The 66,145-nt window shown below is 41.0% G+C and overlaps 1 protein-coding gene across 1 annotated transcript; it reads left to right on the top strand.

Annotated features, from left to right (window-relative positions):
• The first annotated feature begins 13,083 nt into the window (after positions 1-13,083).
• LOC106907761 (inhibin beta B chain-like) lies at positions 13,084-27,881 on the top strand. The gene is made up of 2 exons (XM_088003675.1): positions 13,084-14,034; positions 25,759-27,881. Exons 1-2 carry the CDS (start codon positions 13,650-13,652, stop codon positions 26,553-26,555), a joined length of 1,182 nt encoding a protein of 393 aa, XP_087859801.1. The 5' UTR covers positions 13,084-13,649; the 3' UTR covers positions 26,556-27,881.
• The last annotated feature ends 38,264 nt before the right edge of the window (positions 27,882-66,145 follow it).

Raw genomic sequence — 66,145 nt, 5'->3', positions numbered from 1 at the left:
ATCTTACAAAATGTAACTATATTTTAATCATTTACTATGCTTCTTAAAATTTACCAATATGTGGATATACGCACTTAGTTAAATTTTGTTGAAGATGTTTAGAAATTACACATTTTACTACCTGTTGCTTGTTATCTCATCTACCCAGGTCTGTTATTGGCATGTGCATAAAGGTGGAACCATAAACGGTAACATTCAACTTCAAAATCTTTAAGAAATTTATTCAAAGAATACAGTGCATGAAATTACAACAGCTCAACATAATCAGAAACCAAAGCCAAAAAATTCTTAGAAAAATATAAAAACATGAAGATGCACCTTTAGAAACCACTACGTGGCACTTAAGACAGTTCCACCCCAGTGATCTGACTAGCTGTTTTAACCAAATAAATTTTTTATACAGCCTTTTCTGCTTTTTGGTGCATTCTAATCTACAGTTTAGAGGTGGTCTGAAACAGCCCGACAGCCCAAGACGTCATTACATGTTAGCCAAGGGATGACTTCATTGCCGTCTAATCCTCCCTGCATTTTCCCAAGGCAGGAACAATAGATGTGCTAATTTTCATCAACAAACATTTTACTCAATAATAACCAAAGTATATTAGCTATCCATGTTTTTAATTTCAAATTGCCTAAAACTGGTACCTGAACCAAAAAAAAGCTCTCCTGACTGCTGAAATGCCCCAGGGCATCAGTGGATTTTGATTATAAAAGTTAGCCCATGTTTCAGACTATTTTCAAACTCTTATAAAACAGACATGAGCAGTTTCAATACCGAAACACTTGTTACACTATATTTTCTGATTAGTTTTCTACTTTGGTTATAATGAACTAAAATATTTTCAGATGAATACATGAAGCATACACTCTTAAGAATGTGATCTAAAAATATTACCGATTAAATTTTAATGAAATTGGGATCATTACAAGAAAAATATTCTGCTGATTACATTAGATATTAATTAAACTGAGTAAATCTAACCCAAAATGAGGCCTACCTAATAGAATCAGGATCAGTCTAATATTTCAACATGCTCTAAAGTTAAAGCTAGCATTAAAACTAGCATAATTAAAATATTTAAAACGTCCAGTTATGAACACTGACAATCAGTTTTGTAGAAAATACTAGGGAGTTAGAAATATCCAGACTACCAGCAAAAAATATATTGTCCAATCACCATTTTTTTTAATTCCACAATATTTGTAAGGTAATTGGAATACTGAACACACTTTTTTGGAAAAATAAAATATATATATATATATATATATATATTTGAAATATGATGTGTCCACTACAGTGAACATCGGAACCCCATACATTTGGAATTGAACCTTGATGGGAACTAGTTTGTCCCAAAGAAAATATCGAAACATAATGGATTTCACATTGAGAAACATTAGCACCGTTGCCTGGCAAGAAGATTCTGGGTTCAATTCCCAACCTGGGGTCTTTTTGCATGTTCTCCCTGTGTATGGTGGGTTTTCTCCAGGTTCTCTGGCTTCCTCCCACAGGCCCAAAACATGACTTTCAGGTCAATTGACCTCTCCAAATTCTCCCTAGGTGTGAGTGTGCATGGTTGTGTTGCCCTGCAAGAGACTGGTGACCTGTCCAGGGTGACCCCGCCTCTCGCCAATGCATAACAATAACAGATGTAGGCTATTAGTATAATAAGAATCCATTTGCTGAAGCTACCAACTAAAGCAGTGAATTGGGTTGGGAAAGCTTCCACAACCAGTTACACAGAGTATTGACATTTACATGGTGAAATGGTATTGTAATGTGCCACTACTGATGATGTCTACTGCTCATGCGAGAGAGCCAGAAGAAACCTCACAAAGATGTCAAACTGAAATAAGTGACCATATCACAACAAAGTATTATCCATATATAGAACTCCAAGATCGGTGTAACTGAACTTATGAGTTGCTACCACACAAGTGGCAAGAAATGGACTTTGAGGGTAGCAATTATAGATTTGGCTTTAGCTAATAGCTGGTTATTGTACTGCAAAGACCTCCATGTGGCAAACCAAGAAGAGCATTATGCAGTTTTACATGGAAGCAGCCAAAAGTGTCTTTGCTTAGCTTGATAACTGACTTTTCAGAGTGGGAATTGGACCCAGAGATTATACTCCAATGGAAAAGTGCTCAGTGAAGGTATTGCTCCATGTGTTGTGACTTTTTTACACTTATGTTGTTCGGTATATTTGCATGATAAGTGACTGATTTACAATTATATGTTAAGCATAATTTACATGATTATTATTATTAATTGTATTGAACATGATTGTATATAATTACAAAGGTTAAGTGAAATATATTTCTGTGCAAGACATGATTTATTTGAATAGAGGAAGAGGTTACGAACAGCTGTTGCCCGTTATCAGCTGACGCCGTTGTTTTCCTCTTCAATAAATACTGAACAGAAAGGTTCAGTAAAAGAAATTACGAGCCTCCGTGTTGTTTGAGAAGAAGCTTTACTCCGTAACACCATGTCTCAGTAAATGGAAGGGCTAATACCCATAAGCTAATGGCACCAAACTTGAATAATGCAATGCAGAGTAAAAGTATCAGAAAAAATATTTGCAAGGTGCTCTGCTTACAGGCAGATTGCAATTGTTTGAAAGCTGTTTACAAAAGTGTAAGCATGATCCCAAAAGGGGAAACATAATTTAAAGTAGATTTTGACTGTTAAATGTTTAAAGTGTCATAAAATATTCAGAAAATTAAATTTACAGTTTATAACAGCAGCAATGCTATTTACTTTGAGGTATTTTACTTTTTAGGGACCTGCTTCCCATACCCATTAGTAATACTTTAAATGGACAACATTGCTGAAACAGTAACAACTACTGTCTAACATTTTGTTTTTTAACTCAGAAATAATCCTACTGTGAACAGACATTAAAGAAAAGTTTTGGATTTCATTAATCAATTGTGACAATATTTTCTTCGACATTTAAAATTAATGTTCATTTTATTCAGAACAATTAAAATGTTTTGACTCATTTTTATTCTCTCTTCTGCCTGGATTCCTTAATGTCATCATTGTATCAGCTGAGCCACAAAGACAAAAACTTTCCAAGTACAAACATTAGACAAACAAGTTAAAGCTGAAAAACATAACATTAAAACTAAGCTATCCTATCATACAAGACAAATCCAGAGACTAGCATGATTTTACCTCACCCAGGATACAAAATAAAGGAAGACGCTTCTCCCTGGAGATCACCGCATGCATTTTGGCCCGCTAACTCTTCAAGCTAGTCTTTTGTTCCCCAGAGGCATGTCTACCTCTACTTTTACTGCATTTTAACTGGGGAGTGGCCCTAGCGGCAATTATGGCAACAAGACAAAAGACAAGATTGTTTTTAAACCGGCTGTTAAATCTTATCAAGGTGGTAAAAAGATTAAACTGACAGAGGTCCACAGAGAAACGGTTTTAAATTATAGAGAACTACAAGCCAAATTATTTTTAATTCAGCTTAGTGTATTATGTTTCAATAGAAATATCCTACACAAGGGATCACGCTGATTGAACCATGGATATAATTTGGAGCTGAATTTTCTTATTTGGAGCTGAATATTCTTATTTAAAACATTTTATATAATATTTTGAACATACAATAATTTCTTAATGTCCTCATATGTGGACATAATTTTTTTCTAAAGAACTACATAATGTAAAAATAATTTTATATTTGGGCTGATTGGGACCTAATTACAAAAATGAAAGGATTTAATGATAAAGAGCTGAGGTCTTAGGTTAAAGCTGTTTAGCAAACCTTTAAGCTGAAGATTTCCTGAAATTAACATTGATTCCTTTTGTAGTTAGAAGTGGTGGAGCTGTAAGATTGAAGAAAGGATACCAGTTGGCGTGAATGTTGCTGTGTGTGTGATTGAGTGTGTGTGTGAGAGGCTGTTCCTCATAGAAGACTGGACTGCATTTAAGACTCCCGAGTCCTAGAGTCACCTTTCCCATGTGCTGTTCCTATAGGCGGAACTTGGGAAGGCTGATACGTACCGCGCCCCTGGTTTCAAAAACACGCTATCCGTTAACACCGCAAGGTGGAGCTAGCATGCCCAGGAAGCAGAAGCGTTCTCCGTTGATTTTCTGCCGATCTGGTTTGTATTGAGTGCCAGCAGTCTTCTTGGTGAGGTGCTGAATAAGCCTAACTAAAGCAAATGGAACACCAGCAGATTTCCACGAAGTTGTCCCTGTGCCCTCCTGTCCCCTAAAAGGATGAACAAAAGCAGTCAATGCATTGCCAATCCTCCCAAGGAAGGAGAACCAAGACCACAGGCAGACACCTGCTTGGATTCAAACTATCACCCCTGGAATAAAAACTAAGAGCCATTCTAGTGCCATCATACACCGCAAGACCTCTAGAATGCTCAGTATATGCTGTTCAAAAAGGGTACATGACCACTTTAACAAAGTGAGGAAACTTACCCAATGCAGCCACCAGGTGAGTATTATGTGATAAAGCTTGCAGCAGGCAGCAGTTCAAGAATCCACACTTCATTCTGACTCATGGTGCCGATTTTCTACATGTTTCAAAGCTCATTCTAAGCCATCTAGTTTGACAGAAGAGCTCATGCTTAGCGTAACAGTATATGGTTTGTTAGGGATTGCAGTAAAAAAAAAAGCTGAACTAGAAGCTAAAATCTGAAGGCTCACCATGCAATGCATTCTGGGTAATGCTGATTTTCATTTTAAAGTCCATTTCTGATGTTCAGAATGGCTTAATACATTTCTGGCACCTAGCAGAAAGCTCAGAGATGAGATTTGAAGCTGAGCTGTGATTTCTTTTTTAAAAATGGAGTTTGAAGAGAAATAAAATGAAATTAAACATATTTAAAAGAGCAGACTTTTAAAACTGAATTCCAGCATTCTAAGCAGCATTAGGATAAAATTCCTTCATCCAACAAATTCTCAGACATGACATTTTAAAGCTGAGCTGTGACTAATGTAAAAAAAAAAAAGGAGCTAAAAACCTTTTTCATGACTGACTGGGACACGTGCACTCAGTGTCTGTCATAAGTCTTTGCATTATTTCAAGTATTTGGATGACATTTGGGGTATAGGGTTAGTATTCAGAGGAGTTTAATCATTCCTTACACACCCAAAGTAACCACAATGCTTCAATCAAATTAAAGTAAACCACCAGTATACAAAAGGTTATTGCTGTGTAGGAGAATTCCCATTGACCATAAATATGACATCCTTATGGCTGTATATGGGATTTCCTATGCACCCTGAATAAAAGAGAGGTGTGCAGATCGATGACCTCTGCAGAGAAAACAGTGTAAAGAAAAGAAAGCTGTCGAACGACTGACCATGTGTGCGTTCATAAAACCATGAGTTTAATGTTGTTATTCACGCAATTCTGTTTCTGTTAAACCATGAGTGTATTTTGTTGATTTATTAGGAGTTTATCTCACTGTTTTGTATTTAAATGAAGCTATACATAAGCAGCGGTCGTCTTAGAAAAAATGTTTATTACTGACATGTGTACGTCGATTGTTATTGTGGCTAATGTGCCTTTGTTGTAAGGCTGCTTGATGTGTGCTAGTTCATAATATCAGACTTCAAGTTTAAGAAATTAGGTAATGGGTTTGTATTGTGTTTTGTCTACAGAGACCACACACACACATACACATACAGACACCCACTTGCTTCCATGTATGTACATTCTGGTAACCTTTCTATATAAAAGTGAATTTTGAATAGGACTCCTCTTGATTTCTTCTACATCCACACAAATATTTATAAGTGTTCTGATAAGACACTGAAGCGATTGCTCCCAGCTCAGATTCACAAAGTCTTCTCAACAACCAGCCTTACTGCAGTGGACTTCTTTAACACCATTTAAAAGAATTTGGACACAAGAATCACATTTCTATGAAGGTGCTGTTTGTGGCTTTGTCCAGCAGGGGGCACTTTATGTCCTTCTTAAGGAGATTCTTAAAGTCATTTTCTGAATCCAAACAGGAAGATGAAGCTGTGGCAGTTTATTTTATCAGCACCTACTAATGTTAATCTGGCCCTAGATTTGAAGAAAAAATTTTATAGTTTCAATCTGTTAGTGGAAGGTTGAAAGACAGGAGGCCCATATCTGCTTTCTGCAGGAGCAAAAATCTGAAGGATCATCTCGTTCATGCAAAGATGTTGCTGAAAGGGGCTATAAAAATAAAAACAGATTTTATTTGAAGAACTTAAATAGCTCGATTTTTATGTGATATCAAGTTAGGCTGAAGCAGCAGCGTGGAAGAAGAAATAAATACTGCCAGGTGAGAGTTAGCAGTGACTTAAACCGAAAGCTTTGGAAAATTAGTTTTAAATATTTTAAAATAAATTTGTCATAAACTCAGAAATATATTGAAAAAATTCAAGCATGTGTTGATTTTGCTTGATTTTCTGTGTATGCAGAATTATGAAAAACTGGAAGGACTTCAGTAATGGGTGGGATTGAATAGGCTTAAAAATTTCCACAATCTTTTAAACATGATTATTAGTGACTGTCAGTATTATGTTGATGTGTTAAAAATAAAATAAGAAAAGATAAAAAATTGGTCGTGTGTACTGCATAATGGATCTGTTCAGGCACAGATATCTTTCCTTTTTACACATCACTTCCTAACCCTCTTACCAATTAAGATCTAAAGACCCTCCCTTAAAAAGAACATCTCATTTCCCATTACCAAAAACTCACTATCTCCTCTGCTGATTTCCTCAGGGTGCAGACATTCCGGTGATCCCATCCCAAGGACCAGATATACTGATTTGTCTATTTACCTGTCTTTTTTTTTTTTCATTAAAACTTATTTATCTGATTCTCACTCTCCTGACTTGTGCTCTGCATCTGGGTCAAGAATCTAAAATCCACCATGACAAAGACAGTTTATGTAAAGAAATAAAAATAATTTAGTCTGTTAGATTTTGTTCACACTGCTGTCAATAGCAGAGTTGACATTTTGCACTGTAATCAACATTTTATTGAATTAAACAAATATGTAGCTAAAGTTTGACAATTACTGATTTATCAGTTTGTCTTTACAAACAATGACTGAAAATTAAAATAAAGTTATGTTTTTCTTCATATATTGAAACAGCAAATGCTCATTTAATCATGGAATTGTTCATGAATACACCACTGTAAAGGTGTGTGTGTGTGTGTGTGTGTGTGTGTGTGTGGGCGTGCGCGTGCATGTGTTCATCAATGCCAATATAAAAAATTAATCAGAATCCATTACATCAATTGTAAAGATTGTGCCCAAAATCAATTAATCTCAAGAAGTTCAAAATGTCTTTTAGTTTTTTTTCCCCCTAATATAATGTGTCAAACTGAAGGCCCGCGGGCCACATGTGGCCCGCCATGTCATTTTATGTGGCACCCCAGCATTTTTTAGGCCAATGATTGACATATAATAGGTTTTAAGCATGAATTGACTACAAACTACATCTCCCATAATGCATTCCGATTGTTACCAACTAACATTACGGCTTCTCGCCACTAGAGAGTAGGAGAGTCACCTCAAGCTGCTTATTGGTTTATCCTGCGAATAAAACGTCGACAAGCTAACATCAAAACCAAGAAAAGAAAAATCGATTTACAAGTAAGACTGTGAATGAAGATGTGTGAGTTGGTGTCAGGGCGGCAGGTGGCGCTAGACTTTTTTGTTATCCGTTATCTTGATCGACAACATAAAAAAAATCGGTCATGTACTATTTTTATCCGTGAAATTACAATCATATTAACATCGGCCATTTAGCCGCATTTTATGCGGTTTAGTTAATATTCACCGTGAATCCAGATCCCATCACAGATTAAGCAGATACATGTATCTACATTTTTCTCGTAGTGACAAAAACCACTGACTGAGGCCCCAATAACTTTTAATAAATTAAATTAAGCGACTTCACTTAAATTAGCATCACTTCACCCGCTGGGGTCTGAACGCACTTCCTCCTGGTTCCCATCTGCAGAAAAATCTGCGCTAATTCAGATTGGATCTGTTGGATCTGTCTGATCCAAACAGATCAACTGGACTCTGAGTGTTTTACCCTGCGCGGTCCGGTGTGCGCTTCTACCAGGATTTTTTTTTTTTTTTTTTGCATGGTTTCGCTTCTCCGAAACGGACAGATGTTACGTCTCTGCAGCTCCTCCAGAGCGGCTCTCCTGGGTAACGTGAACCCAGAAGGCTCCATTTGTTAAATCCGCTGGATGAGTTACTCCCAGAGGTTTCTAATTCTTCGCAGTCCGCAGTGGTTGAGCAGCGGACTGCGCATGTTACAGTCTAATTAACTTTTGCATAGTTATTTATTTCCTCAAGATAAACTGCCGGCTCCTGAAATGGATTAACACAACGTTTCATTCTATTTAGTTTTCTCTGGTCTGTAATGGAGACTTGAATTTAACGCGCCATTTTAAACCAAAGGTTTGTAATGCGCTTCCTAACCAGACGCTCCAAAGTCCATAAATCTTCAACACGCTGTCAGCTCCCGGTCAGAAAGACGCATTTAGTTTAGAGTCCATGAGATGATATTCAGAAAGGATTTTTAATTAATTGATTTCAGTTGACTCAGAGATTAAATCTTTGCGTAAAGTCTATAATATCTGCCCATGTGAACCAGTCAAGGGTGTTAATTAGAACCTGTCAAATAACGGACGGGCTTTAAATTTTCCGGTCGTTTTAAAAAAATAACCGGTCAAATACGAAAAAATTCGGTTAACGGGGTGAAGAGGGGTCAGCTTTGCGTTCAAGGACAGGCAAACGTCACCTAATTGTTTTGTTGTTATGTGAAATACATGTTGGTTGTGTAATAAAAAACGTTTTGTGAATTAAATCAAATCAAATCAAATCAAATTTTATTTGTATAGCACATTTCAGCATCAAGGCATTTCAAAGTGCTTTACATAATTGAAATAAAAACAGCATGTGACGCAAACAGTGAGAAAGAGAAATAAAAAGAAAGTAATAAGATAAAAAGAAAAGATAAAAAAAATAAAAAAATTAAAAAAAAACATCAAATACACTGAAGACATCAAAACCCGCACTCTAATCCTAATTTAGCCATAAGCAGCTCTAAACAGGGTTTTAAGTTGAGATTTAAAGGCTCTCAGTGTTTCAGCTGTTTTACAGTTTTCTGGACGTTTGTTCCAAATCTGTGGTGCATAGAAACTGAATGCTGCTTCTCCTCGTTTGGTTCTGGTTCTGGGGATGCAGAGCAGAACCAGAACCAGAAGATCTGAGGGGTCTAGATGGTTGGTACAGCAATAACAGATCTTTAAGGTATTGTGGTGCTAAACCGTTCAGTGATTTATAAACTAACAGTATTTTAAAGTCTATCCTCTGAGCTATAGGGAGCCAGTGTAGGGACCTTAAAACTGGTGTTATGTCTCCATCTTCCTGGTTTTAGTGAGAACAGCAGCAGCTTCTGGATCAGCTGCAGCTGGAGGATTGATTTATTAGTCAGACCTGTGAAGACGCTGTTGCAGGAATAAATGCAGCTAAAGATAAACGCATGGATGAGTTTCTCTGATCTGAGACATCAGTCCTCTAATCCTGGAGATGTTCTTCAGGTGATAGAAGGCCGACTTTGTGACTGTCTTAATGTGGCTCTGGAGGTTCAGGTCAGAGTCCATCACTACTCCCAGGTTTCGGGCTGATCGCTGGTTTTCTGTTGTAATAACTGAAGCTGAGCATTGACTCTAGTTCGCTCCTCTTTAGGTCCAAAGATAACTTCATTTTTGTTTCTGTTCAGCTGAAGAAAGTTTTGGCCCATCCACACATTTATCTGTTCTAAGCATCTGTTCAGTGATTGGATGGGTTCAGAGTCACCTGGTGACATCATGATGTAGAGCTGTGTATCATAGTTATGGTAGCTGATCTTATTTCCTGTTATAACCTGAGCCAGTGGGAGCATATAAATATTGAAAAGAAGGGGTCCTAGGATTGAGCCTTGGGGAACCCCACATGTGACCTTTGACCTCTCTGATGAGAAGTTTCCGATTGAAACAAAGAAATCCCTGTTTTTTATGTAAGATTCAAACCAGTGGAGCACTGGACCGGAGAGTCCGACCCAACTCTCCAGTTGATTCAGTAAGATGTCGTGGTCAACAGTAGCAAATAAAGCAAGTGAATGAAGTTGAGAGTTAACAACAAAACTTGTTTTTATTATTTGTTTGGTTACCTTTAAAAACTGATTTAAATATTGTAATTTTTAAACTGAGCATTAATTGTAAATCCATGCAAACTCAAATGTAATATTTAAAATTTCAATACATTGTTATGTTCTGTGTTATTTTTGAGGTTTTCTGTGTTTAGTCCTGTTCCTGTCCTGTCTTCCCTGTTGATTGATTCCCAGGTGTGTCTAGTTACCTGTTTACCCTCCCTGTGTATTTAAACCCACCTGTTGTCTGTGTCGGCTGGGTTCCTGTGTTCTCATCTCACCACTGCAAACCACACGTCAATGTTACGTCTAATGTCAGTTGTTGTCTCATGTCTCTGCTCTCCAGTTGAACTGTTAATTCCTGGTTAGCGTTAGCTCTCATTTTTCAGCCCTCTCTGTATCAGTTGCTACCGGTAATTAGCTGTGTGCTAATCTCCCTGCCGTGCCGCCTGTATTTGGACTGTTTGAGATTTCGTCATTAAATTTATAATTTTCTTCACAACCTGGGTCTCAGCGTTCATCCTCCCCACCTTCAAACCACCACATCATGACATACATAAAATCAGTTATTTAACAATATGAGGTGTTTAATTTATCTTTAACATTGTATTTTCATACATTTATGCTAGAGGTGCCCAAGTCTAGTTTTCCAGAGCTACCATCTGCAATTTTAGATGCGTTCCTTCTCTAACACTCCTGGATCATTGATAAGCCTCTACAGAACTGAGTTGCTGCTGATGAGGGAAGTCAACCTTTTGTCTGGGGTGGTTTAGCAGGGATGCATCTAAAAGTTGCAGTCTGGAGGACCGAACCTGGCCACTCCTGATTTGTACCGTCAATGTGGCCCGTTGAGGGGGGCCAATATGCTGAAGTGGCCCTCGGTGAAATTGAGTTTGACACCCCTGTAATAGTGTGTGTGAGAAAATGTGTGACATTCATCAACTTAAAATACTTTGTACAACCATGCTCTATGAAGTTACTGAATATGGCTAAAGCTAATAAAAGCTTTATCCACATTAAATATGGTGGACATTATGGTGTATTGCAGGTTTGCGCCTCAGGGCCACCGTACATTACAGCCACAACATAAGAAGAAAAAAGATTAAAATGAAATGGCAGGAACAACATAAAGTCTTTACTGCTGAACTCTTTAATGTATAAAATTCAGAAAACATCAGCATCCCGTCTCCTTGCAGCTGTTGTTTCTGATTGTTACAGAGTTCCCTTTGCTGTCAATCCAAGGTGCTGAAAAGGAAAAGGAAACCTATGTATCAATGCCTGACCCACTAACCCACTCCTGAAAAATAGATAAAGAAATGTTCAATTAGTTTGTTGAGTGTTTGGCCAACTTGTTAGTGCCATGTGCGCTTTTTTTGGCCCAGTCTCTGGATGGAGTGCAGTGTCATGTTGCAGAAAAAGAAATTGTGATGTTGTGAAGCAGTGGAGCCCAAAGTGGGTCCTGGAGGCATCCTGCATGTTTTACTCTCTCCCTGGTGGTAGAAACAACCTTCTCAGCAGGTCAGTGCTCTCCTCTAATGAGCCATCATTGGATCCAGGTGCGTTAAACCAGGGAGAGAACTAAAACAATCAGGATGCCGGCCCTCCAGGACCCACTTTGGGCTCCCCTGTTGTAAAGAATAGGGTTAGTGTCAGGATGCCAGGTTGTTAGGTTTTTTTGTAGTTTGATTTGATTCTAGTTTTAATAGGGTTAGGGTTATTATAGTAGTTTATTCCTCTGTGTTAGATTTCTGCTCTCTCTCATAATGTCTTTTTGCCTTTTGTCCAGGCTCCCTGTTTCCCCCCATGACTTTTTGTAAATGTCCATTCTTATATTTTCATTAAAATATTCATTGATTTTATGCCTCTGCTGCTCTGCATCTGGATCAACTATCTACCAACTCACATCGTTATAAGTCCCAACATTTTTTTAGTTTAATTTTATGGATGAAATGTAATATTTTGGATTTACCCATTTAATTTAGAAGGTTTGGGAATCTCTTGGGAATACTGTCAGATTGAAAATATATTTATTTTTCAAGATTGACTAAAATAATTTTTTGAAAGTGAACTTTTAGCAGGTATTAAACATACTTTTAATTCTCCTCAAATTCTGATTTACTTTTTGTTGTTGTTGGATGTAATTTTCTAATATAAATGTCATATTTTCAAAAAGGGTAAAAATAAAAATCATAAGAGATTCCTTTTTAGCAGACTGATAAGCATTACTAAAATCTATCTTAGGTTAAGCTTTTGAAATAAAATATACTTGTCTGTTTATAGTCTTAAAAGACTATACAGACTGCAATCATCAATATTTAATCACGTTAAAGCTAGAATATGTTGTCTGCATAATTAAACCTTTAATATATAATTTCATGCACAGCACCAAAATAAATAAAGCTATGGAAGGAACAGCCTAATTGCAATAAGACTATTTTAGACATTGCATTTATATTACTGAATTTTATATTATGCACTTATGGATATAATTAGATCATGTATATATTTGTTCTACACAAAATTCTGGTTTAATCCTGAAGAGCCACAACAAGCAGCGGGACATTAAAAAATGAGTGGAAAACTAGCATAGCTGTAGATTAAAACTATTTCAAAGATCACAAGTTAAAATGACTCGATAAAAATCTCTGACAATGAGTAATAGCTTATTTCTGCCAATAGGCGGCGCAGTTTCTTTGATTAAAACCTCTTAACCTCTGACGAAGTTTAATATGCTATAAATAAAATAAGTTAGGAAATGGAAAAATTATACCGTTTGAAACCTTTAAACAATTCAAGGAGATACAGTAAGTAGTTAAATTTTTAAATGATGTCATAAGGAACTAGAGGCTCGAGCTTTACACAGTTTGGAAACAATGACAACTTGGTTGTTCCTGCATTTACCGCAACAGAAAAAAGGGGGAAAGACTAAAGGTAATACGGCAAAAAGTGAGGTAAATTACGCAACCTCTGCGTGGGGCCGGAGGATAATGAAAGTGGGACTGAAGATGTCGCGATTGTCCCTCCTGTGGGTGGAAATCCTCACGTGTGTGCGCGCACACAAAACACTCGGGACAGACGGAGCGGCTTCAGATGCTTCCGACTGAGCTGCTGGGTGTAAGAGCGGACTGGACGCGTGGCGAGTCCGTTTCTCTGCTGTGCGCCGATTTGACAGATCATCAAGTGAAGGCGGTGTGACCGAGACGCGACATAGAGATGAACTTTTATCTGGCGCAATATTTTACGCAGTGTTGGATCAGACGCTGGTTGATGACTGGAGATCGTTAGTCTCAGTTTCTGCTACTCTGCTGCATGTTTGGGAATGTCTGAGTGGATTTCTGCCAGTGTCTGCTGGAGCAGCGGTTCATGATCCCCCGGAACTTGCAAACGTGTGAGCTGAATGTAGCTTTAATTTATTTCTGTGTTTAAATTAATTAACCCAATATTCATATTTGAACTAAAGCTTGGAGGCAGAATGAGCTTATACAGTTTGGCGTTGTCATTGGTTGCGTGCGCTGTGTACGTGCGCAGCAGCACTCTGAGCGCCACGGAGACTCCGAGCTCATCCCGGGAGTCGTGCGCCTCCTGCGGCCTGAGGGCGCCGGATCAGTCGGAGCGGGTGAACATCGACTTCGTGGAAGCAGTGAAGCGGCACATCCTGAATCGTTTGCAGATGCGGGAAAGGCCGAACATCACGCACCCCATCCCAAAAGCAGCCATGGTGACAGCGCTGCGGAGGCTGCACGCCGGCAAAGTGCGTGAGGACGGCCGGGTGGAGATCCCCAACTTTGACGGTCAGGCCGCATTTAGCAACGACGTTCAGGCAGAAACCTCGGAGATCATCAGCTTTGCCGAATCAGGTAATAATTCACTGCGCATGTCTGACTCGACCCCTACATGAACCCCCTCACCTTTATTTCATGAAAGTCGTGCAACAGGTGAAGTAATGACCCAACATCAATCCTAAAGGATTACATTTTATTTCCAAGGGTTAATCCTGTCTGGGTTATGGACACAATGGATAAGGCAGTCACAACAACGGTTTAAAACGGCCATAAACTAATGAGATCGTGTGGAGTCATCATTTTCATCCTCTTATTACATCACAGCTCCCTCCTGTAAATCCAGGGACTGCTTCTAAATCCCCCTGTTTTAGTCTGATGAAAATCAAAATGAAATCAAACTAAAGCCAGGTCCTTAAATTACCTTGATGTGCTAAGCAGAGGATGCAAAATCTCTGAATCAAGTTTCATCTCTGAAGTTCTGCTCCCACTCAGCAGTGCAGTGCTGCAAAAATCCCTCTTCACATAAACACCAAGTCCTTCAATTGGCCATTTATCCATTTCTTTAAGGTGAATCTAATTATCTGAAGTGCAAAGACTCTTGCTCAGTCCCAGGAACACCTAAAATCTTCTGTTCCCAACAGATCCACCAATTGTCAGCCAGCTCTAGCAGAACAGTGTGTTTGACACAAACTAATAGTTTAAAGGAAAGAAAACTTGTAATTAAAGGCACCAGCATGGACCCAGAGCCAGTTAATTTCCCGCTGGCCCGGCTGCTACAATTAGTCTGAATGAACTGTGAGCTCCTGCATTGCCAGTAGGAATGATCTGAATGCTTTCCTGACAGGAGAAGAAAAGCCAGGCAATTATTGTAAGAGTGTGAAGTGTTCCTGCTGAACACATCGTGTCACAGATGGAAGGAAAAAGTAGGCAAACAAAAGAATTTGCTTGGAATAATGCATGAGATATATGAGATCCAGCAGCGTTGTATTGGGGGGAGTGTGGGTGGAGGGCTGTACTGATGGGGTAATATAGTGTGTGTGTGTGTGTGTGTGTGTGTGTGTGTGTGTGTGTGTGTGTGTGTGTGTGTGTGTGTGCAAATATAGCAGAATTGAAAAGAATGCTTTTGTGATTCTAAAGGTTTGTTGGCCTCCTTTGATTCTTCTTGTTTTTTCTTTCCCTGAGCCCTATTCTTCCTCACACCTTTGAGCCTTTGTGTGGCATTGTACCATAAAACTGGCTTGGGTCCCTTCTGCCCTAGACCCCCATCTGCCTCATGGCCAGTTGGCTCAAACCCCCCCTCTCCTCAGATGCAATGCTGCCAGCCGGGGCATGGCCCAGTACTCCATGATGCTCTGAGGCCAGGGTGCAGGCTTGGTTTTGGGCAAGGTTGGCTGATGGGGCAGCTGTTTTGCCAACAGATGGGGATAGGTTTTTCATTCGGTTTGTGTTCATATGGAGCTCAGAGGTCAGCTGAAGTCCTCCGCCTCCCTACAGCATAGGCTGAACTCTGGTGTCTTTGTGACGTCTTTGCAGTGGTTAGGGCTTTGCCAAAAGGCACTGGAGCAGGTGAGGTGAGTCGATGCCAATCTCCCTTTTTACCTTGCAATGCACCATGTGTCTTTGCTGAGGGATTCGATGTCCCGTATTCACAGGAGCGGAGCGAGAAGCACAAGAGAGGGAAAGAGGTGAACGAGAGAGGTCAGCAGAGAAGTTCAGCTCCTAACTTCTCGATTGCCCCTTTTAGCTCTTTGAACCCCATGAAACATTCAGACTTAAAACTTCATTATAGGAGGTCATTACTGGTTCATCCAAAGGATAAGGCCTTATTCCAAAACATTTTTTTCATAAGATGTCACTCATGGCACACTTGGAATAGGCGCAGTCTGTGTCTCAGCATCGCAGATTTAGTTCAGCTATTTTAAATTGTGTGTATATTCTTGTTTAATTTTTTTGTGGGGTATCAGCACCTTTCCTTCCTGGAGAATTTCTGGAGAAGTGAGTTTCAGGCCTTAGAGACTTTTGGGTCTGAACAGTCAAGGGCAGAAAGTATTCCTGGTCTGGTTATTTTGTTTTGCTTGTTCTTGGTACGTTTTCACCTGGTTGTTGCAGATTGACACTTATTCTGCCCTGGGTTTCTGTTTCTGATTGTTTTTTTCCCTACATTTGATGGATTGAATTGGAGGTAGCTACAATTCAATCTTTCTACTTGACTGGGCTGTCATGTTGGAGGTTTTTTGTCTTGTAAAGCGTCTTGAATTTGAATTTATTTAATAAGAGGTAATGCATTTTGATCACTCTGAGTAAATTAAACAGTCATGTCAATATGCCAGATTTAGCCGCCAGGGCTAATTTTCATGGTAAAAGTAAAAAAAGAAAACTAACTCGCATATGGAAAAAGAATTGATTATAATTAAAACAGATTGGAAATTATAAGTTCAGATGTTATTTTAAAACACTAATGCAACATTGCTTCAGAGTCACTGTTTACATGATTTTCTAAAAATGTCCAGTGATGTGTTTTTCAATTTTATTGGTACTTTAGGCAAAGAGTTTGATGCTCAGACTGAAAACACCGACTGACCAGAGGAGCTTCTCTTAAGTTAGATTTTGCTGTCCTCCCCACTAGCTGCTCTTGCAGGTTTATTTGATTTTATTCAAATAACATTTTTAAAAGGCAGTGGGGGTATGATATCTGAATAGATAAACATATTGTCCCAAGTCAAAAAAAAAGCTAAAGTATAATTTTTCATACAATTTTCAATGTCTGCTTATAAAGTTTATTGGTTGAAATGTGGTCCAGCTAGTCAAACAATAAGTTATATGAGAATTAATTTAGGCATTTCAGTATTTGAAGCTTCTACTGTCAGATTATTTCTGATATTTCTAAAGTGACATGTTGAATTAATTTTATTAATTTTATTTCTTAATTTGTTAACATGATCTTTAAATGAAAGTTGTGAATCTGTTTCTGGTGTTGCTGTTTGCCCAGAAACCCTGATGACCAAATCTGCCTCTCTGTGTTTTGAACTGGTTTTCTAAGAATAAACTGAATTCGGCTGAACTCAATGTGAAGCAGATATCTGACAGCCATGCCTGGGCATTCGGAGATTTGAAAAGATGAATCTTAGGCTATGTTCTCCCTCCACAGTAGCTCTCAGCTCTGCTTCACCCTCAGCAAGGTGGTGCAGGTGGAGACACGCTGGAGCGGCTCCTTAGCATCCCAAGCCCACCCAGGTGTCCCTGATCATCACTGACAACTTCCTCTCCAGCGCAGGTCAGGTGAGGCGTGTTGGGGCCAGCACCTTGTTGTTTGTGAGGCTGGATGAAACAAGAACCGCATTAAAACAGAAAGATAAACCCAAAAGTTACTGGGAAGGAATTTATTGACCTGTTTGTAATGAGCTGTTTTTAAAATAGTTCTTGAGGACTTCAAATCAAAGTTTAATTAAAATTCATTAGCTTTTTTTTTTTTTTTTTTTTAGCAGAAGCTGTTACAAAATGATTGCACTATTTGAATTTACTTAATTGCTTCAGGCTGTGTGGAGAGTAAATTCTGTTTAGGTACAAAAACAGCATCCGTCCTCACTCCCTTCATATTTATGACTTGGTTGCGCTGCGCCTGTTGTGCTGCAAAGCCCGTTTTTCTCAGCTCGGAGCTGTTGAGACACGTAAGGAGGCTCTGCGCTGAAAGAGGCAAGGTTACTTACTTGTACCCCTGAGGGGTGTTTACAATGTTTCCAGGCAAGAGCTGCTGTTCAGCTGACTCCTTTCAGTTAGGCATGTATTCACTTTGCTTTGTGCTACTCATCCCACAGGCCATAGTCCAGTCTGTTTGATATATATTGTTCCCTGCTTCCAGGATGGGTGTGTGTAAATATGCATGGATGGATGCAGATGTGTGTTTAAAGTAGTCCGGTCTCTCGCTGTGGTGCCTGAGAGAGGAGAGCTGGTCTGAACAGGTCTCTTTGTGAATGTAAAGCTGTGGTTTACAGGAGGAAGAGGCAGTTTAAAGAGGATGAGGGGCCCATCTTTGGTGGCCACCTGTTGACACTGACACACACTAATCAGTCAGCAAACAAAGTAATTTAACTGCTTTGAAAGGCGCTGCATGGGCACATTGTACCAAAACTCCTGAAATAGAAACCTTTCAAGTTACCTCAGGTCATTTGGGAGACATCATTAAGTTGGTGAACAAGAAAAAGAGCCAAAACAGTGTTGAGTGTCACCTTTGGACACCCTGGATCTCTTCATTATGCTGTTGCAGAAAGTAGCCAGTGTCATGTAAATGCCTCTTATTTTTTGCCTCATGGTGCTTTTTTGCTGGAAAAGCCACGCGTTTGAATGCCTTGCTGCTGCGTGTCTGTCTCCTGGAGCCTCACGTACAGTCCAGGCCTGTCACTCTCCAGCGCTCTCACTGGAAGGATGCAGTGATGGGTGGGTTTTTAGCGAACTCAATGAACCCCCCACAGACTCTGACCATGTCCACCAACACCCCCCACTTCGCTCCCCTCTGATCTCCTCCCTCTCCTTTTTGGTCCTGTCAGTTTCAGTGAAAGACTTGAAGCCAACTGGGCTTGATCCCAGAACCGGCCGGTCAGAACTGACCTATCAGAAGCTGCTTCAGAGGTCACCTGATGCAGTGATAGAAAGTGAACAGAGAGAGAAAACCTTAAGGGACAAAGCAGTGGCCTTTATAAAGTCTTCTGTGTCAGGATGTGTTGGTGTGTAAGTGTGTGTGTCTTTGTGAAAAGTCACAGAATAAAGCTGGGTTTAAATCATGTTTCACTGAAAACTAAACGGTTTGTTTGCCAGTTCAATGGGGAGTATGTGAGGATGTTCACTGCTGCTTTATTGTCATATTTGAAAAATGTTTGATGGAAAAGGCATCAGAACAACTTTTAGGAGCTTTGAATGTGCAGAAAGTCTCCACATAAAAAACCCAGATGTTTGAGAGCCATCATTAATTTCCATGTTCCGAAGACACATGGCACGTTCCCAACCCAGTGGCAGCAAGAAGATCCTGGGTTCAATTCCCAGTGGATCAGGTCTTCCTGTACATCTGTAGGTTTTCTCTGGCCGCTCCAGTTTCCTCCACAAACATGGATGTTTGGTCAACATGTTTATGCTTCTCTGTCATGAGATGGACTGGACTGAGAACCTTGCCAGTTGAGAGTGTGGCATTGTTTCAAACCTGTCCAAGGTGTACTCCACACCTTTCAGCTATTGAAAACTGGAGATGAGCACCAGGCAACCGAAGTTTCCCCTGAGGGTCGTGACCTCATGTAGCAAGTTACGGCTCCTGGCCACACTGCAAAGGAACAGCTTTAAGGAAGCATCAGTGACAAATACAACTTTGTCTTTAACTCTAAATGTAAATGCAGTTAAACATCTGATGGATGTTTGGGACAAGCTGCAATCCAGTACCTAAAGAATCACTTTGCAGACCAGAGGAGTCTGCAGTGAGTGCCAGGATCAACCTGAGAAGCGTAGAGTGAGGTGGGCAGAGCAGCTAAATAATGTACTCAAGGTAGAGTGGTACTACATTATAATTTTTGTCACGTAAAAGGAAAAATGAGTCATCCAAGAAATGACTTGAACATGATTAAATATAGAACTTTGTGAAAAAGCTGACTTCAGTTCTCAGTAACTGAGCAATACTTTTTTACTGTGATTTAATTTCTGAAATTATCCTGACTGTCTAAAAAATTATGCAGGTTCTGCTTAGAATAAACAATTTAATATGTAAAAATAAATCACTGTTGCAGAAACTGATTTTCAAAACTCTGTTTTCCAGAATGTAAAAATTTCAAACCAATACTTACAGAAAAGTGCTTCCAGTGACAATATCTACAGTTTACTGCATGTTGGCCTTCAAATGGCTCTGCACATAGAAAATAACAACGAAGCTTGTGATGGTTTGTTTCTAGTATAAACTGTTTGTTATAGTCAGAAATTGTACTTGATTTAAATAAGTGAGAATAATCTAAAATAAAATCAGACTTAAAAAACACTTCCCTGGACATTCAGGTGGTTTTTAATGAAATCAATTGTTCCAGTTCAGGCAAACACTCAGCCTCTGATGGTGGTGAGCTACTGCAGTGTTTCCCAACCCTGGTCCTCTAGGCTCACTGCATGTTTTAGGTATTTCCTTGCTTAAGTCCAACTGATTTAAATCAATGACTGATTAACAGGTGTTTGGTGAACTGCAATCAGTTGAATTAGGCACATTAAAGCAGGAAAACAAATAAAACATGTAGGACAGTGAGCCTTCAGGAGCAGGGTTGGGAGACACTGATTTACTGGACAGTAGCCACAGCTGCCCTGGGGCAGTCTGATACAGGCCAGGGTGCCATGCACCCACGCCCCCTGCTGGGCCCTCAGACCACAGCAGGCGAGGTGGGTGGAGTGTCTTTTCCAAGGACACATCAAAGGCAGATAGAGTGGGAATCAAACCAGCAACCTACTGATTGCAGGACAAACTCCCATGATCTTTCTAAAAAAAATTACTCTAGTTAAAGTTAGTTCAAAGTTTAATGGAGTAAAATTATTACATATATATATATATAAAAATAATAAATAATAAATTCCCTTCTCACCCTCCGCGGGTGGTCTCTCTCTCTCTCTCTCTCTCTCTCTTTCATCCTCTGAGCTCGGGTCCTCTACCAGAGGCCTGGGAGCTTGAGGTTCTCCTCCAGTATCTTGGCTGTGCCTAGAACTGCACATTTCTGGACTGAGATGTCTGATGTTGTTCCTGGGATCTGTTTGAGCCACTGCTCCAGTTTGGGGGTGACTGCCCCGATGACCACAGGCACCACTGTGGTCTTCACCTTCCAGGCCTTCTCCAGTTCCTCTCTGAGGCCCTGGTATTTCTCCAGTTTCTCCTTTTTCCTGATGTTGTGGTCACTTGGTATTGCTACATCCACCACAACGGCTTTCCTCTGTTCTTTATCCACCACCACAATGTCCGGTTGGTTCTCCATTACCATCTTGTCTGTCTGGATCTGGAAGTCCCACAGGATCTTAGCTCGGTCATTCTCCACCACCTTTGGGGGTGTTCCCCACTTTGATCTCGGGGCTTCCAGTCCATATTCTGCACAGATGTTCCTGTATACTATGCCCGCCACTTGGTTATGTCGTTCCATGTACGCTTTCCCTGCCAGCATCTTGCACCCTGCTGTTATGTGCTGGACTGTCTCAGAGGCCTCCTTGCACAACCTACACCTTGGGTCTTGTCTGGTGTGGTAGATCTGAGCCTCTATTGCTCTGGTGTTTAGGGCCTGTTCCTGGGCGGCCAGGATGAGGGCCTCTGTGCTGTCCTTGAGTCCAGCTGTCTCCAGCCATTGGTAGGATTTCCTGATATCTGCCACTTCAGTTATTTGTCGGTGGTACATCCCATGTAGGGGCTTGTCCTCCCATGATGGTTCCTCCAGCACCTCGTCCTCTGTTCCCCATTGTCTGAGACATTCGCTGAGCACATCGTCCGTTGAGGCTTTGTCCTTGATGTATTTATGGATCTTGGATGTTTCATCCTGGACAGTGGCTCTCACACTCACTAGTCCTCTGCCTCCTTCCTTACGGCTTGTGTACAGTCTCAGGGTGCTGGATTTGGGGTGGAACCCTCCATGCATGGTTAGTAGCTTCCGAGTCTTAACGTCCGTGGCCTTCATCTCTTCCATTGGCCAGCTAATTATTCCGGCAGGGTATCTGATTACTGGTAAGGCATAGCTGTTTATTGCACGGATCTTGTTCTTGCCATTGAGCTGGCTTCTCAGGACTTGCCTTATTCGTTGGAGGTATTTGGCTCTGGCTCCTTTCCTTGTGACCTCATCGAGGTTGCCATTTGCTTGTGGTATTCCCAGGTACTTGTAACTGTGCTCTATGTCTGCTATTGTTCCTTCTGGGAGTGAGACCCCTTCTGTGCGGACGACCTTCCCTCTCTTTGTAACCATCCGGCCACACTTCTCTAGTCCGAATGACATCCCAATGTCAGTGCTGTAGATCCTGGTGGTGTGGATCAGTGAGTCGACGTTTCGCTCGCTCTTGGCGTACAGCTTGATTTCATCCATGTAGAGGAGGTGACTGATTGTGGCCCCATTCTTGAGTCGGTATCCGTAGCCAGTCTTGATGATTTGGCTGAGGGGGTTCAGGCCTATGCAGAACAGCAGTGGGGACAGAGCATCTCCTTGGTATATGCCACAATTGATGGACACTTGTGCAAGTGTTTTGCAGTTAGCTTCAAGGGTGGTTTCCACAACCCCATCGAGTTTGCAATGAAGGCTCTTAGAGTCCTGTTGATGTTGTACATCTCTAAGCATTCAATGATCCAAGTGTGTGGCACTGAGTCATAGGCTTTCTTGTAATCAATCCAAGCGGTGCACAGGTTGGTGTGTCGGGTTTTGCAGTCTCGGGCGACTGTGTGGTCTACAAGGAGTTGGTGTTTGGCTCCTCTGCTGTTTATGCCTATGCCCTTCTGTGCCGTGCTCATGTATTTATCCATGTGTCCGCTTATCTTAGCCGCTATGATGCCTGATGTGAGCTTCCATGTTGTAGAGAGACAGGTTATTGGCCGATAGTTGGATGGGACTGAACCCTTTGAGGGATCCTTCTGGATCAGGATTGTGCGCCCTTCAGTTAGCCATTCAGGGTGAGTCCCATTCTGTAGCAGCTGGTTCAGGTGAGCTGCCAGTCGCTCATGGAGGGCAGTGAGTTTCTTCACCCAGTAGGCATGGATCATGTCAGGTCCTGGTGCTGTCCAGTTTTTCATACCTGAGACTCTTTCTTGGACATCTGCCACAGTGATGGTTACCGGGGCTTGTTCAGGGAGGTTGCTGTGGTCCTCTCATAGAGAGGTTAGCCACTGTACATTGCTATGTGGGACGCCTCCCTTTCCCATATGCCTTTCCAGTACTGTTCAGTCTCCAGCCTTGGTGGGTCTGCTCTGTTATTGGTACCCTGCCATTGAGAGTACACTTTAGCTGGTTGGGTGGAGAAGAGCTATTAACAGGAGCCACAGCCAAATACCTCCAACGAATAAGGCAAGTCCTGAGAAGCCAGCTCAATGGCAAGAACAAGATCCGTGCAATAAACAGCTATGCCTTACCAGTAATCAGATACCCTGCTGGAATAATTAGCTGGCCAATGGAAGAGATGAAGGCCACGGACGTTAAGACTCGGAAGCTACTAACCATGCATGGAGGGTTCCACCCCAAATCCAGCACCCTGAGACTGTACACAAGCCGTAAGGAAGGAGGCAGAGGACTAGTGAGTGTGAGAGCCACTGTCCAGGATGAAACATCCAAGATCCATAAATACATCAAGGACAAAGCCTCAACGGACGATGTGCTCAGCGAATGTCTCAGACAATGGGGAACAGAGGACGAGGTGCTGGAGGAACCATCATGGGAAGACAAGCCCCTACATGGGATGTACCACCGACAAATAACTGAAGTGGCTGATATCAGGAAATCCTACCAATGGCTGGAGAAAGCTGGACTCAAGGACAGCACAGAGGCCCTCATCCTGGCCGCCCAGGAACAGGCCCTAAACACCAGAGCAATAGAGGCTCAGATCTACCACACCAGACAAGACCCAAGGTGTAGGTTGTGCAAGGAGGCCTCTGAGACAGTCCAGCACATAACAGCAGGGTGCAAGATGCTGGCAGGGAAAGCGTACATGGAACGACATAACCAAGTGGCGGGCATAGTGTACAGGAACATCTGTGCCGAATATGGACTGGAAGCCCCGAGATCAAAGTGGGGAACACCCCCAAAGGTGGTGGAGAATGACCGAGCTAAGATCCTGTGGGACTTCCAGATCCAGACAGACAAGATGGTAATGGCGAACCAACCGGACATTGTGGTGGTGGATAAAGAACAGAGGAAAGCCGTTGTGGTGGATGTAGCAATACCAAGTGACCACAACATCAGGAAAAAGGAGAAACTGGAGAAATACCAGGGCCTCAGAGAGGAACTGGAGAAGGCCTGGAAGGTGAAGACCACAGTGGTGCCTGTGGTCATCGGGGCCCTCGGGGCAGTCACCCCCAAACTGGAGCAGTGGCTCAAACAGATCCCAGGAACAACATCAGACATCTCAGTCCAGAAATGTGCAGTTCTAGGCACAGCCAAGATACTGGAGAACCTCAAGCTCCCAGGCCTCTGGCGTGGCTTAAAAAGTTTTTAATGTGTTCAAGCTGCAGGACCAAAAATGACTAGGAAGTGGTGATGTATGACAAATGGGTTTTTCTCCTTAAACAAACTATTGAGACCCATAAAGTCAAACTAAAATTCAAATGTGGTTTAGATATGACTTTGGTTCAGAGTCGCTGATCTAATCTCTGCTACACCTTTGTAAAAATTGAAGACTAAATAAAAACAAATTTTAATTGGTAACTCCACTTAATGAAATTCCTAATTAATATTGAGAGCCACTGCAATAACTTAATACAAGTTATGTGTTATTTAAGTCATAACTTGTTAAGTTGCTTAATTTTTAAATCTTTTTTGGTTTTCCCATCCTGGTGGCTGAGAACCTGGTAGGTGAATATCTGTGTTTCATAACTTCAATTCTCCACAAATGTCAAAATTAAAGAGAATAGATTAGAATTGATTTACTTTATATAATAAACAGAATTATTTTGTCTTTTGTCAAATTCAAGAATAGTAAAACTTTATTACAGGATAAAAATATAAGATAATATGGAAAAAGTATTTTAAGGGCAGATATAATTTAAATGGCTTTTGCATCTGATCTTGATTTTAAGGACTACGTAAATTGAAGATAAAAACTGGAAATTCAGTTTTTGTTGCAGATGTTTTTACATCTGAAAATCAAATTTAGCTACTGTAAGCAACAAAAAAGTTCATATAAAATTTCTGTCACTAATCATTCAAGTTAATTTGTGTATCACATTTCAGCAAAAAGGCAGATCAAAGTACTTTACATAAAAAACACAAAAATACAAAGTCATAGAAACACAATGAACAACTGAAACATTAGATTATTGATTAATGTTTCTTTTATTATGAATACAATCAACTGACCAGCTGGTTTTTAGTTATAATAACTGAAGCTGTGCATTCACTCTAGATCTATAACTCTAGATCTATAACTCTAGATCTATAACTCTAGAGCTATAACTCTAGAGCTATAACTAGATTGTTCCTCTTTAATAACTTCAGTTTCTGTTCAGAGAGTTTTGTCTTATCCACACATTTCTTTGTTCTCAGCATCTGTTCAGTGATTGGATGGGGTCAAAGGTCACCTGGTGACATGTAATGTAGAGCTGTGTATTGTGTGTTGCCATGGTAGCTGATCTTATTTCCTGCTGTAGCCTGTCCCGGTTGGAGCATATAGATATTGAATGAGAAAGTCCTATGATGGAGCCTTGGGAAACCCCACATGTGACCTCTGAACTCTTGATAAAATGTTCCCTATATGAAATCCCAGTTCTTCAGTTCAGATTTGAACTAGGTCACATTTCTTAATTTTAAATAATACAGCCTTATGTGTTAAAGGGATTTAAACATTTTTTCACTGATAAAAGTTTGCCATATGCTTCAAAAATATTCTTATAACAATCCCAAAACAGGTACTTCTCACATCATTACCCAGAATGCATTGCTGTAGAATTACAGGCAGTCTGTCTACAGTAAGCAGTAAATCATCTACTAAATGTTATTATTAATCTGTCAGGTTTTTTAGGTTGTGGATGAATATCCCGTTGGGATGTTGATTTTTATCTACATCCATGTGTAGATAAGGGACTGAGCCGCCTGCTTTGTTTTTTTCTGTTTCCAACAGATGAAGAAACCAACGCTAAAACCCGTCTGCACTTCCTAATCTCCAATGAGGGCCACCAGAACCTGCATGTGTCCCAGGCCAACCTGTGGCTGTATCTCCGTCTGCTCCCTGCTGGACCTGAGAAGGGCCTCCGGAGGAAGGTCACCATCAAAATTCACTACCAGGAGGCCGGGGCTGCAGAGGGGAACGAGGCAACGGGTCGCTGGGTTCGGGTGGAGAAGCGTGTGGACCTGAAGCGCAGCGGCTGGCATACGTTTCCCCTCTCGGAGGCGGTGCGGGCTGTGTTTGGGAAGGGCAGCCGGAGACAGGACCTGGAGGTGCACTGCGAGGGCTGTGAGACGGCCGGAGTGGCTCCGGTGCTGGTGGACCCGGGCGACCCGTCCCACCGGCCCTTCCTGGTGGTGCATGCGCGTCAGATGGACGGGAAGCACCGCATTCGGAAACGGGGCCTGGAATGTGACGGCACCAGCGGGGGGTTATGCTGCCGGCAGCAGTTTTATATAGACTTCCGCCTCATCGGCTGGAATGACTGGATCATTGCTCCGGCTGGTTACTATGGTAACTACTGTGAGGGAAGCTGCCCCGCCTACATGGCGGGCGTCCCTGGCTCAGCTTCATCGTTCCACACGGCAGTCGTTAACCAGTACCGCATAAGAGGCATGAGTCCGGGCTCGGTGAACTCCTGCTGCATCCCCACCAAGCTCAGCACCATGTCCATGCTCTACTTTGATGACGAGTACAACATCGTGAAGCGGGACGTTCCCAACATGATCGTGGAGGAGTGCGGCTGCGCTTGAGTCTGCCCAGCAGATTCTGTGCATGCAAGACTTTTCTGTGCAGAACATCATCTCCATTTATCCATATCTACTGAGAGCGCACTTCACACAGACCTGGTCTAATCCAGAAAACACAACGTAGATGTTGTGTCCACATGAATGTGTCGGGATGAAAGAGCGTGTCTTTTTCTGTCTTAATGAAACACTTGCGTTCAGTGATGGGGTGACAAGCAAATTATTTTCACCAAATCACATCTTGCTCTAGTTCGCCATTTCTAGTCAAAAACTAATGGCCTATTATCTCCTCTGAATGAAGTTTTTTTAAAGCGCTTAAAGACAAAGACAGTGAAAATACTGGTGTCAGACTTTCTCCAACCCTCTTAAGTACTTAAAGCACAAAAGAAACTTGTTTTCTTAAAGTTCATCACCTTATACAATTCAGAACACCAGCACTTCTCCACTATGCAGACAGATGCAGTCTGACTGTCCTTTCTAGTGGAATTTGATGAGCAGCGCTTAACGCTCTGCAGCGGCGAGAAGGCCAGTCACAGGTTTCCATGCTGAGCTGCTGCTCAGCTTTGATGTAACATCACTTCTGGTGAAGGGACATCCAGACGAAGAAAAAGTCTCAGAGGTGCACTTTGCCTGATCTCCCTCCCTGGGGCTTGACAGAAGACAGCCTGCAGACTCAAAGACTAGTTTCTGCCAAACAGGTCACCACAGTGCAGTGCAGCACTTGCAGGAACTGAAATGCACACCCTGAATAGCACTTGTATAAAAATGCCTTCCTAGGGTACGGAGTGTCCTGTCAGATTGCTGAACAAGTGCCACATGAGCTATGCAATGTGTAGAACTCGATAAAATCCATAATCAATTTGCTCCATTAGACTGAACTCTGCATTTTCTTTCTCTCCTTAAGTCATTTCTTTACTCCTCAACTGTTTAAAAATACTTGAAATGTGATCTTTCGCTTGCTTCCAAAGCGAATGATTGTTGTGATGTTTGCACTGAGACGAACGAAACAGAAACTGCCATTGAAAAGTTATTTTTGTAAAGTTAAATTGAAATAAGTTTCAGATGTATTTTACAAAATAAATGAAACCAAAGACGCCAAGATTCCAGCTGTTTCACTGAAACTATGAGGCCGTTAGTAACTGTTCAATAAATAGACAAAGGGCCTATCACTGTATCAGGGTATGACAGACAGATGACAGATTTTCATTTTTCAGCTCTTTTTTCCATTCTTTTTTGTACAATAAACATCATGTAATTGTTCATCTTAATTATATATATTTTTTTCTATTTAATAAAAGTTATTTTTAGTTCATTTTGAATCATTCAAACAAATGTGTTCAGTACAGTTTATGTAATATAAATGTTTTCTTAAATATTTTAAAATATGAAAAAATGTGTGTCTTGTGTTTTTGTCCTTCTGACTTTTGCTTCCAGCAGGAAGGCGTTTTGGGACGATACCCACCTAAAAACAAGGGCGGGGTTCAAATCCCTGCCAGGAAAACAAGCAACACATTTTAGTCTTTGCCTGCACTGGTCCAGACATAAAACATTTCTACTCTGTCAGTTTGGTATGTTGATACAATTTTTTTCACCTAGTATTAACTTTTGTATCAAATTTAAATAAACACAAATTAAGTTTACAGGCTTTATCACCTACAGTGAGAAGGAAGCCATTTTAACTAAACACAGTAAACTAAAAGAAGCCATCAATACAGATTTAATACCAAAACTATTTATTACTTTGGGACAGACTGTACAACCCTCGTTTATTTTTCATTTGTCCACTGGCTTTTTTTTCTGGTCTATATTGTGAACATCACCAAGAATATTCATAATCCTGGCAGAACTATATTTAAAATAATGTTTATTCAACCAAAGAGCTTTTTTTCTGATGGATAATGAAATGAACATATCCTGAAATATAATACATTTGTCTCAAAATGTTTCCATCTACTTCAGTACAGACTGATATATTTTCCTGCAAGGCAAATAGCACATTAGGGAGGGACAGAGTTTAAAAAACTTTTACCTGCAGCAGGTCTGATAGTCAGTGGAGCAGCAGGAGAGATTTCTCTCTTTTTCCCTTGGTGAAAACATGTCAGGTTTTTTATTGACAGAGAAAGTGCCTGAAACGGTAACGCTTGTTTTTAATCTTCTCGCTGTCGCTTGTACTTTAAATAAGACATTTTTTACTGAGAGCAGGGGAGATGTGTAGCTGTCTTGTCATGCTTCCCAATGCATGCCAAGATCTCCCAGCTGGAATGTTAATGATGCTCAACTTGAGCTGCAGGCCATTAAGCATGCTGCTGCTGCTGCTGCTCTGCAGGCCAGACAGTCACTCCTGCAAAAATCCCATTGTAGACATGCTTCATGTGCATTGTGTTCATATCACCATGGGACATAATGCTATGATTTAGCACACTCTGCATAACTTCTTTATCAGTTAGAGCAAATGTCCCTCAGCCACCTCCCCCCGCCCCACACACACACATTTAATACTACCATAGGTTGAGGTCATGGCAGCTGCAGCTCAGTCCATCAGCTGCTTATCTCTGCAGTGTTTATTCTTCCAAATCAGTTTGCGTTTACTAATGAATTTATGAGTATTTGATGCCTGAGGCCAGGCATTCCTGCACTCCGCTCCAATCGGAGTCTGTTCTCGAGGAAAACACCATCAGCTGGATCCTTCGCCTGCCTCTGCTCTTTATCTGCGTAGTTGGATGAAAACAATCAGACCCAATAAAAGTTTATTTGCTTGCTTCCAGCAGAAACACGACAGGATTAAGGTTGAACCTTCTGTCTGTTTCCACACATCATTCTTATTTTAAGGATTTATGCTGTGAGATTCTTAAGACAGGGGGATTATTCCTGTCATGTTTACTTTTCTACAACTCAAAGTGACATTTTGACCTTTGCAACATGGACTGTGACCCCGTGAAGCTCTTTCTTACTGGTAGGAGTAAAACAGATTCCCATCTTAAAGTGACAAACAAAACCCTTGATAGAACTCCATCCATTTCTTCTTCTTTTAAATGAGTTTCTGTGGGTTAGGGTTAGATGATGATGATGATAATGAGAAACATGATCAGTTTAAGGTGATGCTTCCACAGGAAATATCCAATATGAAAGCCTCTACTAATTCAATCCAAAGTTTTGTCTTTTCTCTGTCCAAGAATCGATGGACATGAACAAACATGAACGTCTGCTGCAAATAATCAACAACGACCAAAGACGGTCAATCTTTGGTCGTTGGGACCAAAGATGCAGTGGGAGGATTTTTGTGGCTCCAGATCTACAGCAACGACTGAGGTAGGCAAGGACTTAGAGAAAGTATTGTGGTGGTAAAAGTATTTTCAGGTGAGACAAACACTCATGTAAAAGTCTAATGTATGAAAAATGTAACCAAACGTGTTGCTTCCTTGGTCTCCATGACGACTCTGACATTTCCTGAAGAACCAGGATGGCAACAGGTGGACTCAGATCACGTTACTCGTAGCTGGACTCTGATCAGACAGCAGGTTGCAGTGAATTTTATGAAGGGGTATCAGTGTAACAGGGGCACAATATGAATACACACCACACTTTTCAGATTTGTCTTTGCTCCAAAAGTAGAAAGCCATGTCTTAAATTCCACTTAACAGTTGTGCAAATATATTGACAAAGCATTGAAAAGTTGAAGAGGTAGAAATATTTTGAAAGTATTTGGACATCCATCAACTTCCTGCATTCATCCAGACATCCAAGTTTTTTACAGAAATCTGAAGACAGAAGATAATCATATATAATACATTCATTTGTAAGTAAATCATGAACAATAATGAAATCATCCTTTTCTGTAGAAATAGTGCACACAGAGCTGTTTGCATCTTCCATCTTTCTTTGTTTTTCACGAGTAATTTGGTTCAACTTTAGTCGTTTTGTCTAGATGTGACCAAAGTTTGATCCATGTTAGCCATCAGCTTCCTGGACATGTTGAGTTAAATTTAGCTCCCTGCTGGTATTTTGGACAGATGGTGGAATTTTTGTGTCCTTTAAAAGGAAAAGGAATCTGAGTTCCTAAAGTTCCACCCTGGGACATGAAAGCAGAATCAGTGTAAACAGTCTGGCTTTTGTTTCCAAGGTTTCCTTCCCCATTGAAATGACGTCAAATTAATGTGACAGTTGGGAGCTGATAGGCTGGCAGTAACACACTGATACTGACACTGATACTTTGCAAACTCTACATCTAAAACATGTGTGTGTGTGTGTTGGGGGAATTCCCACCAGAGTGATATGAGGTGTGTATACAGATCATCTCTGACCACAAGCTGTTCCATCATCAGCGGCTGTGTCTCTCTGAGGGCTCATTATTCTGGCAGGTGCCTCATTGTTCCGCCTTTTTCTCAGGGATACTAAAAACACAACACCAAAATATGCTGCAGGGTTGGAGGACGGGGTGTTAGCTGGAGTCACAGTGAAAAACTAAACAAGCACCTTCAATGTTGAAGAATTCATGTCTAGAGCATTGCTCAGAGATGCTCTAAAAATGATGAGTTTTGCTGTAACTTATGCAGAAACCTTTCTTGGCCTCAAATAGACTTTTTTCTTTCCAGTTGCAGTTTTTCCCAGTTCTAATGAATTTTACCTGGCTACGGTTGTTGATGAGTTTGTACCTTAGCCTCTGGTTGGTCTGTCTTTGTGTGACATCATGTCCTGTCAGGCTGGAATCATTCAACAAAAGGAGCTGTTGGTCTTTCAGTAACAGAAAAACTCCGTCTCAAGGCCTTTGCAGTTTTTTACTGCAACATTTGAGCACCTGCATGTTGAATATGAGTATTATTTACAGAATTGCAACATTAATCACTTGAGCAGTAGATCTTCCTACAGCACTGAAATGAAGATGACCAGACTGTAGTGAGGGTATTACATTGTCTTCAGTGTAATTATTGTTAATTTGGGACTGAAGCTGGTTTATGTTAGAAAGCCACTCGTCTTCCTCTTCCTCTGTTTGCCTTTTTTTTTTTTGCTAAAGTTTCTGACTTAGAGTTTTATGCTGCAGGTAGGATCTGGGGTTAGTCGTTTACTCATCCATTATTAGCATATAATGTTGCTTAAATATGAATAAATACATGGTTGCTACAATAATTAAAACTGCCCAAGGAAACTATATTTCAAGACTGAAATCTCAGTAGTGGATCGATTTGCTTTGACACAACATATTCTGATCATACTCTGATCAGCTTATAGTGTTTCTCTTTTTCTTTTTGTATTTAAAGCATGGAAAAAGAATTTCCATCTGCATGGAAAAACATTTAACACTTGTCCATGTTTAAAAGGTCAGAATTTGCATTTCTAATAATGAATCACTCAAACAAGCAGACAGCTTTTAATATTTGTTACACAAGTTGTACGAGTTGCCATGATAGACAGCAAAGCAAAATGGATTTAGAAACATTAAAGTTAATTGTTTGCTCAAGAATTATGAAACATTAAATTTCACATTTGACTGTTAATGAAACTAGAGAGATGAAACTGTGGAACCATGAAATCCTGAAGGACCTGAAGTTTAAACAGCCAACACTCTCCTTACATGTTCTTGGTGCCAGCAGAAAAGCAGCCAATCTAACACATTTCTTAGTCATAAGCATATTTATTTCTGACACGCTATCAGGCTTTGAGTGCGGGGCCTTCACTCGGCATAGACTCATGTCTGGAAATTACCGAGATCAAAATGAATCTTTGGCACAGGATCAGGGCTGAGTGTGCCACACACAGTCTCTGATCAGCTCTAAATTCTCCGATGCTGCAGGAGAGGAGATGTTATCAGCAGTTACCCACCCTCTGAAGTCTTTTCTTTTTTCTCATCTCAGATTACAGCGATGAATAGAGTCCCCGGCCGGTGCTGTACCTTTTTCCATGCAGAGTACACAAACAAAGGCATCTGTTGTACTCGGCTGTCATTGTGTGTAATTTAATGTCTCATCAGTACTTTTATTGTTCACTCCTTCAGGTGCATTCTTTTATAATCCTTGCAGCCTTGCCAAGAAGCCACACAAGTTACTGTCAAAGAAGAAAATGATTATTGTCTGATGACTTCAGGCAAGCACTTTAACTACACCAAAACAAAAACATGCAAAAATATTTCACTCATCTGGGAAATCTTTCAACTTTATATAAAAACATCTGGCTAACATGAGCAGGCATGACTTCTAACAATATACAATTTTTAAGGAACAAATTATAAATGACATTTCAGTCAGTGTTTCCACTCAGCACAACCATAAGAATGAATGTAGCCAAGCTTCCTAAAATAGGAAGCGTCTCTGCGGTGGGTGTTTTCTAGATGCCACCAAAGCAGTCAGATGTAATTCCCCGTCACATTCCTGTTGCCTTACCTCATTCTCGTCTGACTCAAACGCCGCAGTTATCTCATTTGCTTCTCTTGACCACATACATATCAGCTGATGTAAGGCGGCGCAGCTGAGCAGCAAGTTGGGCCCGATAAGAACGGATCTGGTGTGTGAGCTGAACAGTGAAGTGGATCCCAGACAGAAGCTAAATTTAAAGGGTGAAATTCTCACTTAGTGTTCTTAAATACTTCGGTCATGCTGGTTGGTTCAACACGGTTTCTCATCTATGTTTCCTGAGACAGACTGTTAAAGAGGCTCCTGGAGTCTTCGCTAGGATTATCAATTATCGACCAATATGAAATTTAACTTTTCTGTCTAAAATATTAGAAAAAATAATTTAACAGATAAATGTCTTTTTAGCCCTGAACAATTGATGCCCATCAGTCAGGTTTCCATCCACATCACAGCACTGAAACTGCTCTTGTGAAAGTATCCAGTGACCTCCAGCTAAACACTGAGCGCCATAAAATGTCAATGTTAGTTTGACTTGACCCGAGTGCTGCATTCGATACAGATGATCATGATATTTTACTGTCCAGATTAGAAATTTGGGTTGGTATTTCCGGCATGGTGCTCGGCTGGTTTAAATCTTACCTGTCCAATGAAACTTTTTGTGTCTGTAGGAAACTTTAAATCCAAGCTGAATAAAATTATCTGTGGAGTTCCCCAAGGTTCCATCCTTTTCAATATCTATATGCTTCCATTAATTCAAATTTTACAAAATAATAAGACTGAGTATCACAATTATGCCAATGACACACAGCTGTACATTAGTCTCTCAGCAGGAGATTACAGTCAGGTTCAAATACTCATTGAGCAGATTAATGTCTGGATTAATCTACCCTAACAAGCCTTTATTATGGTCTGTATTAGTGTTTGGACCAAAAGAGCATAGGTTGAAAATAATCACCCACCTTCAGTCTGTTGGTTTAAAATGCTCTGACAAAGCCAAGAATCTGAACTTTGATAATCACATCAAATCTACCATAAAAACATCACATTACCATCTAAAAATATTGCTAAAATCAGACGACTCATTTCCCCACAAGATTCTGAAAAATTAGTTCATGCTTTTGTTTTTAGTAGACGTGATTATTGCAACACCATTTTTACTGGATTATCATAAAAACCAAGGAGACAGCTGCAGCTTGTCCAGATGCTGCTGCGAGACGCCTGACTAAAACAGAGATCAGCACATCAGGCCTGTTCTGAGATCCTGCACTGCATCCTGTTGCTCAAAGAAGAGAATTTAAAATCTCATTAATGGTTTACAAAGCTCTGCACAATAAAAGCCCAGAGTACATTTCTGATCTTCTGCCACTCAGACCTGTAAGATCATCAGAATCAAAGATCTGACATGTTTAGAGTCAGATCTAAACATGCTGAAGCAGCTTTCAAGTTTTATCCTCCAACACTCTGGAATAAACTTCCTTAAAAACCTTATTATTAATTTTAATTGAATATTTCATTTAAGATATTCAATATTTAATCTATTTTTAATCTGCTTGATTTTTTTATCATCTTGTATGTTGATTTCAGTCTTTGTTGATTAAGCACTTTGAATTGTCTCTGACTGAACTATATAAATACAGTTGTCTTGCTTTGCCTTACCAGTCATTACATTTCTACTTGTGGCTCAGTGGTAAAGCAGAAGCACCACATATGGAGGCAACAGTTGTTCCGGTTCGATTCCCTTTTCCTGCATCTCCCCTTGTTTACTGTGAAATCCCTCTGATCACCAAGTGTCTTTGTTTGGGTGTCACTTCTGACACACTCTGCCCTGCATTTCCTGCCTCTTCTTTGGTCACTCTCCTTTAACTACCATTCATCGTCTACTCGTTCGCCGACTGTTTTATCCAAGTGCAGAAACAGCAAGATGATTGACAAGACAGGCAAATGCAGAAGCATTTCCAGGATGTGATACTCCACAAAGAGCGTCTCTCCCCTGAGCAGAAACTCTGCAGGATGGACGGGGAGCTCCAACCATCCAGTGGATCGGTACTTAGTGTCCTCACTCTGGTCACTCATTGGCTTTGTTTGGAGAATCATGTCACCGGATAAAAAAAGCATAAAGGACACACAAAACAACCCATCTGGTGCCTCAGTGTAGGATATAAACTGTAATTGAAAAACTCATCAGGGACTTTCCCAACCGCAGCTGCAGGGCAGAGTTTAGATTTATGGCCTGAGCCAAAGCTAAACCCGAGCCAAACTCAGTGCGAAAATCTAACCAGAATTATTTGCTTGATGGCCGAAGCGACACTGCTTACTCAAACGAAGGCAGTAAAATCTTAATTAAAATATGTCTGGTTTACTGCGGGCTCGGGCCTATAACTAAAGTTAATCAGTCGGGTTGGACGTTTCTGTCACCCTGACCTTGGAATCTGAGAATCCTTACTCACATCTACACTAACTAACTTTATTTGACCCTCTAGTGGTTTGTGTCTAGTTCAATCAGTTGTAAACAGATTTCAGCTGGAAAAGCTGCATTTGGTTTTCTGTCCATCCTGCTTCCCTTTTTGTTTAAATGCAGCAGTTTGTAATGTTGGATTTCATTATGATATTATGATAATGACTGTCTGAACCATGTTGTGACTGGGAGAAGGCAGCCAGTTGTTAACTCACGGCGAGACGGCCGTGTGTTCGTTCGCTGACTGAGTCACAGATGCTCCACCTCTACACTGCAGATGCCCTGGAAGAAATGAGGAAACCACAAGCCTGGCAATTATTTACTGTAGTCCATGGAGGAAATTCTCCCCATGAGGAACAATGACAGTCTGATTCAAGCCTAACAAAGGAAAAGCTGCTTTTGGACTTTCTGCACTGAGTTTGTCTTAAATGCTGTCAAGCTTCATTATTTGGTCAGGTACCTGGCCATGTAGAAACATTTTATTTTATGTGGCCATTGTCTATGATTGTACTAAATGCTTCATATATTAAGGAAATTTCTTACTAAATGCTCATAAATTGAAGCAAAGAAAATCATTTTCACTCAAGATCTCAGGTAAAAAGAAAATCCTAATACTGAGAGTTTAAAAAAAGAAAAGGGTTTTAGGGTTAAAAAAATAGCACACCTTATCACAGACTCTCCCAACCTAGAAATAGAACAACATAGAGACATTTTCAAAGTGTGGTGAAGGGAAGATTTGAGGCCCTTGGAATGATTTTATTCAACCCTGACAAAAATCCATGAATGGTAGAAATTTTGCAAAGAGGTTCAGGGAAATCTTTGGCATTCACTTCATTAATATTTTTGCTTTCATTGTGTCAAATGGACCACAAATTACTCAAAAGTTATTGTCATGATTGGTGCAAGATTAGGACAGTTTAAATGGAACCAAACACAGCAGCGAGCTTCACTGCAGAACCTGCAGGCGACTGACTGACAACCAGGAGCTGGAATAGCAGCGAGTCGATTACTGGAGGGAGAATCAGCGGCTGATTGGTGACGAGCTGCAGCTGACAGCTTCGAGCAGAAAGGAAGAGAGAACGAGGACATAAAACTGCAGCAGTTGCCAGAGGATTTAAATAGGACATCTGAAATTACTAAGACTGAAGAGACCAAGATTGAGCAAATCATGGGAGAACAAACTTAAAATATCTGAATTAACACATAAGATGAAGAAATAGGAAACAGAAGCAAAGAGTCCAAATGATACTGCAGGTCTGACAAACCAGTGCCAGCTAACACAGAGTGACCCGCAGGCTTTAGTCGTTACTGAGAATAGAACATTTCTTCAGATTTCAATAAAAACAATTAAAAAGGCAGGAAACTACTTTTCTTCTAAAGCCAAGGATAAACACAATTACTTACCTTTCTACAAAAAGTGTAGCGGTTGAGAACAGGAAGTCAGAATCACACCGGAATCAGGAATCAGGATCATTTTGTTCCTGTTCAAAACAAGAACATTTTTATTCCAGCAGCTCCTGGGTTCAGCTTCCTCACACACACCCTAACCAACAAAAACACACTACATAATCACCTTGGCAAGGAAAACTTGATAGACGTTACAAACGTGGGAATTAAATGCCCAGTGAGGTGCTGCTCTAAACATAAAACAATTAAACAATAATATATATAAAAACTTATGAGTTTACAACATACTTTTTAGAACATTTTCAATATTTTAATACGCAAACAGAAAAACGCTCACCTGTCCTCAGCGCGAACTGAGGAGGGCAGCGGGAACACACAGGATGTGACACAAAAACAGGAAGTAAGAAAGTAAAAGCTTCTCCACTAAAATGAAATTCAATTAAAAAACAAAGGAAAACAAATATTAGAATGGATTTTTACACACTAGGAACCAAAAATAAAAGCAATATAAAACAGAAAAAATATGATAAATTAATGATAAATTAAAAATAATAATCATAATACAGACCCAAATGGTAATTTTAAACTTGATGGTTTTGCTCCATGTGGCAAAACATTTGTTCACCACTAAGACATAGAAAAATAAATCTATTTGTGCTTAAGGAGGACATGCAGACAGGGAAACATTTCAAAATGTTTTAATTTCCATGCATGTGACTAAGCATGTGACTCCTGCAGAGGTAAATTAGCTCGTACCACAGCGACGTTGCCTTGACGACAACCTTGGTTAAAACAATCTGCAGCAGGAATCAAGCCCGTTACATAACGCCTCTGTTCCTGCTACAGTGTACCGGCCACTGCTTCTTAAAACAGACACTAGAAAGTTTTTTGGCTGTTCACGTGTGTGTGTGTGTGTGTGTGTGTGTGTGTGTGTGTGTGTGTTCATCTGGACGTAAAGAACTGCACTATTGTTTTCATTGAAAGGTGAGGGGGTCCAGGGTCCTGAAAAGCACCTCTCATCCAAACCCTTCCTTCTACACTTGACATGCACGGGACAATTCCTCCTGCTGGCCAGCTGAGCAGGACACTGGGGGGAAAGGACTGCGAGAGAAGGGCAAAGGAGAGAAATGAATATAAAAAAGAACAAAGACATCTGACCTAAGTTTGTAACCATACACCATAAAATAACAGATGAAAACAACTATTGTTTTTTCAGTACTGGTGTTAACAGGGTGTGTTTGGTAGACTGTGTGTTGGAGGTGAGTGGGTCCATTAGCAGGGTCAGGAATCTTTAAAAGCACATCCTCTAGAGCCTGGGGCATGCTAGGAGAGGAATACCAAGCTCTGCAGACAATTGGGTTGGGGGTGGAGTCACCGCTGCCCACCAGCCTTTTACCACTCTGACCAAAGGGTGACTACCAACATTACACTGCAATGTTTCACCCAGGGGCGCAACTACACATTATTCAGGTGGATGCGAAAACATAAATCACCCCCTCTGTCCCCCAAGGAAGGTTGAAGGAGCGTGGAAAGCATACGCTCGCTCTACCCCCCCCCCCCCCCCCCCCGAGACGTGGATACGTGAAGGGTTAAACTTGCCACATTTACCTCGTTACATACGCGAGGTGAAGGAGCATAAGCTGCACTGAAGTGGATGGGAAAACATCATCGGCGCGGCGCCCCTCCAGACGGGGTTTTGACGCCCCCTCTGGTGCAGCGCCCCCTATGTGCTGCATACCCCCTTTTTGTGCCACTGGTTTCACCAGCTCTAGTTCACTTTCCACCAGTTATGAAACTTGTTCAACCAGTTCACCCAACAATTAACACATTTATGTTTCTGTTTGTCTTTGGCTTGGAGGTGAAGATGGTCTCTGCAGAGTTGTCCTCATAGTTTGATGAAGGTAGACAGGAAGGCCTGTATTCTGGTTGTGATTTGTTTGTCATTCCATCATTATCTAATGACACATGAAGAGTCTGGATTGTGCAGTGTGGCAAAGGAACTGCTTGCAGAAAATCCCATGATGCAGCAGTTTCACCCCAAAGGATGGAGTCCAGTTTGTTAAAGTGGGAGATGAGCATAGACTGAGCTGGATGACATGTTGGGTTCGATACAAACTATGTTTAACCGTGCCAAGGAGTTTCAGCGACTCAGGCAACATTGTTTAGGGTTTAGTTAGTTAAGAAGATACAGATTAAGTAAAGATATTGTAAAGTCCTATGGATGAAAGAAGCAGTTGATCAGGTGAGCAGCTTTGACGGCTGTTGGATGCGTCCATGTGGGCAACTGTCACCGGGTATGAGGCGAGGCCGTCGGGTGCGTCGCCATATTTTCTGTTGACCATGGCGCCTCAGCGAGATATGCCAAGCACTCATGCATTGTTTGGACCTGGTCAGTCTGTGTCTCACTCTGAGCACAGCATGAAGATTTGAAGTAGATTAAACTGATCATAGATGAAATGTTAAATGGACTGAACTTTTATAGTGCTTTTCCAATCAGTTTTGACCACTCAAAGCGCTTTACACTACAGTCACATTGACACCGATACGCAGATCGGTAGGCAGTTCGGGGTTAAGTGCCCTGGCCAAGGGCATCCAGCCTACAACCTTCCGATCGCAAGACAGCTACTCTACCCACACAGTCACAGTCCCCCGTTGATGAAGAGGAGACCTGGAGTTGGTTTGGAGATAGAAGTTGATGCCAGCACAGCACTCGGCACCATCAATAGTTTGATCCACAATTAGATGTTGTGAGGGAAGGTCAGCTTGTCTGGGAAGGCAACCAGTTTTAGAGGCTTAGTTGAAGATGATGGACTTTCATCCTGGTATGTTAGACAGTCCAAGATTCACACTGGGTAGAGATGAGCAACATGAGGAGAAGCCTTGTCACCTCAGCTATGAAAGTCATGTTTCCATCCCTCAAGTAGGTTGTTATGAGGAGTTATTGCGTTGTTTAACCAAACCACAGAGTTTCACATTTCCAAACAAGGGAACCTGCTGGAAATAGAGAGTATAAATGACAGTCAGAGTTCACTGTTAAAGTTAATTAATTAATTCATAATAATCATAGTCATCATCAATTTGGAAGACAGACTGTTGCACAAGCAACATGGCCAACAGCAGCCTTTAAATGAACTCTGACTTCTGTAGTAACAAAGTAAAGCCAAAACATTGAGCTTCATTTACTTTTAAAATACTCTGAGCAACTCGATAACCTTTGTGGTGTCAGTGTCAAGGTGGTGGGTTTGGTGAGGGAAGGGAAGACACAGGCAGGCCAGGATCAGGATGATGAAGATGAAGATGATGATGATGATGGTGATGGTGGTGATGGTGGTGATGGTGGTGGTTTGATGCTTGTCCAACAGAACAACGGGCAGCAAGACATGACATGAGGAACACAGATGAGGATCCGACCAGAGACAAAGACAACAGGTGGGACTAAATACACTGGGTGGGTAATCAAAGAAACGAGACACAGCTGGGATCAATCAATGGGGAAGACAGAGACTCACAGGGGAGCAGACTAATCAACACAGAAAAACCTCAAAATAAATACACAGAAAACACAGATCACCATAGTCAGGGTGAGTTTCCATCCTGTTTTTACAAGATGGCTTTAAAATAATCGTACTGAACGCTGGCTTCCTCCCACAGACCAAAAACTGGACTTCAGGTTTGCTGCTCTCTCTGATTTTGTCCTTAAGGTCATTTGTCCTGTGTGTCTCTGTGTTGTCCTGTCATGGCCTGGCAGCCTGTCCAGGGTGGTGGACGCTTCCTTCTCCTCAATGACCGTTGGAGGTACACACGCTCTTCTCAAACTTCTCACTTAGTGAATTAAAAATAAACCAGACTTTTTGAAATAGGCTAGTTTGTCTGGAAAAAGGTTGAATTATCTTATATTAGCACAGCTTTCTATGTATGAAGGTTTTTCCCTCATCTGTTTAACTTTTGAGGTCTTCAATTCGTTGTTGTTTCTTAGTAAAAAAAGATCTGCGGTGGCATCACTCTCATATCATATTTACATACATGCATCCTTATCTGAGTGATGGGCTTGTTCAATTAATTTTCAGTGAATTCCTCCAAGGCAGTCTGTAGCTAATAACTGGAACTTGAAACATTAACTTCTGCATTAACAGGAAGCGAGCTTTGTCAGTCAAACCTTTTCATCTCAGAACGTTTAAAAATCTGTCCCTGAATGTTGCCAAAAAGCCAAGTGACAGGTCTGCTTGTATAACAGAGGATTGTTGCTGTTTGTAGACACGGAGAACAAGCTTTCAGGAAAACCTCAGGGAATGAGATCAGTTCCTTCATCTGACAGAACGCAGTCAGGAGTGGAACAATTAAAGTGGAAACAAAAATGTGCAAAATATGGAGAAAATAAATATTCTGACTAAAAACTGACGTGTTGCATTTAAGAGTTTGCAAAGGCATCACCTTAAGATATGTGTGAGGTTGAGTCAACATCCTTCCTGACAGTGAAAACAAGATGAGTTGTGTAGTTGAAGCCGGCAGCCTGGATTTTCGGTCTAAGCAGCTGTCAGTTTGTTCACTGACATTATGCATGCTCAATATCTGCCATGCTGCTTTCTACCCTGTCAATGGGGGTAATTTAGGGAACAATGAGGCCCTCTAGTTAGTAACAGAGCCCTCTTTGTGGCACGGGCCCCTGGGGGCCGCTAATCTCTGCCAAGGAAAACAATGGCTCACTGCTGCAGTAGAGGCCGCTCCTGTTAGTAATGCTTCAGGTTCAAATACAACCTTAAATACAAACACACAACCTTAACAAAGATGGTTGCTGCCCATCTTGATAATGACAAGTAGGACTAAACAACCTCATAACCGTTTGGCAAGTTTCCAGGATAACATTAGAGAAATTAGACCATGACAGTATACAATATTTACCTTAACAACCCTTTATTATGCTCTAAACAGAAGGTGTTTCTGCTGGCAGAGGATACCTGATACCTAGCAAATTCTACTGTTGATACATCACTCTGCAATAACTCAGTGTGACAAGGCTGCCAAAATGGTTCATAGTGCAAAAACAAAATGAATGAAAGAAAAATTCTATACATAAAACTGTCAATCCATTAAAAGCTTATATCAGATCAATCACAATAGTGCTGAACTTAATCCTGATTAGTTGCCATCTTTAATTTTAAAGTTTGGCCTGTAAAAACGGACGCTTTCAAAAAAGGCTTTGCTGCATTTCTTTAACCACTTTTTATAGAAGTTTTATTGACTCTGGCAGCTTTTATTTTGAGAAAAGTGAGTAATGAGAGAGGAAGACATGGCAAAGGCGATGAGCCTGGGAATCAAACCTGCGGCAGTCACTTCAAGGACTAAGGCCTCTTTAAGTGCGTTTGCTTAACCCTTCAGTCATCTTTGCACAGCAGGAAGAGCGTTTCTCAAAGCAATTTATACAAACAGCAAAACAGAACTTGAAAAAAAACAGTTTCTATCTCAAAATCCCGAGTTCCTCTCAGAATTAAATATCTGTCAATGATTTTATGATATCTCAAACTGCTGAGTCATGTTGTCAGTTTAACATTGACTCAAAAATGTTCTAATGTAAATTATGGATACTGTTTTGATCATAAATTATGCTTTTGGGAGATCAATGGTAAGAGACTGGACAAGATTAACATTTATCCTGTCATTTGTTGACAGACCAAAACATTGTGCTAAACAAAGGGAAAAGCAGCACTGCAGAGAATAATACAATAGAAATGGGAGCATAAGACAAGGTCCTTAAGGAAAACTGCAGTGTGTAGGAATTATAGCGCAGTCTTCATATAATTTCCATCTCCATGCTGAGAAAACATGCTGGGTGGGGATAAGGAGGGCAGGCTGAGAGGAACTCCATCAGCATCGTGTTGTGGGTCCCGAATGCTGCCTGGTGATGATGGAGGGATGGAAACTGGAATCTGTCCTCAGCTTCTTCTGCCTCGTCCTCCACCACAGCCTCGCTCCTCTTCTCTGCTGAACTCGTCCAGATCCTCGTCCGTCCTTTGTCAGAAATCTAACATGGTGACGTTCTCTGGCTTTATGTGCTAAAGACTAGTTAACTGATAAATACTAGCTAACTGATAAATACTAGTTAATGGGTAAATTCACTCTAACTGATAAATACTAGTTAACTGATAAATACTAGCTAACTGATAAATACTAGTTAATGGGTAAATTCACTCTAACTGATAAATACTAGTTAACTGATAAATACTAGTTAATGGGTAAATTTACTCTAACTGATAAATACTAGTTAACTGATGAATACTAGTTAACTGATGAATACTAGTTAATGGGTAAATTCACTCTAACTGATAAATACTAGTTAATTGATAAATACTAGTTAGTGGGTAAATTCACTCTAACTGATAAATACTAGCTAACTGATAAATACTAGTTAACTGATAAATACTAGTTAGTGGGTAAATTCACTCTAACTGATGAATACTAGTTAACTGATAAATACTAGTTAATGGGTAAATTCACTATAACTGATAAATACTAGTTAATGGGTAAATTCACTCTAACTGATAAATACTAGTTAACTGATAAATACTAGTTAGTGGGTAAATTCACTCTAACTGATAAATACTAGCTAACTGATAAATACTAGTTAACTGATAAATACTAGTTAGTGGGTAAATTCACTCTAACTGATGAATACTAGTTAACTGATAAATACTAGTTAATGGGTAAATTCACTCTAACTGATGAATACTAGTTAACTGATAAATACTAGTTAATGGGTAAATTTACTCTAACTGATACATACTAGCTAACTGATAAATACTAGTTAACTGATAAATACTAGTTAGTGGGTAAGTTCACTCTAACTGATGAATACTAGTTAACTGAAATACTAGTTAATGGGTAAATTCACTAACTGATAAATACTATTTAACTGATAAATACTAGTTAGTGGGTAAATTCACTCTAACTGATTAATGGGTAAATTCACTCTAACTGATAAATACTAGTTAGTGGGTAAATTCACTCTAACTGATTAATGGGTAAATTCACTCTAACTGATAAATACTAGCTAACTGATAAATACTAGCTAATGGGTAAATTCACTCTAACTAGTTAATTGATAAATACTAGTTAACTGATAAATACTAGTTAATGGGTAAATTCACGCTAACTGATAAATACTAGTTAATGGGTAAATTCACTAACTGATAAATACTAGTTAGTGGGTAAATTCACTCTAACTGATTAATGGGTAAATTCACTCTAACTGACAAATACTAGTTAGTGGGTAAATTCACTCTAACTGATTAATGGGTAAATTCACTCTAACTGATAAATACTAGTTAGTGGGTAAATTCACTCTAACTGATTAATGGGTAAATTCACTCTAACTGATAAATACTAGCTAACTGATAAATACTAGCTAATGGGTAAATTCACTCTAACTAGTTAATTGATAAATACTAGTTAACTGATAAATACTAGTTAATGGGTAAATTCACGCTAACTGATAAATACTAGTTAATGGGTAAATTCACTAACTGATAAATACTATTTAACTGATAAATACTAGTTAGTGGGTAAATTCACTCTAACTGATTAATGGGTAAATTCACTCTAACTGACAAATACTAGTTAGTGGGTAAATTCACTCTAACTGATTAATGGGTAAATTCACTCTAACTGATAAATACTAGCTAACTGATAAATACTAGCTAATGGGTAAATTCACTCTAACTAGTTAATTGATAAATACTAGTTAACTGATAAATACTAGTTAATGGGTAAATTCACGCTAACTGATAAATACTAGTTAATGGGTAAATTCACGCTAACTGAAGGCTTCATGACCTTTAATCTGTTTTAGAAAACTGGTTGATCTAATGCTTCACACATTCACCTACATTGGAGAAAACCAGGATTCAGCAGAGCAATTTATTAGTTCAGGATTTATGGAGAAAAAAAGTCTAATGGAAATGTTTACAAATATGACTGACATGAAAACTTGTTCAGGTATTTTGCATTTAAAAACTTATATGATGAAAATATGCTAAAATGTTGTGAAGGTTGAGACAATTCATCAGACACTTGTATAACAGATATAATAGATCGACAACCCAAAAACAAATGAAGAAGCAGAGAACTGGACATGATTTACAACTTGCTGAAAGAAACAGGCACAAGTCACAATGATTTAAAGATTGAACAAGTAAGAAAAACTAAGATGTTTCATTGTCTCAAACCTACATTTAACAAGATAAATGTAGGTATATGGTTTTCAATTAAAATGAGATTAATTGCGATTAATTACAGATGCTGCAATTAACACAATTAAATTATATATATATAGAGAGAGATCTCCAGAAACCTGGACAGTATGAATCCTTACCTGCTCATTGGTAGTTCACAGGTGTTTTACACCCTGATCCTCTTTAACATTTTAACCTGCCCACATGACTCGACTCTCACTCACGCTAGGCTGCCACGTATTGTCACCAAACATTCAATAAAGGGGATTAAGCCCCCTTTCATCTCCTTCTTCTGGGTTTTCTGTTGATTCTACGGTTCATCACATCCAGCTGGGGAGTCTTCACTTTGCCCAGATTCACACTAAAGGATCCAACTGCTGAGTTACTTTGAAGATCAGCAGCTATTATTCCTCAAGTGCCCACATTGTTCTCCGCCTGAATTAGTGCACCTGAATCCACTAATCGATGGTTGTTGGTACATGAACGACACGTGACATCCGAGCGCTTGCAGAGAAAAGCTGCTGCTCTGATGTGGAGCAAACTGGGATTATCTCAAGTTGTGAATTCATTGTGAGCTATTTTTAAAGTCATGCTTTTGTACTTTCATATAAGTTGTTCAATAATGAAAAATGTTTCAAAATTCCCATTAACTCACAAAATAAACAAAAGTGACCTTTGATGTTTCTGGTCAGCTGATTGTTTTTAAAATGCTGTGAAGACTTATTATAACTTTTATGATGTTTATAATTATGATATATTTCATAATGCCACAGTTGTTATTGAACAGTTACTGTGTCTGAATATTGTCAGGTTTATATTCTACACATTAATTTATTTGTATCTTTAAATCTCTATTGCTTCTCAAATGCTCCTCACCATTAACACTGACAGTTAAAACAGACTCAGCGTTTTTCACCAGAGCCACATGTGGTACATCGTCCACCTGATGTGGAGGCTGGGAGCCACTAAAGGGAAGAAACGCCTCAGAGCAGCAGGACGCAGCTGAAGCAAACACAGAATTTCACTTTGCCTGATAGTCGCCGCTGTGCACCGGGGCATTAGGGCTCTGTGGGGCATTAGGGCTCTGTGGGGCATTAGGGCTCTGTGGGGCATTAGGGCTCTGTGGGGCATTTGGGCTCTGTGGGGCATTAGGGCTCTGTGGGGCATTAGGGCTCTGTGGGGCATTAGGGCTCTGTGGGGCATTAGGGCTCTGTGTGGCATTTGGGCTCCCTAGGGCATTAGGGCTCTGTGGGGCATTTGGGCTCTGTGGGGCATTTGGGCTCTGTGGGGCATTAGGGCTCCCTGGGGCATTTGGGCTCCCTAGGGCATTTGGGCTCTGTGGGGCATTAGGGCTCTGTGGGGCATTAGGGCTCTGTGGGGCATTTAGGCTCTGTGGGGCATTTAGGCTCCCTGGGGCATTTGGGCTCTGTGGGGCATTTAGGCTCCCTGGGGCATTAGGGCTCTGTGGGGCATTAGGGCTCTGTGGGGCATTTGGGCTCTATGGGGCATTAGGGCTCTGTGGGGCATTTGGGCTCTGTGGGGCATTAGGGCTCTGTGGGGCATTAGGGCTCTGTGGGGCATTTGGGCTCTGTGGGGCATTTGGGCTCTGTGGGGCATTAGGGCTCTGTGGGGCATTAGGGCTCTGTGGGGCATTTGGGCTCTGTGGGGCATTAGGGCTCTGTGGGGCATTTGGGCTCTGTGGGGCATTAGGGCTCTGTGGGGCATTAGGGCTCTGTGGGGCATTTGGGCTCTGTGGGGCATTTGGGCTCTGTGGGGCATTAGGGCTCTGTGGGGCATTAGGGCTCTGTGGGGCATTAGGGCTCTGTGGGGCATTTAGGCTCTGTGGGGCATTTAGGCTCCCTGGGGCATTTGGGCTCTGTGGGGCATTTAGGCTCCCTGGGGCATTTGGGCTCTGTGGGGCATCAGACAGACTCAACACTGCCTTAAGGCTGACATGAGCTCTTTGGATAATAAAATATTTATTAATATCTTAAATGTTAATAACTTTAATCAACAGAACAGAAGATCTCAATAAAACTTGTTCAAATTAATTCCCCCCCGATGCTTTTGGGATTATCAATGAGCAAATTATGAAAATGGCCCACTGGTAAGGGCTTGGGCAAAGAAGCCTGATGTCTGCGCAACTACAAAAAATATTTGATGTATTTAATGTTCTAGTTGTACATGAAATAAAACTGAATCTTTCACAACTGCATTTCACAGATCTGATTTCCCTCATCTCAGAGTTTACATTAAATTAAGCATTTGCACAAATATCAGGCTTTCAAGTGTTATATTAAAATGCAACACTTTCTTTTATTGCTTGTGGAGTAATGTGAATATCTCAATAAGTTAATCAAATAATTCAATACACTAAGTGTAACAGGTCTCCTTTTTTCTCTCTTTTCTAGAAAACAAATTACACATATCAAAAAGCAAAGAGTCCAACCCAGGAGACATGAGGAGACAGGAAGGCACCAAGGAAAGACGGGAGTGAAGACGAGGATCTGGCAAGTTGTGGGAGAAAACAAGAGGCTTAAATACTGGAGGAGGTTGAGAGCTGGACAAAGACCTGAGTTGACAAAACTAACTGATTTCAGGTGAGAGTAGTTGGAGCAGGAGGACGGGGAACGGAGCTGGAAATACTTTTAGCCCTAAAGAAACTCTAAGACTAAAGAAAACATGATAAACGAGAAAGAGACAAAGACATGAGGGGAAACTAACAGAAACAGGGCTGACCTCAGAACTCAGGAAACTAGAATAACCAAACGGACTAAACAAAGAAATAAACCTAACTAGAAACACTACAATAGATGTAGACTAAGACCTAAAAGAATAACTAACCATAGAGTAACTAGAAAAGACTGCAAGGGGGCTGAAATAAAGAAACACAATAGTGAGAAAGATCTAACAAAAATGAGTAACAACAAATAATCAAGAAGGGTAAAACAAAAGGTGAACTAAAACATAACAGATGAATAAAAAGAGAAACAGTGGAAACACAAAACCAAAGCCAGGGTCCACAGTGAACAGGAATGTTAAAGTAACTCATGATTTACTTTAACTTTCCCATCTTCAGGTCTCCTTCAGTGGAACAAATCTGAGACATGAACTCAACCAGCTTCCCTCTGCAGGCCGTGGCTGGACACCAGCAAATATGTTCAGTGGGGTTCATGTGAAGCCTTATCAACATGCGGCTCCTGCTTGGAGATATCTGTAGAGCATCCTGGTTGTGGTTTGTGTGGTTTCAGGTCTGACTGGTCATTACTTTGTGTCTGTCGGTATTTTATCCCTTGTTGTCTGGAAGAGCAATCTCAGCTTCTTTCCTCTGGCTGCATGTGCAGCGACACACTTCCTCCTTTAAAAGGGATTTACTAAACATGCTTTCATGTTTCAAGGTCAGGCTGAAAGAACTTCCACATAACCACACATTTACTGCACCTCATTAACCTTTGAACCCTGACTTCAACTTTTAAGCAGTGATAGTTCACAAGCAAATGGTTGGCATTACTAAACAGCAGATCCAGAAGCACTATTCACTTTCCTTGATTCTGATTGGCTGTTCTCTCAAGAGCGATGATAAGGCAGACTGGATGTTTGCTTCCATGGGAGTGTTGAGATGCTTTTCACTGTGTGTGTTAATGCATGTGAAAATAAATGTGGTGCTTTAACATTTAAAATGGGCAGTTAGAAGCATTTCAGAAGGAATCTCAATTATTAAGAGATTTTAGCTGATGCTTTATCTCTAGCCCTGCAAATGTCATTATTATTTAAACTGGAAAAGATTCAAAGAAATCATTCCTTGCTCAGCATAACTGCTGTTTCCCAGCAAGTTTCTGTTCTGCAAAAAGTTTCTGTTCTGAGGTGTAGAACCGGGAGGTGTAGAACTGGGAGGTGTAGAACAGGGTGGTGTAGAACCGGGTGGTGTAGAACCGGGCGGTGTGCTCTAGCTTCCTGGTTTTAGTCAGAACTCCAGCAGCAGCTTCTGAATCATTGATTTTAAAGTTCATTATTTTTTCCTTTGATTCCCAAATATTCCAGTCTTATTTTCCCTGAAATACATTTTTCCAGTTTAGTGAATTGTGAAATAATGTAGCAACGCCTCCCTTCTCTTGTATTTTTGGCTCTTGTGTAGGAAATTGAAATGAGGAAGCATTGATCTGATTAGTACATTTTCACTGAACAGTTTCTGTGTTGATATTTTGCTCAGCAATGAAGGAATTTATCGAGAAGGATTTTACCTGAGAAGGATCTGGTGTTTAGCTAAGAGAGCTGGATAAAGTTTCAACTGGATGCTCCTTCAGATGGGATCAATCTGGGGTTTGATTTTAATTATTTACCATTACCAATAATGGTCGTTGTCTTTCTTATTCGCTGTGTATTTTACCCTCGGGGATAAGACGGAGTCTGGGCCGAAGGAAAGGTGCAGAACTAACATCCAGTCAGATAAGTGAAATCTCTGGAGGAGTTGGTGCTGATGTAGGGCCAGATGGTGGTGTGAGCTGTGTTCCCTTATTTAGTTGTTCATTCATTTATTCTGTGAAATTGAAAGAGGTGAACCAGGAGACGATGAGTAAAACACACACAAATGAAAATAAATACCTAATTCAACTCAGTTCTGTGTGTTTATATAGTAAAAACCATCCTGAGGCACTTTAGGAAAAAAATAATTTAGATTCAGTTACACGTGGATTTCAGCTGATCCCAGTTACCAATCAGTTCTTTATTCAATTAGCTGAAAAGTTTTTAAGCAAACCCAGCAGAGCATCACTCCTCCTGACCAGCAGGGGGCGACAGTGGACAGGATAAACGCCCCTTTAACAGGAGGAACCCTCCACCAGAACCAGAACTGGGCTCAGTACCAGAACCAGAATTGAGCCAGGAGAAGTTTCTATGTTCACAAAAATGTATTTATTTTCCCTTTGGGATTAATAACATATTTTTGATTTTGAAATAAACGGTGAGATGATGGCAGCATCATGCCAGCTGATGCCCCACCTCCAGGAAGGAATCAGCCAATCAGAATGCAGAGCAGGAGTAGCTTCTGGAGAGGGTTAACAAATGTTAACAGTTAAAATAAAGGCAAATAATACAGACTGGAGAGTAGTAGGAGAAGAAAGTCAGGAGTGGTCAGTTTGTCCTCCAGCATCAGAATATCACAGAATGACCAAATGTTAAAACAAAGACAGAGTTTTTAAAGGCGTGTCAGTCAGGTAAAAAAAACAACAAACCAGCATGAATAACCAAAAAGGCATTTTGTGTGATTATAATGAAAGAGAAATACAACCTGGTTACATTGGCAGCATATTGAACTCTCTACTGCCCCCTACTGCCCACTGACCTGGCCGAGCAGCTCTGTTTTAACAATCAGCTTTAGGAGAGAGGAACATTTCAGTCCTGGTCTAGAAAGTATTCAGACTAACACTGGGAGTTGCTTCCATAGGAGAGGAGCCTGAAAACTAAAACAACAACCTCTGTCTGGTCAGAATTTAGAAAGTTTAGAGTCATCCAGGTTTCAATGTCCTCTAGACACGCCTGCAGTCTGCCCATCAGACTGCTTCTTCAGAGTTTATGGGTCGATGCAGCTGAGTATCATCAGCATAACCGGATAGTTATGGTAAATGTTCTGTGCTGGTGTAGTGCTTTATCAAGTCCAGAGGACTCTAAAGCTTTTCACACTACATTAAGCCTCTGATGGAGGTGAGCTACTGGATGGTAGCTACAGCTGCCCACAGGCAGTCTAACAGAGGCCAGGCTGCCATGGAGCAGTGCCCCCTGCTGGGCCCTTTGGCCCCTGAACTGTCTCGCCCAAGAGTGTAAGAGATGGATGGAGTGGGAACTGAACCAGCCTCGACAGACAATGTGAACTTAAATCTGAGGAACAGGAGAAAAAATGAGAAGTTTGTCTGGTGTGACTGAATATGTGAGGTGTTCTCAGCTTGTCCTCTCTGCTCCTGTCTCAGCGCTAAAGCTACGCAAACAGCAATTACCAAATTACACTCTCCAAACCAAACACTGTGATTCAAACAGAGGAATCAGCTGGAACTGCTCACACTAAGCTGCTGGGACTCTAGTGACAATGTGACGGGCAACACTGAAAACCTTTGGGACAGACGAAGATGTTAATGGAGGCTTGTACTGAAAAACAAGTCATGTCATAGAAGGCTTAAGGCTTTAAAATGGTCATGGGAGAAGAAAACCTCACTTTCCAAAATGCAACTTGGATAAATCAGCTAAAAACAACAAACAGAACTCCACCATCTTTTTGTTATTCTGCAACAAAAAATGTTCTTCATCATCTAGTTATGACAGGACTGCAGTTAATCTGAAGCTCTTGTTAAGGTTTGACACGTTGCTAAATCCAGTTCTGGGCTGTGCTGGGACCAATGTACAAACATCTTAAAATGTGTTTCTGTTGCCTCAGCTTCTGCTTTTTCTTTAGGGCTTTAATCTGAATATGCATCAGAAGAAATGGAAGCAGCAGAACCATCTGGACTCAGAACATTTCAGCTGTTTAAAGGTTCAACTAAAAATTGCCTTTCTGTCATTTGGCATCTACCTTTATTAATTATTGTAGTTACAACTTTAAAAAAACAAAAGCTTTCCCTGAATTTGATGAATGCTATCTTCTTGAACGGTAAAAGTTGAGAATAGATGCACTAAAAAGAGATGCACCCTGATTAAGTTCAATATTATCCTGTTACTATCAGGCCAAAAACCTTAATTAAAGCTGGAGTTAGAAAAAAGCACCAAACAGTTACAACAGTGCAATGTGTCAAATCAGTACAGGGTCATCATTTGAGTTTAGGAGCTAGTCAGAGTCCCAGGAAGTAGCTTAACTAAAGGACTTTTCTCTGAAAGTGACACTGAAGTCCTTCAGCCCGGTGAAGTGCGAATGGGTTCTGGGCTGTTGATGAAGATCACAAGGAAGGAAAACAGTAAGACAGAGTGGGCCAACGAGACTTTCTCTACAGGTCAATGGAAAGACTTTGTCTCTGATATTTGATATGACACAATTTTATGTGACAGCAGCAATTTACTGCACATGTTGAAACATGATGTGAAACAAAACGCTGGGAAACTGTAATCCTTGTAATAATTCTCATATATATGCACATGTAGGTACACACACAGTCGGTTGTTCACAACAATCCGGTCAAACGGCATTTACTGACAATTTAACAAACTGCATTGGTACTTTCTGTTATTCATAAAGTCAACATCTAAATGAGTCATTTTCCATTTTTGCTTTCAGACAATGAAGAAAAACTCAATAATTACTTTAAATTATTCAGTGCAGCTTAATCTGATTTGAGTATTGATTAGGGGTCCAGCTGATGATGGAGAATCTTTAATGAGTTGTCATCATTTATCTCTGCAAGAGACACTTGTGGAGTTATTACATAAATCCAAAAATCATCATCGTTCAGACTTTGTCCCAGCTTGCTTAACTTTAATTACTTTAAGTGTTTCTGAGTCGTTCATTGTTGAGGAAGTTTTCTGCTGTAACTTTACCCATGAGCAGGACTGGGATCTTTTTCTGAAAAATGATAATAAAGATTTGTTTCTGAGTTCAACGTCAGGTGAAGTTTTCCTTTCACTGTGCAGGAGCTGCGTCTTCAGGTCAATTCTCCACATTTTGAACCATTGAGCAGAACAAAGGTCATGACTCAGGGACTCGGACCGACTTCTCCACCCCCACCTTCAATGCCGTTCAGCTGCGGTCTCCGTCCTGCTCACTGTTTGGCACCGAGTGACTGCAGAAAACCCCCAGCTCCAGGGTGGAAAAGCAACAAGCTGCTGCCAGCAGAGGTTACGCCCTTTGCAAGTCCCTGCTTGGTCCTGACTGGCTTCCACAAACCTCAATGTGTTTGTCTTTAAAGGCCGGTCATTTCTAGACGTTAGCCAGAACAGATCTCAACTTGTGGACAGACGTGTTGATTACACTTTTTATCTCAGGAGCATGATCAAAGTCATAACCCATTAGCAGTCATGGGTTAATGGGTTAACTAACAGTACCCTCTCTAGACTCTCCAGCCTCTCGGCCCTTTCTGAGTCGGAACCATCACATCACTGATGATGTTCATTCCTCTGGCTCAAAGCATGAGGGACATTTGAAATCTGTTATAGTCCAGAACAAAATCTTTCTCTCTCTGATCTTCTATTAGACCTGCGATCTGCAACGTTTTTGCACATATAGCTCTTTTTAGCTTGTTATTCTTTTAACATTTTATTTCCCTTAAACTCTTTTATGATATAGAATACACCTTCATGCTTCTTTTGGTTTGTCCTGTGGATTTAACATGGACACGTCTTGTTTACCTTGCATTTATTTAATAACACCTGAAAAATAAAATCAATAACAAAAACATTAAAGAGAGTTTAGTGGTTGGATGGATTTCAATTGAACGGCCTTCCTGTTTGCTGTCCTCTTTGCTCAAACATTGGATGTGAATCACAGAAGTAGAAGAAACCACACGGCGCTTTTGGAGGCGCCCTGCCCGTATCTCAGTGCCTAATCCGATGAGATCACACTCAGAACGCTCCTGTTGCAAGTTCTGCATGACTTGCGCTGCCCCCAGAGATGAAGAATGGACGGGCCGCTGTCTTCAGGGAGAGGCGGGGCGGCTGAGGGATATACTGAGGCCTCAGTGTGCGTTTGTGGAGGTGGGGGTAGATCTCATCATTCGTCTCTTTTCCCGCCTCAGACACTAACCTCTTTGTAAGGTTTGTATTAAAAACTCTGGCCCCGTGAAAACAGACCCCCCACTTCCTTCCACTAATCCAGGCTGCTGACCGTTAGTGGGCTATCTGACAGTACGGCACATTAAACTTACACTGTCTGTGTGTCTCAACATCCTCACCTCTAGGGCCATTTTACAAAAAATACTACACTGTGAGGACCCACCGCTCCTTATAGGGCCCAAAGCTGAGGCCCCAAAAGGAGAAGTGCTGCTTGAGGGTCGTTAATGAAATGAAAGGAAGTCGATGCAAGTCCTTCTCAAGATAGAAAGACACAATGCATTTGTGTGTGTGTGTGTGTGTGTGTGTGTGTGTGTGTGTGTGTTAACCCAAGGTGAAAGGAAAACAGATCTGCAGTTTGTTTATGTTGTCGTCATTGAAGCTTTTTGCTTTGTGAATCAGATGCTGAAGAGGAAAATAATTGCGGCTTCAGAGGAGAAATCGATGACATCACCGCCAATCACAATTTTCCCATTAATTAAATCCTTTCATTCTTTATTAGCCTGGTAAAAACAAGACCTTTTTTCTACCCTTTGCTTCATCCGGAGGGTCTGGGCTCTCAGCTGTTGAGAAACAATCACTTCCTGGAGGCGTGGCCTCTGCGGTTAGAAATTTTACCCAATCGCTGACGTTTACCTGTGATGAATGTAATGCACCAGTTCATCACTAAGACTCTTACTGGAAACCACGGCGTTGTAAACAACCATCTTCCACTGTGAAGAGAGAAGAGTCGATCTGAACGAGGCGGCTGTCGATTTTAATTTAATATTTGGAAGTGTTGCCAACATGACCTGAACGGCTTCATTCACTTCCTCCGCTGTCGTTCATCAAACTACAGCCAGACTGATTCTAAAACAGCAGAAAATCAATGTCAGCGTTGGCAGCTTCTCCTTCTGTTCACTGATTGGCCTGGGGGGAAAAATGGAGCAGAGACAATCTGAGTGAATGGGAGAAAGACCAGACTGTGCTGCAAGAGAGAACCTCTTTAGAGTGAAATTGCACAGGAAGGCGACAGGCAGGCTAATTGTTTACAAGAAGAGCTTAGCAACCCAACAGCAACAGTGTTTAACCAGCATTTCTTTGTTCTTAATGTCAAACTGTCATAAAGTGGTGATGAGGCTCATTATGTTCTTATCACCACCCATCCATAGAGCATAATTGTTTTGAAAACCGAGGAAGACATTATAGTCAAAGCACAGATGTTTTTTCCACTGAACATTAAATCACCTGAAGAAGCTTTGATACCATTCATGGAAAACTCTTTGCTGTCCAGAGGAGTGTCACGACCGGCAGCTTTAGTTCTGTTTTACAGCTTCTCATGTTTGTTGCCAGCTGCCCATTTGGTCGGCAACGTTCAATCAGAGCTCAAAGAACCGTCTTGTTGTCTGTTGAGGATATTTTCTGTTGCTTTTTGAGGCAACTTTATGTGGTGGTAAAATAGGGCCAACAAACCAGCAGAGCCTTCAGAGCTCCTTGTTAATCACAGCAAACAGTTGGAGATCCTTTCAAAAGGGATTATATCAGGGTCAGGAGCATTTGGACCTTAATTACCCTTGACATAATGTTTGACCATTCTGGTACCACTGGGGAGGGCAGCACTTATTAAGGAGACATGGGCCAGGGGTCAGCTGGGGTCAACACCGGCCCAGCCCCCGCGGAGGACGTCCTCCACGGTTTATTGAAGGAGTCCAGATCTCCTTCCTGTCCTCCAGCGGCTTGAGACGGAGTCCTGTCACCCTGTGAGCTTCGCAGGATGTCCAACAGAGGGGACAGGCGTCCAACACAAAGGACAGGCGTCCAACACAAAGAACAGGCATCCAACAGAGGGGACAGGCGTCCAACAAAGGACAGACGTCCAAAACAAAGGACAGGCGTCCAACACAAAGAACAGGCGTCCAACAGGGGGACAGGCGTCCAACGGGGGGACAGGCGTCCAAAACAAAGGACAGACGTCCAAAACAAAGGACAGGCGTCCAACAAGGGGGACAGGCGTCCAACAGGGGGACAGGCGTCCAACACAAAGAACAGGCATCCAACAGAGGGGACAGGCGTCCAACACAAAGGACAGGCGTCCAACAGGGGGACAGGCGTCCAACGGGGGGACAGGCGTCCAAAACAAAGGACAGACGTCCAAAACAAAGGACAGGCGTCCAACAAGGGGGACAGGCGTCCAACAGGGGGACAGGCGTCCAACACAAAGAACAGGCATCCAACAGAGGGGACAGGCGTCCAACAAAGGACAGACGTCCAAAACAAAGGACAGGCGTCCAACACAAAGAACAGGCGTCCAACGGGGGGACAGGCGTCCAACGGGGGGACAGGCGTCCAAAACAAAGGACAGACGTCCAAAACAAAGGACAGGCGTCCAACAAGGGGGACAGGCGTCCAACAGGGGGACAGGCGTCCAACACAAAGGACAGACGTCCAACCAGGGGACAGACATCCAAAACAAAGGACAGACGTCCAAAACAAAGGACAGGCGTCCAACACAAAGGACAGGCGTCCAACGGGGGGACAGGCGTCCAACACAAAGGACAGGCGTCCAACGGGGGGACAGGCGTCCAACGGGGGGACAGGCGTCCAAAACAAAGGACAGACGTCCAAAACAAAGGACAGGCGTCCAACAAGGGGGACAGGCGTCCAACAGGGGGACAGGCGTCCAACACAAAGAACATGCATCCAACAGAGGGGACAGGCGTCCAACAAAGGACAGACGTCCAAAACAAAGGACAGGCGTCCAACACAAAGAACAGGCGTCCAACGGGGGGACAGGCGTCCAACGGGGGGACAGGCGTCCAAAACAAAGGACAGACGTCCAAAACAAAGGACAGGCGTCCAACAAGGGGGACAGGCGTCCAACAGGGGGACAGGCGTCCAAAACAAAGGACAGACGTCCAAAACAAAGGACAGGCGTCCAATACAAAGGACAGGCGTCCAACACAAAGGTTCAGCAGGAAAAGTTAACCTAGGGGTTAAAGGTCAGCGGTTGTGATCTATCAGACACAGATTCAGTTTTATCTCAGAACATTAATAATTGGATGAATTTTGAGTTGCTGCTGTTAATCAGCTACTCAAAATACTTCACAGAAAAATATAATAAAGTTATGAAAGTCAATGTTACATTTTGTCAAATGTATCATTAAAATCAATATCAATGATATTAATCAATGTTCAGTTCTTATTGATCAAAGCAGCTCTATGCCTTAGCCTGAAAGCAACTCAGGGTTTCAGCTGGTTGTGTCATAAGGTGGTGTGGATGGTGAGGAGATGAACGCAGAGACCCAGGTATGAAGATAATGATGGTTTAATGATGAGATAAAGCTCAAAAACAGTCCCAGACAGGCAGCACGGCGAGAGGCAAGCACACAGCTAGATGCCGGTAGCAACTGACTACAGAGACTGAAACACTAGAGCTGACGCCGACACAGGACTTAGCAGTTCCACTGCGACGACGGACAGACTGATGCAGACCAAGACGTACGTAGACAACAATTGACAAACTTAGACAAGGACCCGACGAGGAACACAGACAACAGGTGGGTTTAAATACAGACGGGGTAATCAAGGGAATGAGACACACCTGGGAAACAATCAACGGGGAAGACGCAGAGACAGACTCAGGGAACAGGACTACACAGAAACTCAAAAATAAACACACAGAAACACGGAACATGACAGGTTGGCAGTTTTCTGGAAGTTTGTTCCAGATTTTGGTGCATAGAAGCTGAATGCTGCTGCTCCATGATTGCTTCCGGTTCAGGAGGCAGAGCAGAACCAGAACCAGAACTTTAGAGGTCTGAAGTTGATCCAGCAGCAGATCTTTGATCCATTCAGTGATTTATTTAAAGTCTCTCTGTGGAAGAACTCAAATATGGAGCAAACTTCCAGAAAACTGCAAAACAGCTGAAACACAGTTCCTTTAAATCAAGGATAAAACCCACCTGTTCAGCACCGCCTTTCATAAATGATAATTGGAACATTAATTATTCTGGTCTGGATTATTATTATATTTAGATTTATATAGTTATAACTTTAATTTGCCACAGTAATGTCATATTTTTGTGTTTTTATCATGTAAAAAACTTGGAAATGTAACAAAAAAACTGGACATTGATGTCAGATTTTTTCAGGTTGAAAACCTCAAACTGAATATTATTAAAGTATTATGGTGTTTTTATGAAGTTTCTGTTTTTATTCAAACTTTACAGTTTTCTGCCTCTGGAGGGAAAATGACCTGAAGGAGTTCAGCAGTTCAGTAACTGAGCCAAAGCCTTCAGCTTTTCTGGAAGCAGAAACTCTCCTGCCCAGCATGGAACCAACAGCCTGGAAGCTGCCTCCTGGGAGTCGGCATGGGGGCAACAGGGGCAGTTGGGGATGGGGTTGTGGGGGTAATTATAGGGAGGCTGTGGGCAGATTGGCAAAGGATTATTGAAAGGTTGGGGGTTATCCACTTTGTAATTGCATTTTAGAAGAATAACTGACAGAAGATCAGTGGAAAAACTCTGATCTTTATTTCAAGTTGTGCATGAAATGTACAACTTTCTTTAGTTTTTAACAGTCCAGTTTCATAACAGTCTGTACAAAATATTTAACTAATATTCTGCTGTTTTATTTCTCTGTAAAGACAACGCTGATGTCCACCAATCAAATTAGCAAATTAGTAAATGAGTGAAAAAACTGAAATATTATCAGGGCTCTGCTGTTCAGAAAACATAAAAGGAAAACTCAACATCAAATAATTTTATTGCAAAATCCCATTAAAAACTCCCGATCAACAGATTTACATCAAGCTCTGCTGATGGAGGCACCGAGCCTCCGTTACAAACTGCACATCAAAATCATTTCTGGGTTTCTTCTCTTATTTTTATTCTTCAGTCTTTCAGGAGAGAGAGGTGCAAAGTTAAAGTTTAGATCAGTGACATCTGAAGACAGACGGATCGGATCACAAAGTGAGCAGCAAAGGTTCGTTTGTTTCTGCCTCATTTCTCTACATGTTGCTGTCAGTTGCATGTTTGCTGCAGACACCCGAGTCTGCAGACCGACTGCAGACGGAGGAGCTGCTTGTTGGGGGGATTGGTGCTGCGTAACTAAACTGAAATGAACTGAATTGATGAGGCGTGTTGGAGCAGGAACACATCTAAACATTTCAGGACATTTGGAGGCCTCTGCTCTGCTCTACTCAAACAAATACCGTCTCAAAACTCCTTATGTAAAATCTTTTCAATTCAATCAGACATTTGAATTGATCCTGCAGGTTTTCGTCTGCAGTGGTTCTTCTATCGAAGCATCAGTTGATGTGAAGATGCTGCAGCAGGATGAACCGACGGTCAAGGATGGAAATGAGGAGGAAAATAGCTTTTCTCTGTCTTTATTATTTTATACATTAAATCCTCTTGATATATATTAGTTTGTATTTATCATACTTACACGTTTCAATGTATCAGTTCAATCCAAACCATCATTAAAGTCAAGTTCATAAATTCTTATTAACATGCTGATTTCGGCTCATTAATTGTTCATGTTGAGTCTGAGTTCTGTCTGCAGCAGGATAAGACACACGTGTTTAACTGAATGCAGTCTGCTTCGGTAGAAAAGAGACATTTAAGCATTTCAATGGTGGCTTTTACTAAATAAAAGCTGAAGCATTAAAAATCAGACAACGCTTGTAACTTTAACGATTCCTCCAGCAGGGATAACAGTCAAAGTGTTCAGCTGAAATTTGGGGGTAATAAAAAGTGACAGAGCTGCTCCGGGTTACAGTGAGGCGTTGTTTACAGCCAGACTGAGGAGCGGCGCTCTGACGCTTTCCGTCGTTAATCTGCTGGGTTTGGAGGTTCACTCAGGTTTATGAAGCAGTTTGGGACAGATGGAAATTTAGGATTTTATGGAATGGAATCTGCAAGGTTTTATTGCTGAGGTGGAAATATATTCATGCTAATGGGTTAGGAGGGAAGTTCTTAGACTCAATAGCTTTAGTGGTGCTGTCGTTTGTATGACTAAAGTCCTTTTTTAACAGCCAGTTTGGAACCTGCTGAACACCATAACTGATGAAAATTCAATCATAATTTAGAGAGACTGAACATGTTTTGCCTTTCTGGAAATAAAATCCTGACAGAGCTTGTAAAGAAAATCGAACATTGATGCAGTCTTGAGGCATCAATGTTCTTTGGTGTCCAGAGGACAAACATGATGCAGCTCAGCATGACCAGGTCAGCTATTATGGTCTATAAGCCACAGATAACCACCATACAATACCTGACATACTTCCATCTCCTTATTTCATCTCTGTTTCTGTTCATCTCCGTGTTAAAGGACCCGACCGGCTCTTTGACACGCGAGTCCTCACTGCAGGACACTAACATGTTTTCATGGGACATTTCTTACATTTTGTACTTGCAGAAAGAGCATAAATCTTATTTTACTGTGAAAAGTTTACATACTCCTTAAACTATTTCAGATTTTACAATATGTTTTATGAATATTTTATCAACAAGTAAAGCAGAAATGTGAGGTGGATGAAAAATCATTCCTGGTTTCTAAAAGATTTTATAAAACCAGCAGCTTATATTCAAATTCTTTTTCCATGACGCCCCTAAATAAAATAATCCAGCTGGTTGCCCAGAGCCTGCAGAAAACATGAGGCACTGACAGTTTTGCTGTAACTTTATTTCTCTGCCATTAGCGCAGCTGCAGCTTACCAGTAATCTTGAGCTTGATTAGTAGCACTAAGCCCCGCCTCCTGGCTCTGATTGGTTATTTGTGAGCAGGTCTCAGTAGAGCCACAGGGAGGAGCTTGACCTTTTCATTATCTGTCTCATATTCTACTGTCAAGACATAATGACACTTTTAACAAACGTGAGATTACATTTTTGTATGCACCTGTACTCAGAGATGTAGCCAAGAGGACCACAGTGACTCTGAAGGAGCTGCAGAGATCCACAGCTCAGGTAGAATTTCCAAAACTCTGAAAAAGAGAGGCAAGAAGGAAGTGAGCAGAATGAGAGCAAACTGAGATTCTGAATACTGTTTGGAGCAAAACTTACTCTGCACGTCATCCAGCTGCCAAATAATCCTGGCAGGATGCCTGCGACAGACTGCAGCAGGCAGAGCAACAGGCTAAGGGCCATCCACTTCCTGCTCAGCGCTGCATCCACTTGCTGTGCAGCTCTCCTTCCTGATCATCCAGCTGAGGAAAACCTCTGAACTGTAAACTGGTTGATTAGAGGAAGTCTGATTGGCTCACCTGCTGAAGCATCGGTTGGTTTTTCATCTGCAGCCACAGATTTTTGTTCTTCTGTCATCCTGACAGGAAAACACAGGGACTCAAAATAATATATCCATATGTGCAACTATTAAGTTAAAGTTTTAAATCACAAAGAATTATATTAATATATATTTCTATATATCAGACTTTTATCAAATGTTTTTGAAGAATAAGAAAACCAATAAAGTCCACCTCAGGGTAAAGTGCTGGGAGTCTGGGGGATTTTAGGAAACCATCTGTCAACCAAAGCATTTGGGATCGAGTGCTAATATGGATTTAAAATATTATTCTCTCTGCAGGTGGGACAGCCCCCCCCCACGGTTCCTCTGTGATGGGGGGCTCAGAAGAGAAGTGGGGCGGAGGTCAGAAGGAGAGATTCCAAGTGATGAGGAGATTCAGACGTGTCTGACTGGAAGTCGACAGTTTATTTGCTGCCTCTGCTTTCTGACGAACACAACAACCAATACTGAACTTTTCTGTGTTCAACCAGTCTCATTCACCCATAAGCAAATCGGAAACTTGGGATGAACAACCTGCATGTTGCCCAGAAGAGTTCCAGATTCAACATGTTGGAACGACTCAGTTTTCTGATCTGATGCTGTGAATTTTACCAGCAACCAGAGGAGCCAGAAAAAACCAAAACAGGCTTCCTGTCGTCTTCTTCGTTGTTTTGGTCAGCAGCAATCCGGCTGTTGGTCATATGACTCGCCTTATTAAAAACATGTTTCCATTGCAGTTTTGCAAAATACATCTATTTCGATATGGCTGAAAAACTGCCTGACCCTAGTGCAAAAACTTTGACCAAAAAACAGGATTTCTTTCAAAATTGCTGTTTCCAATAGCCAAGTTTATTTTGGTCATTTCAATTTGCGCAATTTTAAGGTTTATGTAAACAGGCTGACTGACTTCCTGTTTTGTTCCAGTCTAGGATTTAACATTCAGACCCGGATAAACTGTGGTGGTGATGTCAGTGATGATGTCAGTGATGATGTCAGACCACGTTTTAGCTCTCAGTCAGTAAGTACAACATTTAGTGTCACATTACAAATACTGGTGAAAAACCATCGATCTTTTACACTGCGTGCTCCAGATTTGGTCAAAAACTGAAATTGAAGTTTCTTTTAGACTCAAGTTGTGTTTATGTTTTGAAATAAAAACCAAGCTGTAAATGAGGCCTTCTTCTCTGCCTCCAAGTCTTCAAGCTTCATTTAGCTCAGATTCATCATCGTCGGCTGGATCTTCTCTGCCTTTCCTCATAAATCCACCAGATTTCATATGTTAGTGGAATCAGACCTGTGAGCTTTTAGGGCCTGATGCAGATCCATCTCGTGTTAAAAATTATTTATTTCAGTGATGTGGTTATTCTCAAAGTAAGTGGGATATGACAGAGATGTCGGAGCAATTGATGATCTGATGAGAGTCAACTAAATAAATGCAAAGTTATCACAAACTTTGAATGAAGCTTCTCCACTCCATGTGAACCTGGCAGTAATCCAGGTTCACATGGATTACTGCCAGGTGTGACAAAATGTTAATCATGTCTGACAGGAAGTCAATCATGTCTGACAGGAAGTCAATCATGTCTGACAGGAAGTCAATCTTGTATGACAGGAAGTCAATCATGTCGGACAGGAAGTCAATCAAGTCTGACAGGAAGTCAATCATGTCTGACAGGAAGTCAATCATGTCTGAGAGGAAGTTAATCATGTCTGAGAGGAAGTTAATCATGTCTGAGAGGAAGTTAATCATGTCTGACAGGAAGTCAATCTTGTCTGACAGGAAGTCAATCTTGTCTGACAGGAAGTTAATGGTGTCTGACAGGAAGTCAATCTTGTCTGACAGGAAGTCAATCATGTCTGACAGGAAGTCAAACTTGTCTGACAGGAAGTCAATCTTGTCTGACAGGAAGTCAATCTTGTCTGACAGGAAGTTAATCATGTCTGACAGGAAGTCAATCATGTCTGACAGGAATCATGTCTGAGAGGAAGTCAATCTTGTCTGACAGGACGTTAATCATGTCTTACAGGAAGTTAATGGTGTCTGACAGGAAGTCAATCTTGTCTGACAGGAAGTCAATCATGTCTGAGAGGAAGTTAATCATGTCTGACAGGAAGTCAATCATGTCTGACAGGAAGTCAATCATGTCTGACAGGAAGTTAATCATGTCTGACAGGAAGTCAATCTTGTCTGACAGGAAGTTAATGGTGTCTGACAGGAAGTCAATCTTGTCTGACAGGAAGTCAATCATGTCTGACAGGAAGTCAATCTTGTCTGACAGGAAGTCAATCTTGTCTGACAGGACGTTAATCATGTCTTACAGGAAGTTAATGGTGTCTGACAGGAAGTCAATCTTGTCTGACAGGAAGTCAATCATGTCTGACAGGAAGTCAATCTTGTCTGACAGGAAGTCAATCTTGTCTGACAGGACGTTAATCATGTCTGACAGGAAGTTAAACATGTCTGACAGGAATTAATCATGTCTGACAGGAAGTCAATCTTGTCTGACAGGAAGTCAATCATGTATGACAGGAAGTTAAACATGTCTGACAGGAAGTCAATCATGTCTGACAGGAAGTGAATCATGTCTGACAGGAAGTTAAACATGTCTGACAGGAAGTTGATCATGTCTGACAGGAAGTTAAACATGTCTGACAGGAAGTCAATCATGTCTGACAGGAAGTTAATCATGTCTGACAGGAATTAATCATGTCTGACAGGAAGTCAATCTTGTCTGACAGGAAGTCAATCTTGTCTGACAGGAAGTCAATCATGTCTGACAGGAAGTTAAACATGTCTGACAGGAAGTCAATCATGTCTGACAGGAAGTTAAACATGTCTGACAGGAAGTTGATCATGTCTGACAGGAAGTCAATCTTGTCTGACAGGAAGTTAATCATGTCTGACAGGAAGTCAATCATGTCTGACAGGAATCATGTCTGAGAGGAAGTCAATCTTGTCTGACAGGACGTTAATCATGTCTGACAGGAAGTTAATGGTGTCTGACAGGAAGTCAATCTTGTCTGACAGGAAGTCAATCTTGTCTGACAGGACGTTAATCATGTCTTACAGGAAGTTAATGGTGTCTGACAGGAAGTCAATCTTGTCTGACAGGAAGTCAATCATGTCTGACAGGAAGTCAATCTCGTCTGACAGGAAGTCAATCTTGTCTGACAGGAAGTTAATGGTGTCTGACAGGAAGTCAATCTTGTCTGACAGGAAGTCAATCATGTCTGACAGGAAGTCAATCTTGTCTGACAGGAAGTCAATCTTGTCTGACAGGAAGTTAATCATGTCTGACAGGAAGTCAATCATGTCTGACAGGAATCATGTCTGAGAGGAAGTCAATCTTGTCTGACAGGAAGTGAATCATGTCTGACAGGAAGTTAAACATGTCTGACAGGAAGTTGATCATGTCTGACAGGAAGTCAATCATGTCTGACAGGAAGTTAAACATGTCTGACAGGAAGTCAATCATGTCTGACAGGAAGTTAATCATGTCTGACAGGAAGTTAAACATGTCTGACAGGAAGTCGATCATGTCTGACAGGAAGTTAAACATGTCTGACAGGAAGTTGATCATGTCTGACAGGAAGCTGGAAGAGAAGCTCTTGATGAGACTCCCCATTGTTCACAACAGTTTTAAAAACATCACAGAAATACTAAAATAATTAAACATGAATTTTAATGAACCATCATTGTTGGTCCATTAAAATGCTACCAAGAATGTATGGCCGGTGTGGACGAAATTAGCAATGCACATGATTAGTGTCTCTATACTGAAGCTGTTTCAGAGACGCCATCACCAACGGAGGCTCGATCTGTTTTCTCTTGATCTGAGTTAAACTTCCTCCTGACTGACTGACGCAGCTTCAGTTTGATCTGGTTTTGATTCAAAGAATTAAAGCAGAACACAGACGTACAAAAAGGACTTGATGAAGACAGATACCTGATGTTTTGTCAGAAGGAAGAACATTTCAGACGTTTTTTATTTAAAGAATGAATAAAAAGCCAACCAATAAAATATAACTAATCTAATCTTTCACATTTGATGTGGTTGCAGCTTCAGAAGGAGCTGCTTGTGTTTTTATGTCACAGAGCAACGATAACAATAGTGGAAGGAAAATCTGTTTAAGTTTTTCATTTTTTATTCCGTCTGATTCAGCAGAGCGTTTCCAGATCGGTCCGTATCAATAGAACATATCTTTGTTGTCACAGATTCTCTGCTGGATTCAGGTCTGGACTTTGACTAGGCCATGAATCTGCTCTGCTCTGAATTATCCCATAATATTTCTGTCTGTATCTTCAGATTCAATTATTGAATAAAAATATTATGTCTTACATATTCCTTCTTTAAACAAATGTTTGTTTCACGCTCCTCATCTCATTTGTTGTCATTGGCCTTCAGAATATTATTTTTCAACATGTTTTATGTTTCCAAGAAAACATTTTCCATCAACATATTCACCCTGTCAGCCTGGTGTGGCTCTCTGCAACAGAATGTGAATCTAATCAGCCACATTTCTTCAGATGTTTCATTTCAGGAATGAAGTTTTTCTGCTGGTGTTTCCTCACTGAACATTTGCTTTTAACAGAAGTTGCAAATTTCAAAAGGAAAATAAATTTTTCTGTCAGTAAAATTCTTGTTTTGGATTATAACTTTATGAAGACACTGCATCCTCGGTACACAAAGCTGCGTTATCGCAGATCCTTCCTCCCAGCAGCTGTTAAACTTGCAATCAATACTTTGGTTTGTTATTTTGTTTGTATTTCCTTTTAACTCATGTAAACCACTTTGAATTGCCTTGTTGCTGAAAATGTGCTATATAAATAGAATGACCTTACCTTACAACCATCAACTAAAGAAAGGAGTTCTGACACCCCTGATTTTATTTTAGTGACCATTTTCTGTACACATTTTTAAATACATTTTCTCCTATTATTGCACATCATTTCTGCTCTGAGGTTCTGAATCTGTTATCTTCGTAATCTTGAATAAACAGTAAGTACATTTTAAAGGTCATCCAACTAGCTGCACATCCCTGGTGAGTGGCTCGCAAAAGTATTCAAACCCCTTTTTCATATTTTGTCACAATACAACCACAAGCATAAATATATTTCATTGGAATTTGATGTGAAAGACCAACACAAGGTGGTTTATA

Source organism: Poecilia mexicana, unplaced genomic scaffold, assembly GCF_051168715.1.
Source record: "Poecilia mexicana isolate PSO_F unplaced genomic scaffold, ASM5116871v1 scaffold_2, whole genome shotgun sequence".
Classification (NCBI taxonomy): Eukaryota; Metazoa; Chordata; class Actinopteri; order Cyprinodontiformes; family Poeciliidae; genus Poecilia; species Poecilia mexicana.
The sequence above is the reverse complement of the archived record's forward strand: the minus strand, read 5'-3'. Positions and strand labels throughout refer to the sequence as shown.

Bases quoted from the DNA above. Each gene is read 5' to 3' on its own strand.
- LOC106907761 (XM_088003675.1), top strand. From the start codon at position 13,650: ATGAGCTTATACAGTTTGGCGTTGTCATTGGTTGCGTGCGCTGTGTAC. The intron at 14,035-25,758 runs GTAATAATTCAC...TGTTTCCAACAG, and splicing joins CATCAGCTTTGCCGAATCAG to ATGAAGAAACCAACGCTAAA.